This window comes from Daldinia caldariorum, assembly GCF_022478825.1.
Source record: "Daldinia caldariorum strain CBS 122874 unplaced genomic scaffold F4812scaffold_23, whole genome shotgun sequence".
Lineage (NCBI taxonomy): Eukaryota > Fungi > Ascomycota > Sordariomycetes > Xylariales > Hypoxylaceae > Daldinia > Daldinia caldariorum.
In genome coordinates this window covers 404,808-476,205 of record NW_025953059.1, presented here as the reverse complement: position 1 = coordinate 476,205, position 71,398 = coordinate 404,808, and the positions used below count along the sequence as shown (strand labels likewise).

General features: G+C 30.2%; 13 protein-coding genes across 13 annotated transcripts; 7 read left to right on the top strand and 6 right to left on the bottom strand.

Annotated features, from left to right (window-relative positions):
* Positions 1-31,457: 31,457 nt before the first annotated feature.
* Positions 31,458-34,276, top strand: F4812DRAFT_228467 (DNA polymerase alpha/epsilon subunit B-domain-containing protein). The gene is made up of 2 exons (XM_047930511.1): positions 31,458-32,304; positions 32,361-34,276. Exons 1-2 carry the CDS (start codon positions 31,601-31,603, stop codon positions 34,039-34,041), a joined length of 2,385 nt encoding a protein of 794 aa, XP_047786276.1. The 5' UTR covers positions 31,458-31,600; the 3' UTR covers positions 34,042-34,276.
* Positions 34,093-37,145, bottom strand: F4812DRAFT_445158 (ergosterol biosynthesis ERG4/ERG24 family-domain-containing protein). The gene is made up of 3 exons (XM_047935555.1): positions 36,428-37,145; positions 34,554-36,273; positions 34,093-34,496 (listed from the first exon to the last, which is right to left on the bottom strand). Exons 1-3 carry the CDS (start codon positions 36,460-36,462, stop codon positions 34,485-34,487), a joined length of 1,767 nt encoding a protein of 588 aa, XP_047786275.1. The 5' UTR covers positions 36,463-37,145; the 3' UTR covers positions 34,093-34,484.
* An 811-nt stretch (positions 37,146-37,956) lies between these two features.
* On the bottom strand, positions 37,957-38,509 carry F4812DRAFT_453294 (uncharacterized protein; the record flags this gene model as incomplete). Its single annotated transcript, XM_047936461.1, has 3 exons — positions 37,957-38,007; positions 38,048-38,230; positions 38,267-38,509. 3 exons carry the CDS (start codon positions 38,507-38,509, stop codon positions 37,957-37,959), a joined length of 477 nt encoding a protein of 158 aa, XP_047786274.1.
* Positions 38,510-40,298: 1,789 nt separating this feature from the next.
* On the top strand, positions 40,299-42,970 carry F4812DRAFT_453293 (flavin-containing amine oxidoreductase-domain containing protein; the record flags this gene model as incomplete). Its single annotated transcript, XM_047936460.1, has 9 exons — positions 40,299-41,027; positions 41,101-41,401; positions 41,458-41,491; positions 41,613-41,703; positions 41,760-41,811; positions 41,869-42,081; positions 42,159-42,604; positions 42,697-42,790; positions 42,858-42,970. 9 exons carry the CDS (start codon positions 40,299-40,301, stop codon positions 42,968-42,970), a joined length of 2,073 nt encoding a protein of 690 aa, XP_047786273.1.
* Positions 42,971-43,423: 453 nt separating this feature from the next.
* Positions 43,424-45,360, bottom strand: F4812DRAFT_468382 (HET-domain-containing protein; the record flags this gene model as incomplete). The annotated part of the gene is made up of 4 exons (XM_047938768.1): positions 43,424-44,253; positions 44,305-45,063; positions 45,127-45,293; positions 45,354-45,360. The coding sequence occupies 4 exons, from the start codon at positions 45,358-45,360 to the stop codon at positions 43,465-43,467; spliced, it is 1,722 nt and encodes a 573-aa protein (XP_047786272.1). The 3' UTR covers positions 43,424-43,464.
* A 214-nt stretch (positions 45,361-45,574) lies between these two features.
* On the top strand, positions 45,575-46,870 carry F4812DRAFT_228884 (phosphoglycerate mutase-like protein). Its single transcript, XM_047930512.1, has 3 exons — positions 45,575-45,871; positions 45,937-46,158; positions 46,225-46,870. The coding sequence occupies exons 1-3, from the start codon at positions 45,788-45,790 to the stop codon at positions 46,789-46,791; spliced, it is 873 nt and encodes a 290-aa protein (XP_047786271.1). The 5' UTR covers positions 45,575-45,787; the 3' UTR covers positions 46,792-46,870.
* A 531-nt stretch (positions 46,871-47,401) lies between these two features.
* F4812DRAFT_463287 (uncharacterized protein) lies at positions 47,402-48,512 on the top strand (the record flags this gene model as incomplete). The annotated part of the gene is made up of 4 exons (XM_047938183.1): positions 47,402-47,708; positions 47,849-48,069; positions 48,154-48,384; positions 48,450-48,512. 4 exons carry the CDS (start codon positions 47,402-47,404, stop codon positions 48,510-48,512), a joined length of 822 nt encoding a protein of 273 aa, XP_047786270.1.
* A 1,121-nt stretch (positions 48,513-49,633) lies between these two features.
* Positions 49,634-51,016, bottom strand: F4812DRAFT_453290 (branched-chain amino acid aminotransferase II; the record flags this gene model as incomplete). Its single annotated transcript, XM_047936459.1, has 2 exons — positions 49,634-49,807; positions 49,886-51,016. The coding sequence occupies 2 exons, from the start codon at positions 51,014-51,016 to the stop codon at positions 49,634-49,636; spliced, it is 1,305 nt and encodes a 434-aa protein (XP_047786269.1).
* A 2,749-nt stretch (positions 51,017-53,765) lies between these two features.
* Positions 53,766-55,142, top strand: F4812DRAFT_453289 (NADH oxidase; the record flags this gene model as incomplete). Its single annotated transcript, XM_047936458.1, has 2 exons — positions 53,766-55,033; positions 55,088-55,142. The coding sequence occupies 2 exons, from the start codon at positions 53,766-53,768 to the stop codon at positions 55,140-55,142; spliced, it is 1,323 nt and encodes a 440-aa protein (XP_047786268.1).
* A 509-nt stretch (positions 55,143-55,651) lies between these two features.
* On the bottom strand, positions 55,652-58,300 carry F4812DRAFT_228463 (RabGAP/TBC). Its single transcript, XM_047930510.1, has 5 exons — positions 57,956-58,300; positions 57,646-57,845; positions 57,114-57,583; positions 56,196-57,061; positions 55,652-56,143 (listed from the first exon to the last, which is right to left on the bottom strand). The coding sequence occupies exons 2-5, from the start codon at positions 57,663-57,665 to the stop codon at positions 55,889-55,891; spliced, it is 1,611 nt and encodes a 536-aa protein (XP_047786267.1). The 5' UTR covers positions 57,666-57,845; positions 57,956-58,300; the 3' UTR covers positions 55,652-55,888.
* A 234-nt stretch (positions 58,301-58,534) lies between these two features.
* On the top strand, positions 58,535-59,961 carry F4812DRAFT_228349 (uncharacterized protein). The gene is made up of 2 exons (XM_047930508.1): positions 58,535-58,908; positions 59,007-59,961. The coding sequence occupies exons 1-2, from the start codon at positions 58,865-58,867 to the stop codon at positions 59,386-59,388; spliced, it is 426 nt and encodes a 141-aa protein (XP_047786266.1). The 5' UTR covers positions 58,535-58,864; the 3' UTR covers positions 59,389-59,961.
* On the top strand, positions 59,962-62,192 carry F4812DRAFT_228350 (RNA-binding domain-containing protein). Its single transcript, XM_047930509.1, has 3 exons — positions 59,962-60,570; positions 60,627-60,790; positions 60,858-62,192. Exons 1-3 carry the CDS (start codon positions 60,534-60,536, stop codon positions 61,923-61,925), a joined length of 1,269 nt encoding a protein of 422 aa, XP_047786265.1. The 5' UTR covers positions 59,962-60,533; the 3' UTR covers positions 61,926-62,192.
* Positions 62,193-62,482: 290 nt separating this feature from the next.
* F4812DRAFT_445106 (phytanoyl-CoA dioxygenase) lies at positions 62,483-64,055 on the bottom strand. Its single transcript, XM_047935554.1, has one exon. It carries the CDS (start codon positions 63,815-63,817, stop codon positions 62,828-62,830), a length of 990 nt encoding a protein of 329 aa, XP_047786264.1. The 5' UTR covers positions 63,818-64,055; the 3' UTR covers positions 62,483-62,827.
* Between the last annotated feature and the right edge of the window lie 7,343 nt (positions 64,056-71,398).

The window sequence follows — 71,398 nt, the reverse complement described above, 5'->3', positions numbered from 1 at the left end:
TTTTCCAGGCTTTATCCGGAATTTCTGTGGGTTGTGTAAGCTTATATGGCTTATATTTAACTGCCTTAATTTTGTTGCATATGTTGCAGTTATTAATTATTTCCTTAATTATTTTGGGTAAGTTAAAGAAGTTATAATCCTTTATAATTTGTTATATAATTTAAAAGATTTTTTAATATTTATATAATAAATGTTTGTAATATTTTTTAACGAATTTATATTATAAGGCTTTTAGTATATATATTTTATTTAAGTATATAATTATACTTTTTCCTATTTTAATGTCCGTAAGTAATTCTTTTATTAGTAATGCTTTTTTAATATATGTTATTTATATATTGTTTTTTTCAGTAAAATATAATGTTAATAAAATAAATACTTTTTATTTATTTAATATAAATATTACTTTTTCTTTTATTATATTTTTTATATTAATGTTATTAAGTTTATTAAGTGTATTAGTTTATATATTAGCTTTTTTTGCAATGTAAATTATTTTAAAATTAAAATTATTAAAATATTTTATTTATTTTTAAATTTTAAATTTTAATTTTTAAATAATTATTAACGTTTTAAAGTTATTATAATTAAATAATTGTTAGTAAGTACGTACGTATAATATAAAGCAATAAACAAGTAAATTAGATAATAATAGGGGTGAAACTGGTGTATTAATAATGTTTAAGGAAAAAAGAATTTATTTAAAACTAGCTAATAATGTGATGTCCTTTTATATAATAATAATGGGTATATTGTTCCTTTTTTTAGTATTGGTAATAAAGCACTTTATCCCTAATAAGGTGCTTACGCGTTAATATTACACAACCACTAATAATATTATAATTAATTTTTTAATTTTATTAAGTTAATATTTTTATTTTTTAAATATTATTATAATAATAAGTAATTTTTTATTATAAGTTTAGTATTTCGTTTAAGCTTTTTTAAAAATTTTAAATAAATATATTATTAAATATTATATTTTATTATTTTTAAATTATTTTAAAATTGCGTTTATAATTGTGTTAAATCTGTTGGTATAAATTTGTTTTAATTAATTTGATTTAAGTAATTTTATTATTAAATTATTAATAATAATCTTTTATATTTTTTTAAAAGTTTTATTTGCTTTTAGCGTTTATTAAAAAGTTTTTTTTTCCTTATATAATAATTATAATAAAATCCATAATTTTGCCGAAATCCTTTATTAACCGTTTATTATAATTAATAAAGCTATGGAATTATTATATAATAGTGATATTATTTGGTGTTAATTAATCTTATATTATTATAATTTTTAAATCTTATATTTTAATTTGTTTAAAGGTAATTATATACCTTAAATAATTAATTTTTTATATATAAAATTTGTTTTTCTTAGGATTTATTAATAAATTAACTTTATTTAAAACTTTTAATATTTTATCCATATGTTTTTTATATTAGTTAAAGGTTTTAAAGAAAATTAAAATGTTATTTAAATAAACGAAAACCGTTTTTTTAAGAATTTTTATAATATGGTTTTAATTATTCTTTAAAATATTATTAATATATTTGTAAATTCAAATGGTATGATTAGATATTTATAATAATTAAAGGGGGTTTATATTATTATTTTCCATTTATTATCTTTAATTATTTAAATTAAATAAAATATTCTTTTAAAGTTTAACGTTATAAACCATTTTGCATTTTTTATTATTTTTATTAAGTTATTAATATTAGGTAAAGGGTAATTATTTTATTTGGTAATAAAGTTAAGATGTTAATAATTATATATATTTTAATATATTATATTTTTATTTTCGTTTAGTTTTAATATTTTATCTTTATTTTTTTTTAAGTATTAAAAAGATTAGGCTTTTTATTAATAAATTTGATTTTTATATATATCCTTTTTTAAATTTTCATTCGATAATTTTAATTAATGTTTTTTATTTATTTATATTTAATAAATATATTTTATTTAACTTAAGTAATTATCCTTTTTTGAGGTTTATTTTATGGTTGTAAAGTTTGTAATTTAAAACTCTTATATTAGTATTTGGTTTTTTAGCGAACAATTTTAGGTATTTCTTTTAATATTTTTTGGATATATTAATAAATTTATTATATATTACTTTAATTTTTCCTTTTATTATTTTTTATTATTTTATTTCTTTAATTAATTTTGCAAATTATAATATACATAAAGATATTATTTTATAAGCTTTTTCGAAGGTTGTGAATATATGCTTTTTTGTTGCTGTACTAAGTTTATTTAAGTTAACCTTTTTCTAATGTTTAAATTTATAACTTTTAGTACTTAATTTTAATAATAATTATTTAACAGTGTTTTTTTATTAATTTATTTTTAGGTTATTAATTTTTAGGTAAGGCTTTTTTAAAATTATATTGTATTAGGTGTTTATAATATTAAAGGAAATTAAATAATTTTTTTATTAAATCTAAATTAGGAAATTTATAATTTTTTACTTAATTTATTTTTTATTATATTTAATTAGTTATTTATTAATTATTAATCTTTAATATAGTAATTCTTTCTTTTAATAATTAATTAAGTATTTATTAATTATATTTAAGTTAATAATATTTATTAAATATTTATAATTAATTAATGTTTAAAATTTCTAATTTTTTTATTTTATTATAATATATAAGTAATTATTAATGGCTGTAATTATATTAAAGTTTATAAGGTTATTTTCTTTATTAAAATCTTTTTTTTAAATTAATTTTATTATTTTTTTATAAATTTTATTAAGGATTTATTAAGTATTTTTATATTTTTATATTATATTATGTACTTTTTTAAGGCAATAAACTTATGGATTATATATATTTAACATTTATATTATGTTAGTAAGTACGTACGTATAATATAAAGCAATAAACAAGTAAATTAAATAATAATAAGGGTAAAACTAATGTATTAATGATGTTTAAAAAAAGAAGAATTTATTTAAGGTTAATTAATAATATAATATCCTTTTATATAGTAATAGTGGGTTTATTGTTTCTCTTTTTAATATTGGCAATAAGGCACTTTATCCTTAATAAAGTACTTACGCACCGATATTACATAATTACCACTTATTTTATTTTCTTTTCGCAATTAATTAATTGCGAAAGTAGTTTATATAATAAAAAAGAATCTTTAAAAAATATTAACTAAAAACTTTATAATAATATATACTTACATTAATCCAAATATGTACTAATATATATATAAATTATCCTTTACATAAGTTAATATGCGCTTATAATAGTTCACAGTTATACTAATACGTTACACATCCTTATAATAAGCTAAGGTCGAAAGTATAATAGCTTAAATTAAAGGTTATTTTATACATTAGCTTATGTTAATTCATTATTACATTATCCCATATTTAAACTAATTAATAAGTTTTTATATAATATCCTTTATTGTGTTAGCATTTATACTTAATTATAATAATCTATTATTATGGTAACATATAATCGTTTTTAAGCTCCTTGCGTTTTACTTACCCTTTTAAACGTAAATTAATTTAATTATTCTTTATTAATAATCTTATAACTTTATTTAATAACACTTTTATCATAATGTTAACCGGGTTGTATATATTATAAATTTAATAAATATTATTTATTTCTTAATTTTTATAAAATTATTATAAAGTTATTAGGTTAATTATTAATTTTTTTTATTAATGTTTTTTATTTATATTAAATATTAATATAAGGAAAAAGAATTAATGCATAAAATAAAAGGAGCTTTTAAAATTAATAATTAATTTAAAATAGTATTAATAAAATGATAAATAATAAAACTTATGTTAAAACCTTATATTATTTTATAAATTTTATTAATAAGTATATTATAAATAACGTATTTATATTTGGTAGAAAATTAATGGATGATATTTTTAATAATTTAAAGTTTATTACTTTAATTTATAAGTCTTTTATTATTTAAAATAATAATATAATTAATTTATAAATTAAAATCTTTATTATTTGTAAATAACTTATTAATAAAAATATATAATTATAAATTTTAGAGATTTAAGTTAATATAATTAAATCTTTGTAATTAATTATTTATTTATTATTTAATTTTAACGTTAAAAACTTTAATTTTTTTTAAACTAAATTTAAGATATTAAGTTACTGTTAAATAATTAAATATGGCTTTAGGTTAACATATAGAGATAATATATACTTTTTAAGCCCTTTATTCTATAAATTATTTAATTATATCTAAAGATTTATTATTTAATAATGTTAACTTTTTAACTTATTTTTTTTAAGTAATTATAATCTTATAGTTTTTATTATAAATAGTAATATAGGAACTGTTAAAGTTTTTAATCCCATTGTTTAAGATCTTTTAGGAACATATTTTAATCTTTACTTTAATAAGTGCTTTATTTTCAGCGGCGAGGAATTCTGTTATACTTATATTTAAGGTATTATCTGTTTAAAAGCTAATAAGCCCAAAGGGATTTATATTTATTATTAATAAATAAAAGTTAAATATTAATAATTTCATATATAATTTTTATTAATGATAATGTGAATAAGTTTTAAATTAATAAGTATTTAATTTTATAAGATTATATAATAATTTAATAATATATAATAATATCTTTTTGGGATATTTATTTTTTAATTCTATTAATAAATATATAAAAATTGTTCTTTATATTAACGTTTTTAATTAAGTGTAAATTATAATAATATCTTTTATTATAATTTTTATTTTTTATTATTAAAGTATAAAAGCTAATATTAATATTAATTATTAATTAACTTTTTAAATAGTAAATATATATGTTATTATAAACTTTTTATTAAGGTTATTATATCTTTAGACCATTAGGCGTGATTTTTCATATGGTATAAAAGTATTTTTACCTTTAATTTCTTAAATTATTTATAATTTAAATATTGTTACTCTTTAATATATTATTGCATTATATATTTTAAATTATAATATGCTTTTATTGAAAAAGGCATTTAATTCTTTTATATTTAATATTTTATATAGTTTCTTTAATATAATTATCTTATTATTTATTCGAAGTTATAATATTAAAGTAAAATTATTACATTCTTTAATATTAACGTACAGAATAATAATATGTAATAAATTATTAATCTATATTAAATCCTTTTTTAAAATAATTTAGTAATTATTAAGATTAAAAGTAAAGTTAAATAATTTAATCTTAATTTCCTTTAATAAGACCGGATTTTCTTTAAGTTAGGCATATAATTTAACATATAAATTTCGGAACGTGGATATATTGCTTAACGCATTTAAAACAATTATAATATCTTTATTAGTAATTATAATGACTTTATATGGTCCCCTCTAACTACCTTTTTCCTTATAAACTAATATCTTGTTTTTAATAAGTAGGGACATAAAGAGAGTTGCTTTAGTATTAAGGCCGTTACGGATGTTTAAGGCATCTTGTACGGAGCATTATAACTTAATCCTTTTAATCTCTATTATTGCCTTCTGAACTGCTTATGCCCTTTGGATTTGTATAATAATGGGTGGCAAATCTATATTAATTTTTAAGGTAAGTGCCAAAAATAAGTAAAATTAAGATAAGGCTATTTGGGTTAATAATATTATTAATTACTTTTACAATTATTTAAAAATATAATATTTTTAAATTAAAATCCTTAAATTTATTAATAATAATTTTATATATTTTATAAATAGAGCTATAGTACCTTTTAACCTTTTTAATAAATTAATAAGCCTTTATTAGTACTTAGTAATAAATAATCCCAACCATCCGTACTTCGTTATAAAATTCGGGATTATTAAAGTTCGTGCCCGCATTATGGGAAATAATATTGGATAATTTAAGATAAATATTAATTTAACATTTTTTTAACATTTCTTACGTTTTTTTAACAGTGACATTTTTTAGGAATTGCGTTATTTAGAAATTAATAACTGTATTAATAATATATAAAACTAATTGCCCGTTTAAATATATTATATTAATAATTACTTTATAATTAAATTTAATATTTAAGTTTTTTAAAATAAACTTAAATTATTAAGAAACTTTCCCTTTAATTTAATAATGGTAACAGAATTTATTAATTTCTTTAAAGCTGTTTATATTAATATTATATTTAACCTTATTTAATAAGTTATATAATTTACTGATTAATAAATGATTAAAATATATATATAAATGTTATAACTTTATTTTTATAAAATAAATAATATCTTTTAATTGGAACCACAGGTGTTTTTATTTTCTTTTAATATTAATTATTATACCGTTTTTATATATAAGTTAATTAATAATATTATTAAAGTATATTCTTAATTAATCCATATCTTTTAATAATAACAGAAATAAAATATTTAATTCCATAATATAAAAATTTATTTTGCTGAATAGGATATTTATAATAATTATACTAAGTGACTTAATAGGTAATTTGTTATTAAACCAAATATTAGCTTTTTTAACGCAAATATTATCCATTTTTAATTATTTACTTAAATGTTCTTTAATAAAAGTTAAATATTATTCCTTTTTAATTATAAATACTTAAACTATTCCTATATTTAACATAATTCTTTAAAAGATATTCTTCATATATTAATTTAATATAAAAATAATATTAAATTTTGGATTGTCCGAAAGGAAGTTAATAATAAGATAATGGTGGAATACCTAATTAAATAAATATATAATTATTATATATAAGTTGCTGTCCTTATTCGGATTTACTGTTAAATGAGTTACTTCGTTTCCCTTATAATTGGATTCCGAGTTTAAATCTCTAATTCCCTCGTAATCTGCTAAAAACGTTATATAATTCTTTTTAAAAAAGCCTCGTTTAACCTTCCATTCGTCCTTAACCTTCTTTTATTTATACTTTAAATATTTAATGGATTAACATTTATCCTTTTTATATATTTAATATCGCTATTTCCAAATTTTTAAAAATTATTTTATATTATATTTACTTTTTTTATTATTATAATAATATTTATAATTAATATAATAAATATAATTATTATTATTACTATTACTATTTTCATTTATTATAAATTGCTTTACTTTTTTTATCATTTTATATATTTTAATAAATATTTGGAATTTACTCGCTAAATTTTTAAAATATATTAATAGTTTAAAGAAGGCGTATTATAACTGGGGCACGGCTTAACAGGCTTAATATATAGTTATAATAAATTATTATTCTCTTTTAAAGTTAAGGCCTAATGCCTTTTAATATAATAATAATTTATTAAATAAAATTTGAAATACTTTTATATTAATTTTCCCTTTATTTTGCTTTTCTGCTTTAATATTAAAAAAAGTAGTAAAAATTTAATTATAATAATATTAGATTTTATTTTATAATTAAATATATATTTATAAAGTATTAGAATTAAAGTACGTTATAAAGAAAATAAATAGCTACTTTCCTTAATAAAATAGTGGAAAATATAGCGTAAAATTAAGTTTATTATATTTTAGCCATATAATAAACATTTAAGAAAAAATAGAACTTATTCTTAAAAATATTATATATTTTTTTTATATAATTATTTTCATTATTTTATACTTTTTTAAAATAACTAATAATTATTAAAGAATATATTTTATTAAGGATTTTTACTAAAAAAATATTATAATAAATATCTCCTTATTAATTATTAACTAATATAAAGGCCTGTACCTATTAATTACTAAATTATATAAATAATAGAACCGTTTAAGAAGAAGAAACGTAATTTTTAATAAACTAATTTCCTCCTCCTTATCTAATGCCTTAAGAAGCTGCCAATATCATATATAAACCACCCAGTAGCGGTCCAAGGGGTCTAAGAACATTTCCCGGGGCCGGCGGGCTGGTTAATGCTCCTTGCACTAAACCACTGCTATATACGGGATTGTACCCCTATCCATACCCTTATTGGATTATATACATAAGATTGTTAAAATAAACATTATTAATGGCAATTTAAAGAGGCGTAATTGTCCTTTAATAAGCGGGGGGGGGCGGGGGGGCAAGAAAAGGGCCGGAAGTTTAATATTAGAGAGGTTAAGTCATAGGCCTTTATACTTAAATAAGTAACAAAATGTGGAAAACTGATAACGGATTACTGGGAACAGGGGGGGGTTACCTTATTACTTATAAAGTTAATAATGGATATTATATATAAGAAAGTAGTTAATTAGCTGGGGTAATGAATTATATTAGGACTTATTTTATATATAATAACGTTTAAAAATTATAAACTATAAATTATTATTATTATAATATAATATATATGCATATAAATGCCCATATATCCGGATAAACTAATCTTTAATTAATATTATGCATTAACACTTTTTATATTAACATATTAAGCCACTTTTATTTAATTACTTCTAATTTGTTTAAATTTCATATTAATAATTTATATAATAATATAAAGTTAATAAATATTTTAACGTAATTAATATTATACCGTCTTATATAAATACCTTATTATATTAATATAATTTAAAACATTAATTGCAAAAGTTTTAATATATTTATAAAATCCATTATTATAAATCTTTAAAATTAATTTTAATATTTGTTTATTATTTCTTTAAAAGTATAAGCGTATAATGCGTTTATATTAGTAATTTCCAGATTTATTAGCGTAAGAAATGCCCAAATTGCTTTTTGCTTAAAGGTAGCCGTTTAAGGGTTAATCAATTCCCATTTAACAGCCATATGGTTAAAATGTTAAATAAAGGTCATTCATTTAAGTATATAATTTATTAAAGCTTATAATTCATTTATATTTTCTATTTCAATTAGGTCCGTTATTATAGCACAAGTTTATACTTATATTAATATTTTTAATTAAAATATTATAAAATATTTATAATAAATAATAAATATTAATTTGTTTAATAATATTAATAATAAATTTGAATTGTGGTAAATAGTAAAAGATTTAAAAGAATTTGGTAATAAAGTAAAATGATAATCCGTTATAAACCTAAGGTATATTTATAAATGAAAGAAAATATATTAATATTATATATGTTATTATAATAAAATCTTTTTAATTATTATAATAATGACTTTTTTAACCTTATTAATTTATATTATTAAATCTTTAATAATATTAATTAATATTAATAAATACATATATATAATATAAAATAATAAATAAATAAATTAAATAATAATAGGGGTAAAATTAATATATTAATAATATTTAAAGAAAGAAAAATCTATTTAAGGCTAATTAATAATATAATATCCTTTTATATAGTAATAGTGGGTACACTGTTTCTCCCTCCAATATTAACAGTAAAGCACTTTATCCCTAATAAGGTGCCTTACGCGCCAATGTCACACAACCACCAATAATAATGGGACTATAAGGTTTTATTTTATTAAATGTAAATTAAGATCCTTATTATTATCATCGTTATTATCCTTTTTAATCTTAAATTTAATTAATTTTTCTTTTAAGGTATTTACTTCTTTTTTAAGTGCTTAATAAGCTTTATATACTTTTTAAAGTTCTTTTCTTATAAAATTTATTCTATTTTCCTTAATTTAAGCTTTCCCTTTTCCTTTATTAATAATCTTAATAATTTCTTTTATTTTTTCTTTTAATAATTTTACTTAGAACTTAATTTCTATTAAAACTATATTATTAATTAATCTTAAAATATAATTAAAAAATAATATATTAAGTTCGTTATGTTATTTTACTTAATTAACTTTTATTAAAAGTTAATTTTTAAGAAATTTATTTAATAAATATTTTAAAATAAATAAATTATAATTAATTTAAATAAGCAAAGGAATATTATTATTTAAATTAACATTTATACTATATTTAATTAATAATAATATTAATTAAAAAGCTATTAAAATATAATAATAAGGGTTTTAATTTTAAATAAATAATAATAATATAAGTTAAATATTAATAAAACATTAAAAATATTTATTAAAAAAGCTTAAAGTTTTTCCTTTTATATAAGTTAAATATAAGATTTAAATTAATAATTAAAGAAATATAAATAAATGATTAAATATATAATAATTTTAAATACTTATAAGCTTTTTATTATCCCTAAAGCTATTGTTATTTTAAGATCTAGTGGATTTAGTTAATCTTATTAAATTTAATATTAAATCCTATAGGATCCATTGGATTAACTAGATTAATACCTTTTTTTACATATTCCGAGGGTTTTTTCCGGTTTTAACATCGTGGAACCCCGCTTCTTATTACGGAATAGCTTCTCGGTCTATTAGTTCGTAACATATTAATAATAATTTTTAATGGTAATATAGTTTTTAATGTTTTAAATAATTTAAAAGATTTAAATGTTAAATGCTTTTAGGGATATTGCTTTTGCGACTTTAAGCTTAAATTGTTTTTTTAATATTTTAAATTACTTTTAAAATGCCTTATAATTTTTAAATATATAATTTATTTTATTATAATTATAATATTTAATTTTAATTATATCTTTTTTAAAATTTTTTATTTTAATAATATTAAGGCTTATTCTTTTAGATTTTCTTTTAATATAAATATAAATAAGTTTTTTAATCTTTTTTTTTAAAAAAATCTTTTATATAATCTTTTATTATGGATAATAACTTATTTAATATATTTGTTAATATATTTAAGCTTTTTTTTTCTAAGATTTTATTTTTAATTTAAGTAATTAATCTTTTGTAAAAATAATTAAATTAAATATCTTTTAGGAGTTAAGTTATTGCTATTAATCGCTTAAATTTAATAATATATTCTAAGGTTTTTTTAATTTATTTAAGGTTTTAAATAACTTTATAAGCGTTTTTCTTTTTAAATAAGTTTTTAAATATTAATTGTATTTTATTTTCGAAATTAACGTATTTGTTAAAAACGTATTTAAACTTTTTTATTTCTTTTTAAGTTTTATTTAAATAATTATTTATAATAAGTTAAAGCTATTTAAAAGCGTTTTTTTAAAAATATTAATAAATTATTAAAACTTTATATTCGTTTTCATTAAAGTTAATTTAAAAGAAAGTTAAATAAAGTTTAGCGGCACTAAGTTAAGCTTTTATATTAATAGTACTATTATATTTAAATGGTGGAAAAAGTTTAAATCCCTTATTTAATAATAGTAAAATTATAATATTTTGTTATATTAAACGTAAATTAAAGTCTTTATTATTATTATTTTATTTATTTTTAAATTTAGTTAATTTGTTTTTTAAAATGGTTATTTCGTTTTTTAATGCTTAATAAGCTTTATACGCTTTTTAAAGTCCTTATTTTAAAAGGTTTATTTTGTTTTCCTTAATTCGGGCTTTTTTTTGCTTTATTAATAATGTCAGTAATTTCCTTTACCTTTTCTTTAAATAATCTTATTTAGGACTTAATTTTTATTAAAGTTATATTATTAATTAATTTTAAAACGTAATTAAAAAATAATATATTAGGTTTATTACGTTATTTTACTTAATTAACTTTTATTAAAAATTAAGTTTTAAGAAATTTATTTAATAAATATTTTAAAATAAATAAATAATAGTTAATTTAAGTAAATAAAAGGATATTATTATTAAAATTAATATTTATATTATATTTAATTAATAATAGTGTTAATTAAGAAGTTATTAAAATGTAATAAATTTATATTTAAGTTTATTAAAATATAATAATTAGGATTTTAATTTTAGGTAAATAGTAATAATATAGGTTAAATGTTAATATAATATTATAAATATTTATTAAAAAAGTTTAAAGTTTTTCTTTTTATATAAATTAAATATAAAATTTAAATTAATAATTAAAAAAACGTAAATAAATAATTAAATATATAATATTTTAAATATTTTATAAACCTTTTATTATACTTAAAGTTATTATTATTTTAAGATTTGGTTAATTTAATTAATCTTATTAAATCTGGTATTAGATCTTATAAAATCCATAAGATTACTTAAATTAATACTTTTTTTTACGTATTCCGAGGGTTTTTCCGGTTGTAACGGCGTGGAACCCCGCTTCTTATTACGGAATGGTTTTTCAGGCTATTAATTCGTAACATTTATTTTATAAGTTGAATAAAAAATTTATTATAATTATATTATAATTTATGTAATAACTCTTTTAAATATAATAATTATAGGAATTTAAATTAAAAAGGAAAAAATAAGTAAATTTATTTAAATAATAATAATTAAAATAAAAATATAAATTATATTAATTAATTTAATTTATAAAGCATAAAGCTTTTAGTTTTTTTATTAATTAATATAAGTACGGCGTTTTATAAATAATTTAAACATGCAACTTAATATTTTTAAAAAATGATTAAAATTATAATTATAAAATAAATGAAAAAAGAAGAAAATTTATTAAATTAGGGTTTTTTAGAAATGAAGGACTTAGGAAAAAGGGAATAATGTTACGAACTAACAGCCTGAAAAACCATTCCGTAATAAGAAGCGGGGTTCCACGCCGTTACAACCGGAAAAACCCTCGGAATACGTAAAAAAAAGTATTAATTTAAGTAATCTTATGGATTTTATAAGATCTAATACCAGATTTAATAAGATTAATTAAATTAACCAAATCTTAAAATAATAATAACTTTAAGTATAATAAAAGGTTTATAAAATATTTAAAATATTATATATTTAATTATTTATTTACATTTTTTTAATTATTAATTTAAATTTTATATTTAATTCATATAAAGAAAAAGAATTTAAGCTTTTTTAATAAACACTTATAACATTTATTAATACTTAACTTATATCGTTATTATTTACTTAAAATTAAAACCTTAATTATTATACTTTAACGGACTTAAGTATAAGTTCGTTACAATTTATTAAAAAAGTTTAAAATTTTTCTTTTTATATAAGTTAAATATAAAATTTAAATAAATAATTAAATATATAATAGTTTAAATATATTTGTAAGTTTTTTTATTTATATATTATTTCGTTAAGACTTTTAAAATTTTATAAATTTTAATAAAATCTTTAAAATCTTTAACATTTATAAATTTTATAAAATTTAATTAACTAAAGTTTAATTAAATTATTATTAATTAATACCCCGCTTTTATATTTAATATAATTTTATTAAGTTATTAATTTATAATATTTGTTTTAAATTTTTTACTTTTAAAAATCTTAATAAATCTTTCTTTTTATTCTTTTTATATTTTTTTTACTTTATAAAGCTAATCCTTATATTATAATGTTAAGACGTATTTCGAAGATTATTGCGAAAATTAAGCGTAAGCTTAATTAAAAAGCCGTTTACGAAGTTTATACTTTTTTATTAAAACTTTTAATTATTAAAAAATCTTTTATTCCTATTATTCCCGTACTAATAAAACCTCCTGTTTTTTATTATAAAATTTTCAATTTATAGTTATTATATTTATAATAGTAATTATTTTAATTATAATATAATAAAAATGAATTTTTTAAGTAATATTCTTTTTGAAATTCTTTAATTACGGAACGAATATTATAAAGTTAAAAAAGAATTATTTTAATTATATAAAAAGATTTAAAATTATTTTAATAAAATTTGTAAATATTATAATAAAATTTTAGTGGTTATATAACATTAATACATAAGCACCTTATTAAGGATAAAATACCTTATTGCCGATATTAAAAGGAGGAATAATATATTTATTATTATTATATAAAAGGATATTATATTATTAATTAACTTTAAATAGATTTTTCTTTTTTTAAATATTATTAATATATTAATTTTAACCTTATTATTATTATTTTATTTGTTTATTATTTTTACTATATGTACGTATTTATTAATATTAATTAATATTATTAAAGATTTAATAATATAAATTAATAAAGTTAAAAAAGTTATTATTATAATAATTAAAAAGACTTTATTATAATAATATATGTAATATTAATATACTTTTTTTTATTTAAAAATATATTTATAATTTATAATAAATTATTAATTTATTTTATTATTTATTACAATTTAAATTTATTATTAATATTATTAATTAAATTAATATTTATTACATAATTTAAAAAATTTATTATATTTTAATTAAAAAGCTTAATATAAGTATAAGCTCGTGTTACGATAACTAATTTAATTAAAATAAAAAATATAAATAAATTATAAGTTTTAATAAATTATATTTTTAGTTAAATAACTTTTATTTAACATTTTAACCATATGGCTATAAGATGGGAATTAATTAATCCTTAAATAATTACCTTTAAATAAAAGATAATTTAAGCACTATTTACGTTAATAAATTTAAAAACTATAAATATAAATATATTATATGCTCGAATTTTTGAAAAAATAATAAATAAATATTAAAATTAATTCCGAAAATTTATAATAACGGATTTTATAAATATATTAAAATTATTATAATTAATATTTTAAATTATATTAATATAATAAGGTATTTATATAAAATAATATAATATTAATTATGTTAAAATATTTATTAATTTTATATTATTATATAAATTATTAATATAAAATTTAAATAAATTAAAAATAATTAAGCGAAAATAGTTAAATATGTTAATATAAAAAGTATTAATATATAATATTAAATAAAAGTTAATTTATCCGGATTTATAAGTATTTATATATATATATATATTATATTATAATAATAATTTATAATTTATAATTTTTAAATATTAATATATATAAAATAAAATCCGATATAATTTATTACTTTAATTAAACAATTTTTTTTATATATAATATATATTATTAATTTTATAAATAATAAAGTAACTTTTTCCTATTTTTAATAACTTATTATTAATTTTCCACATTTTGCCATTTATTTAAATATATAAGCTTATAATTTAACCCTTTTAATATTAAACCCCCGGCTTTTTTTTTACTTCCTTCCTTTCTTTTATTTATTAAGGAGTGGTTATGCCCCTTTAAGTTATTATTAATAACGTTTACCTTAATAATCTTATATATATAACTTAATAAAGGTATAAATAAAGGTATAATTTTATATATAATAATAGCTTAATGCGAAAAGCATTAATTAGCCCGCCGGTTTTAAGAAATGTTTTTAAACCTTTTAAGCTGTTATTAAATAATTTATATATAATATCGGCAGTTCTTTAAGGCGTTAAATAAAGAAAAGGAAATTAACTTATTAAAAATTACGTTTTTTCTTTTTAAATAACTTTATTATTTATATAATTAAGTAATTAATAAATATAAGCCCTTATATTAATTAATAATTAATAAAAAAATATTTATTATAATGTTTTTTTAATATAAATTTTTAATAAAATATGTTTTTTAATAATTATTAATTACTTTAAGAAAATATAAAATAATAAAAATAATTATATAGGAAAAATATATAATATTTTTAAAAATAAGTTTTATTTTTTCTTAAATATTTATTATATAATTAAAATATAATAAATTTAATTTTATATTATTTTTTTTATTATTTTATTAGAAAAAGTGGTTATTTATTTTCTTTATAATATATTTTAATTTTATTGTTTTACAAATATATATTTAATTATAAAATAATATTTTAATATAGAATAAAATAAAATCTAATATTATTATAATTAAACTTTTATTACTTTTTTTAATATTAAAATAAAAAAGTAAAATAAAAAGAAGATTAATATAAAAGTATTTTAAATTTTATTTAATAAATTATTATTATATTAAAAGATATTAAACCTTAATTTTAAAAGAAAGTAATAATTTATTATAATTATATATTAAATTTATTAAATTATATTTTAATTATAATATACCTTTTTTAAATTATTAATATATTTTAAAAATTTAATAAATAAATTTTAAGTATTTATTAAAACTTATAAAATAATAAAGGGAATAAAGTAATTTATAATAAATAAGGATAATAATAATAATAATAATAATTATATTTATTATATTAATTATAAATATTATTATAATAATAAAAAAAGTAAATATAATATAAAATAATTTTTTAAAATTTGAAAATAACAATATTAAGTATATAAAAAGAATGGATATTAATTTATTAAACATTTAAAATATAAGTAAAAGAAAGTTAAAAAAAATAAAGAATTAAATAAGGCTTTTTTAAAAAGAATTATGTAACATTTTTGGTAAATTACGAAAGAATTAAAAACTTAAACTTGGAATTTAATTATAAAGGAAACGAAATAGCTTATTTAATAATAGATTTTAATAAAAATAATAATTTATATATAATTATTATATATTTATTTAATCAAATATTTTATCATTATATTATTACTTATCTCCCCTTAAATAACCCGAAATTTAATATTATCTTTATATTAAATTAATATATAAAGAATATTTTCTAAGGAATTATATTAAATATAAAAATAACCCGGATATTTATAATAAAAAAGGGCTAATATTTAACTTTTATTAAAAAATATTTAAGTAAATAATTAAAGATAAATAGCACTTACATTAAAGAAGCTAATATCCGTTTTAATAATAAATTACTTATTAAATTATTTAACATAATTATTATAAATATTTCATTTAATAAAATAAATTTTTATATTATAAAATTAAATATTCTATTTTTATTATTATTAAAAAATATAAATTAATTAAAAGTATATTTTAATAATATTATTAATTAATTTATATATAAAAATAGTGTAATAATTAATGTTAAAAGAAAATAAAAATATTTATAATTTTAATTAAAAAATATTATTTATTTTATAAAAATAGAATTTTAATATTTATATATATATTTTAATTATTTATTAATTAATAAATTATATAATTTATTAAATAAAATAAATTATAATATTAATATAAATAACTTTAAAAAAATTAATAAATTATATTATTATTATTAAATTAAAGGTAAAATTTTTTAACAATTTAAATTTACTTTAAAAAACTTAAATATAAAATTTAATTATAAAATGATTATTAATATAATATATTTAAATAAACAATTAATCCTATATATTATTAATATGGCCATTAATTTTTAAATAACGTAATTCTTAAAGAATGTTATTATTAAAAAAAATGTAAAAAATGTTAAAAGAATATTAAATTAACACTTATTTTAAATTATTTAACGTTATTTTTTATGATATAAGTACGAACTTTAATGATCTTAAATTCCAAAATAAAGTATAAGTAATAAAAGTTATTTATTATTAGGTATTAATAAAAGTTTATTAATTTATCGAAAAAGTTAAAAAGTATTACGGCTTTATTTATAAAATATATAAAATTATTATTAATAAATTTAAAAATTTTAATTTAAAGATATTACGTTTTTAAATAATTATAAAAATAATTAACAATATTATTAACCCGGATAATTTTATTTTAACTTTATTTATTTTTAGCATTTACCTTAAAATTAATATAAATTTGCCACTTATTATTACATAGATTTAAAAAATATAAATAGTTTAAAAAGCAATAACGGAAATTAAGAAAATTAAGTTGTAATGTTTTATATAAAATGTTTTAAATATTTATAATAATTTTAACACTAAAGTAATTTTACCTATATCCTTTTTTATTAATAATAAAGTATTTGTTTATAAGGAAAAAGGTGGTTAAAAAAGATTATATAAAGTTATTATAATTATTAAAAAAACGTTATAATTATTTTAAATGCGTTAAGCAGTACATTTACGTTTTAAAGTTCATATATTAAATTTTATATTTAATTTAAAGAAAATTTAATCTTATTAAAGGAAATTAAAATTGAATTACCTAAGTGTTACGAACCAACATCCATCAGAAAACGTACTAGTCTAGGCAACGGGAGCGGGGATGTCCCAGGGGAACGGATAAACCCCGGTTACGGACTAGACCTTGTATGATTTGATTGATTTGACTGATTTGACTGATTTGATCAAATCAACCAAATCAACCAAATTAACCACATTATAATGCCCTTTAGACAGTAGGCAGGAGAAAGGACTATAGGATATTTAAGACTATTATATATTTAAATATTTATTTATATTTTTTTAACTATTAATTTAAATCTTATATCTTATTTATATAAGGGAAAGGACTTTAAGTTTTTTTAATAAATATATTTAATATTTATTAATATTTAACTTATATTATTATTATTTACTTAAAATTAAATCCTTATTATTATATTTTAACGGATTTAAATATAGGTTTATTATATTTTAATAGTTCTTTAATTAATACTGTTATCAGTTAAGTGTAATATAAGTGCTAATAATAACGTTCTTTCGCTTATGTAGATTAATTATAACTTATTTATTTTAGAATATTTATTAGACGAATCCCTTAAAAACCAACTTTTAGAAAAAATTAATTAAGTAAAATAATCTAACGAATTTAACGTACCGCCCTTTGATTATATATTAGGATTAATTAATAATATAGCCCCTGTTGAAATTAAGTCTTAAGTTAGGTCCTTTGAGGAGAAGGTAAGGGAGATTACGGAAATTACTAATAAGGGAAAAGAAAAAGCCCTAACCTAGGGAAAGTAAATTAACTTTTTGAAAAAGGGACTCCGGGATGTATACGAGGCTTATGGGAAGCTCGAAAACAAGTTCGAAGCAATTAAGAAGGAACTTACCGAACTTAAGAGCAAGAAGAACGATAACCTAAATGACGATCCTAATAACAACCCTGATAAGGATCCTGACCCACGACTAGTAAAACAACAGGAACCTACGGTTCTGTTACCTACGAGCTAAGGATTTAAGCCTTCGCCACCACCTAAGTATAATGGTACCTTGGATATAAAGGCCTAATTTAACGCAGCCAAACTTTATTTAACCTTTTATTAAAATAGCTTCATTAAGGACGAATATAAGGTTTTAACTATATGCTAACATTTAAAAAGCGGTGCCCTTAAATGGCTTTAACTTATTATAAATAATTATTTTAATAATATTTAGAAGAAAATAAAAGAATTCTAATATATTTTTAATAAATATTCCAATTTTAAAAATAAGATAAAGTTAATATTTAGTAACTTATTTAAAAAAGAAAATATTTATAAAGTTATTTAGAACTTTAAGTAAATTAAAAAAGCCTTAAAATATATTACTAAGTTTAAACGATTTATAGCAATTGCTTAACTCTTTGAAAATACTTAGTTTAATTACTTTTATGAAGGATTAATTATATAGGTTAAAAATAAAATCTCTAAGGAAAAAAGACTTTAATATATTAATAAATATATTAAACAAGCTATTATTTATAATAAAAGGTTATATAAAAAGTTCCAAAAAAAGAAAATCAAAAAGCTTATCTTCATCCGTACCAAAAAAGAAACTAAAAAAGTTAACCTTAGCACAATTAAAATAGAGAAACCTAAAAAGGATATAATTAAAGTTAAATATTATAATTATAATAAAATAGGCCATATATTTAAGAACTATAAGGTATTTTATAAATAATTTAAAGTATTAAAAAGACAGTTTAAGTCTTAAATTATAAAAGTAATATCCTTAAAAATATTTAATATTTAAATTTTTTAAATTGCCTTAAATATTAAGAACTATATTATTATTAATAATTATTATTTTTAAAAAAATATTTGCAAATATAATAAATGGGATTGCCTACGTTACTTTAATGATAATAAAAAGTAAATAAGAGATTAATTAATATCTTAATTATTTCTATTAATGATTAAAGTAAAAAAGGAATGGGATATGGATAAAGATTGCCTATAAGGGATATTAGATTATATTAAAAAGTAGTATAATTATAATCTAAAGGAACAAATACTTATTATAATTATTAAAGATAATTTAAAGAATAAATTTTAAATAATAATATATATTAATAACGAGTTTTATAAAATTATAGAATATTTAAATAAATAGGAAATTACAATAAAATAATTAGAATTTAAATGGCCTTTTTACAAACCTAATAAAATAGAACAATAAGTAATAAGTTAATAAACATATAATAACAGTATTATCGATATAGATTTAGGATAGTTAATATGTAATAACTGCGCTTAAATTTAAGAATAAATTACTAAATAAGAAAAGAAGGAAGATTAAGAATTTTATATATTTCTAATAGATTAAGTGGCTTTAATTCCCATTATTACTACTCTTACCTAACTATGGAAATTGGAAATACAGTGTTTTTCAGTTGTTAGAAAATTATAAGAGCAACAGGTAATATACGTAAGAGGAGAATCTATCGCAATTACCATCAACAAATACCTTAGGGCATAAAGAAAGAAGGTACCTGCCACTTAAGCTAACTTTAAAGCTATTAAAGTTAATATTTAAAAAATAATATATATTTTATAAAAGGCCACCAGAATTGAACATTTATTAAATATTAATGGATAAATTCCCATCTTTAATTCTAAAAAACCAAATCTAAGACCAAAGATATATATACACGATCCTTAACAAAACTTAAGGCATAAGAAATATTACAAGCTGTCATAAATATTATATCCGCATAATTATTACCGGATACATAACCTAATCAAAGAAAACATAAGCTTTTAGCCTAGATCGGTTAAAGGATATTTATTTATATATTAACGTAAAGATATTAGGAAAGTTCGAATTAAGTTTGAATTAACTTTTTTAAATAATATATAAGTAAATAATATTGTCTTTAGTATTACTTTTCCTACGGAAGATAAACCTTAAACCTACACACGTTAGGAAAAAATATAAGAAGATTGTAACAAATATAAGTATAAAATATATAAAATTTATAAATCTGTTGCCTTAAGAAAATATATAAATTAATATAAAGATTTAAAAGTATTTAATGAAGTTTTAATAAAGTTCGTTAAAGAATAATAAAGGTATTTTAATAAAATAGATATTAATAAAGAAAATGTCCTATTAAATCTTAATGTGGTTTAAATTATTAATAATTATTTATATATTATAGTAGAATAAGAAAACCAGAAATTTTAAGCATTAGTTAATTGTAGATATTTAATGAACATTATTAGCCCTAATATAATTAATAAATATTAAATTAATTATTAAAAAAAAGAACTGCTATATTAAAGGTTAGCAATTAACGGACAATCAATTGAATATGATAAAAGATAAATCAGGCGAGAAGTTATGAATCTCCCGGTCCAGATTTAATAAAAGGACCACTTAATTTCTTTTAATATTATGGACATCTAGTATAATATAATTCTAAAAAAACCCTAATTAAAAGCTAATAACCCTAAGATAAATTGGCAGAAGAACATTATTAAGTAACTATTATCAAAGCCAAATATTTAAAGTTATAAATTTGAACATTAAAAAGAAACTAATTTAAATAAACTTAATATAGTAGTAAAAAGGCATATATTTATAACCTTTAAAGAAACTTATAAAATAATACCTTTATATATATTACGACTTGCAAAATTAATTAAGAAAATAAAATAATAAAAAATAATAAAAAGAAAAATTAAAATAGTATATGATAGACTTACTAATGTACTAAAGAAATATCAGAAGAAATACCCAAAATTATTCGCCGAAAAACCAAATATTAATATAAGAGTCCCAGATTACGGACTTTATAATTATAAAATAAATCTTAAAGAAGGATAATTATTTAAATTAAATAAAGTATATTTATTAAGCGTAAATAAATAGAAAGTACTAATAAAAATTATTAAATAAAAACTTGAAAAAGGATATATATGGAAATTAGATTTATTAATAAAAAACCCAATTTTTTTAATATTTAAGAAGAATAAAGATAGGATATTAAGATTAAATAATAATAGAAATATAATATATTAAAATATATATGATTATTAGTACCTTAACTTTATTATTAAGCAAAACAGCTACTCTTTATTTAATATTAATAATTTAATGAAAATAATAGGGAATGTAAAGTGGTTTATAGCGTTAGACCTTAAAAAGGCATTTTATTTAATTTGGATAATTGAAGGTAACGAATGGAAAATAGTAATACGAACCCTTTTTAGTTATTATAAATGCCTGGTTATGCCATTCGGACTCACGAATGCGTTAGTAACATTCTAAGGAATAATTAAAACTGTATTACAGAAATTTCTAAAAAAAACAGTTTTTGTTTATTTAAATAATATCCTAATCTTCTTTAATACCTTTAATCAATATAAAAAACATATGGACAAAATATTAAAAGCCTTAAATAAGGTTAATTTATTAATAAATCCTGAGAAAAGTAAATTTTATATGTAAAAGATTAATTATTTAAGATATATAATTATATTTGGATAAATTAAAATATAAGATTTAAAAATTGCAATAATATAAGATTAATTAATGTTAAATAATATTATCACCGTATAATAATTTCATAGATTTATCAATTATAGCAAATAGTTAATAAAGGATTTCAGCAAAATTATAGATCTTATCATAGCTACTATACGAAAAAAGGAAGGAACCTTTTAATAAATGTAAAAAGCAGACAAAACTTTTAAAGAAATATAAAAAGCCATTATTAGCGATTTAATAATGAGATTACTCAGGCTAAATTGGCCAAAACAAATCCATATGGACGGATCTAATGTAGCTATAAGTGCGGTTTTAGAATAACTTAAAGACGATAGGATATAGCACCTAGTGGCGTACTTATTCAAAACCTTTAAAAGAGCCCAAATGCAATACCAAACTTATAATAAAGAATTATTTACTATTGTTACAATATTTGAAGAATAGAGATATTAACTTAGCGGAATTAAGGAATTAGTTACAGTATTATTTAATTACAATAATTTTAAAACATTAATAATTACTTAAAAACTAAGATCTAAGGTCTAAAGATAAATAAAATATTTAAGTAACTTTAACTTTAAAATAATTTATATTATAAGAAAAGTAAATATATAAATAAATATATTTAATAGATTTAATAGTATTAGTATAAAAGATATAATAGAAAAAAAAGTAGTATTTGTATCGGACGGATAAGGAGTACTTATTTTATTAGTATTATATTTTATAAAAAAAGATAATACTTAAATAACATATATTTAAGAGGCATTATTAGCAGAAGAATTACCCTTAAACACCCAAATAGGAAAAAGAGTAATTACTTATTTAGGCAAGGTATATATATTAAAAACTTTATAATATAAATTTATTAAAAAATATTATAAATATTTATTATATAAATATCAGAAAATCTTTTGAACTATATAATGGATAATAAGAAATTACAACTTCCTAAAACTACTTAAAGTAATTAAAAAAGTAATTAACAATTACAATATATATAATAAAACAAAGGCAATTAGGCATAAGCTATATGGGCTTACGCAACCTACAGAAATTTTAGACAGAGCCTAGAAAACTATTACATAAGATTTCATTATTAAGCTACCACTATTAAAGGAACTTATAATTAATATACCATATAATAACATATAGATAATAATTAATAAATTAATAAAATATAAATATTTTATATTATATAAAAAATTTAATATAGTTAAAGATTTAATTTATATGTTCTTTAAACATATAGTTAATAAATATGGATTATTAAAACATATTATCTTAGATAAAGATAAATTATTTACATTTAAATTTTAAATTAATCTAATAATAAAAATAAGTGTAAAATAGAAATTATTAATAGTATATTATTTACAATTAGATAGGCAAATAAAGTGTTTAAATTAGATATTAAAATAGTATCTTCATATATATATTAATAAAATATAAGATAATTAAATAAAATTATTATTATAAATAGAAATTATATATAATAACTTTATAAATAAAAATATAAAAATATTTTTATTTAAAGCAAATATTAGTTATAATTTTATTATTACAGAATTAATTGGTATAAAAGAAATATTTATCCTTAAGGTAGAGGCTATAACGGAATAAATTATTATTACGCAAAAATATTTAATAGATAAATTTAAATTCTTATAAGTAAAAATGAAAAAATATAGTAATTAATATAAGATTAAAGGATTAATTTTTAAAAAAGGAAATAAGGTTTATTTATTATAATAAAATATTAAAATTAAAAAACTAAATAATAAATTAAATTATAAAAAATTTAAATTATTTAAAATTAAAAAAATTATTTTAAAAATTAATTATAAATTATTATTATTAGTAAAAACAAAGTTACATTTAATATTTTATATTTCTTTATTAAAAAAAGTACCCGAAAATGTACTAATATAGATTATCTTAAATATTAAAGCTAATTAAAAATATAAAGTTAAAAGAGTATTAGATTTTAAATAATTTAAAAATTAAATTAAGTATTTAATTAAATAAAAGGATTACTTATTAAAGGAAAATATGTGGGAATTAATTAAGTACCTTAAGAACGCTTAGGAGCTTATGGAAGCATTTTACTAGGAAAATCCTAACCGCTTATAAATAACGATAAATTTATTCTTAAGTTAAAACTATCCTAAAAAACAGCGGCCCCGCCAGGGCCGCCTCCGGAAGAATTAGAGGGCTTAAACGGATTAGCCTAATTAGTTTAATTAAAGATATTTGGATTTGCAGCCTTTTCTTTACGTTTTAAACGATCTAACTCCTTTTTATATTAAAAGATATAAAAGGCTTTGTCCTTAATTATATCCTTTTAATGCCTTAGACGATAAAAGAGATTTAAATGTTTATTAATTTTTTTTTAAAAAGATGATATTCTTTTTTAATATTTCTAAAATTTTTTGTTTAGCTTAATTAGCTTATCCTTAATTTTATTACGCTCCTCTTTTAAATAAAGAAGCTCAAAAGTAAAATAATTAATGGAATTCGCCTTTATTATATTATAGTTAATATAATTTATTTGTTAAACGCAGTAATTATAGGATAAAAAATTAGTTACGAAAAAACACAATATTTTCTTAAAGCGATTACAATTGGAATATAGTATCTCGGAAAAACCAAAAATCTTAATATAAATAGTATAAAACTTAAGAACTTAATGTTAATTTAAGTAGTAAGCCTTAATAAACAACTTAAAAACACACTTTAATATTATTACAATTAATTAATTTAATAAAAATAAAGAATAAAGTAAAAAAACTTATTAAATTAAAAACTTTGAGGATGAAGAATATAAGAAAAAGAAGATAATATTATAAACTAATATTTATTAAAAAATGTATTAATTTAGGTAATAGGAGCAAGGATGTCCTAGGGGAACGGATAAACCCCAGTTATAAATTAGACCTCATATAATTTAATTAATTTAACTAATTTAACTGATTTGATCAAATTAACCAAATCAACCAAATTAACTATATTACAATGCCCTTTAAACAACAGGTAGAAGAAGGGATTACAGGATATTTAAGACCATCATATATTTAAATACTTGTTTACATTTCCTTAACTATTAATTTAAGTCTTATATCTTATCCATATAAGGGGAAGGATTCTAAGCCTTCTTAATAAACACATTCAACGTTTATTGACACTTAACCCGTATTGTTACTATTTACCTAAAATCAAGCCCCTGTTACTACATTCTAACGGACCTGAGTGTAAGTTCGTCACATTAAATTTATATTTAATTTTAATAATTATTAAACTATTTTAAAAAAAGATCTTATATATGCTAATAATTTATCCTATATTATTATTTTATATGTTAATATTAAAAAATAAAATAACCTTATTTTAATATTATAATTTTAAGTAAATGGTAAAATAATTATATTAAGGAAATTATATAAAGCATTAAATATAAAGAAATTAAATACTTTTTTCGATAAAGGTATATTATAATTTAAAATATATAATATAATAATATATTAAAATATAATAATATTTAAATTATAAATAATTTGTAAAATTAAAAGTAAAAACATTTTTATATTATATAAAAAATTACATTTAATAATTTAAAAATATAATACTTTTAATAAGAAATTTATAATAATATATATATTTACCATTTAAAAAATTAGTTAATAATTAATATTAATATTAACTTTTATATTTTATTAATAAAGGATAAAAATTATAATAAAAAATATTATTATAATTTATACTTAATTTAAAACGTTAATATAAAAAACGATTTTCGTACGTTTATTAATAAAATTAAAAAATAAATATCTTAAGGAAATATTATTATATATTATTAAATTATTATATAGTTTTACGGAATTAAGTATTTATTAATTCGAAACTTATTTATATTATTATTAATAAAAATTATATATAAAATCGATAATATTTAACCTTTATTTATTAATAATAAATATAAGTCCTTTTAGATTTATTAACTTTTAAATAAATAATATTTTAAATATAAGAATAATAGAATTTTTTATTATTAAAGATAAAGTACTTATTAAGGCCGGGATTAAGGTGCACCTTTAAAAGATTTTAATGGCTTTTATATTACCGTTTATAATAAAAATTATAAGATTATAATTACTTAAAAGGAATAAGTTAAAAAACTAACGTTATTAAATGTTAAATCTTTAAATATAATTAAATAATTTGTAAAATAAAAGGCTTAAAAAACGTATATCTTTTTTATATATTAATTTAAAATTACTTTTAATTATTTAATAATAACTTAATATTTTAAATTTAATTTAAAAGAAATTAAAGCTTTTAACATTAAAATTAAATAATAAATAATTAATTAATTATAAGAACTTAATTATATTAACTTAAATTTTTAAAATTTATAATTATATATTTTTATTAATAAATTATTTATAAATAATAAAAACTTTAATTTATAAATTAACTATATTATTATTTTAAATAATAAAAGGCTTATAAATTAAAGTAATAAATTTTAAATTACTAGAAATATTATTTATTAATCTTTTATTAAATATAAATATATTACTTATAATATATTTATTAATAAAATTTATAAAATAATATAAGGTTTTAACATAAGTTTTATTATTTATTATTTTATTAATATTATTTTAAATTAATTATTAATTTTAAAGGCTTTTTTTATTTTATGTATTAATTCTTTTTTTTATATTAATATTTAATATAAATAAAAAGCATTAATAAAAAAAAGTTAATAATTAATTTAATAACTTTATAATAATTATATAAAAACTAAGAAATAAATAATATTAATTAAATTTATAACACGTATAATTTAATTAATATTATAATTAAAGTATTATTAAATAAAGTTATAAGAACATTAATAAAGAATAATTAAATTAATTTACGCTTAGAAAAATAAGTAAAACGTAAAAAGCTTAAAAATAGTTATATGTTATTATAATAACGGGTTATTATAACCAAATTTAAGTTTCGGTTATAATAAAAGATATTACATAAGGACTTACTAATTAACTTAAATATAAGATAATATAACATAAATTAATACGGCTTAATGTGTGGAACAGCTTTTAATTTAAGCTATTATAGTTTTAACTTTAACTTATTACAAAAATGTGTAATACATTAATATAAATGCGTACTAATATTTATGCACTTTAACCCGTGTGTAAGATAATTTATATACGTATTAACATATATTTGGACTAATATAAGCACGCGCTATCGTACGTTTTTTTTAAGGATATTTTTTATTATATAATAACTTTTATAATTAATTAATAATAAAAAGAAAATAAAATAAGTAGTAATTATATAATATTAATATATAAGCACTTTATTAAAGATAAAGTACTTTATTACTAATATTAAAAAAAATAATATATTTATTATTATTATATAAAAAAATATTATATTATTAATTAACCTTAAATAAATTCTTCTTTTTTTAAATATTATTAATATATTAATTTTAACCCTATTATTATTATTTTATTTGTTTACTATTTTTACCATATATACGTACTTACTAACAAATTTATAAATATTAAATTAAAATTAATAAATATTAAAATAAAATATTTAAACATATTAAATAATTTAAATAATTTTACTTTTTAAAAAAAGCGATAAAAGTTAAAATTATTAAAATTATATGTTATAAAAAAAACTTAAACGTTTAAAAGAAAAAAAGATTAAAATAAAGATATTTTAAGTTTATTTAATATAATTACGTTTTTTAACGTTTTTAAGGATAATTTTGCCGGAGTTACTTTTTTTTAAAATAGTTTTAATTTAAACTTAAATCTTTTTTTATTTATAAACAATTAAGGTTTTTTTTAATAAAAATTTTTAATAAGTTCTTAAACATTTTTAAAATATTTAATTAATTTTTATATTTTTTCTTTTAATAAGTAATTTTTTTATTTTATTAAATATTTAATTTAATATTTTTTAACTTTATATTTTTAATTTACTTTAATGTTGAAAATAATTTATATAAACACATTTTAAAATATTAATTTTAATAAAAAAATATAAAAAATTAAATGTAACTTTATTTTTATTAATAATAATAATTTATAATTAATTTTTAAAATAATTCTTTTAATTTAAAACGGTTTAAGCTTTTTATAATTTAAATTTTTATTTTATTATTTAATTTTATTATTTTATTATAATAAATAAACTTTATTTCCTTTTTTAAAAATGTTAATAAATACGTACGTAATATAAAAGCAAATAATAATAAAAGCAATTAAATAATAAAGTGAAACTGGTGTATTATTATTATTTAAAAAGAAAAAGTAAATTAGGGAAAAATGAAGGAAAACTCGTTTTTATGTAACTTAAGGTATATAAATACTTTTTTTTATTAAGTACGTACCGTGACGGGGTACGTACTTATGTTATAGAACCATTAAAAAATTAATCCTTTAATTTTATATAAATTATTATATTTCTTTATTTTAATCTATAAAAACTTAAATTTATTTATTAAATACTTTTATATAATAATAATTTATTTTATTATAGCTTTTACTTTAAATATAAATATATTTTTTATATTAATTAACTTTATAATTAAAAAATTATAATTAATATTTACTTTAAATAAAAATATTTTTATATTTTCATTTATAAAGTTATTATATATTATTTTTACTTATAATAATAATTTTACTTAATTATTTTATATTTCGTTAATATATATAAAAATACTATTTTAATATTTAATTTAATTATTTTATTTATCCGTTTAATTATAAATAATATATAATAAATAACTTTTATTTAATATTTATTCTTTTCATTAAGTTAATTTAAAATTTGAATATAAAAAACTTATTTTTATTTAAAATAATTCGTTTTACTAATTTATATTTATTAATTATATATTTAAAAGAATTTATTAATAAATATATACATAATATAAAAGGAATTAATAATAAAAGTAATTAATAATAAGGTAAAATTAATATATTATTAATATTTAAAGAAAAAAGGTAAATTAAAGAAAAATAAAAGAAAATTTACTTTTATATAATTTAAAATACATAAGTACTTTTTTTATTAAATACGTACTGCAATAAAGTACGTACTTATATTACATAATTATGTGACGAACCTATACTCAGGTCCGTTAGAATATAGTAACAGGGGTCTTGATTTTAGGTAAACAGTAGCGATACGGGTCAAGTGTCGATAAAACGTTAAAAGTGTTCGTCAGGAAAGCTTGGAGTCCTTCCCCTTATATAGGTTAGATATAAGACTTAGATTGATAGCTAAGGAAACGTAAATGAATGTCTAAATACATAATGGTTTTAAATACCCGTAGACCCCCCCACTCTGGGCCTGAAGCCTTCGTGATCTTGGTGATCTTGGTGATCTCACTAAGATCACTAAGATCACTAAGATCACTTCCCTCCATTAGGATTGCCAAGGTTTATCTGTTTTTGGGATCGTACGTTTCAAGATCCCCGCTTCCATACAAGGTATGGTTCCCGTTCTGTTGGTTCGTAACAAATTATTACTTATTTTCTTTTTCTTTTTCATAATTACTTAATTATAAACTTAATTATTTAATTTTTATTTTATTTACTTTTTTAATTATAAGTTAATTTAATTATTTTCTATTAAAAGTTTTATAACTTTATTTAAAAAAGCTTTTATTATAATATTTATAAAATTACATATTTTATATATTTAATAAATATTATTTATTTTTTAATTCTTATATAATTATTTTAAAGTTATTAAATTAATTATTCTTTTTATTAATGTTACTTATTTATATTAAGCATTAATATAAAGAAAAAAGTTAATAATAGTTATATAGTAATTAACATATAAGCATTTTATTAACGATAAAATGTTTTATTATTAATATTAAAAAAAAACAATATACTTATTATTACGAATATATAAGGATATTATATTATTAATTAATTTTAAATAAATTTTTCTTTCCTTAAATATCATTAATACACCAGTTTTATTTTATTATTATTTAATTTACTTATTATTACTTTATTAACGATTGTTTTTAACTTTATATACGTACTTATTAACAGTTAATATATAAAATAAAAAAAGCTTTTAAAAGTAAAAAACGCTTTAAAATAATATTAATAAAATAATAAATAAATAATTTTTTATTATTTAAAATAATAATATAATTAATTTAAAAATTAAAATCCTTATTATTTATAAATAACTTATTAATAAATATATATAATTATAAACTTTAAAAATTTAAATTAATATAATTAAGTTCGCATATTTAATTATTTATTTATTATTTAATTTTAATATTAAAAGCTTTAACTTTTTTAAAATTAAGTTTAAAATATTAAATTACTATTAAATAATTAAAAGTAATTTCGGGTTAATATATAAAAGAAATATACGTTCTTATGTAACGAACTTACATTTAAGTCCGTTAAAATGTAATAACTAAGGTTTTGATTTTAAGTAAATAATAACGATACGGGTTAAATGTTAATAAAACGTTATAAATGTTCATTAAAAAAGCTTAAAGTTTTTCCTTTTATATAAATTAAATATAAAATTTAAATTAATAATTAAAAAAACGTAAATAAATATTTAAATATATAATGGTTTAAATATATCCGTAAGTTTTTTTTTTTATTTATATATTATTTTATTAATTTTTAAGATTTTATAAATTTTAATAAAGTTTTTAAATTTTATAAAATTTATAAAATTTAATTAACCGAAGTTTAATTAAATTATTATTAATTAACATTTTACTTTTATATTTAATATAATTTTATTAAGTTATTAATTTATAATAAAAATAAATAAATTTATTAAAATTTATTAAATATATTTAAATATATTATAAAATTATAAATAAATTAAATTATAATAAATATCGCTTTATAAATAATATCAAATCATGTATACTTATTTACAAGGGTAGCACGAGCCATAAGCAAAGCACCGCTTATTATCTCAAACAGCCTCTAAAGTACCTAGAGGTATCTAATACTTCAAGTGGAACATGCTAATAACCTAGGTACCTACCTACCTAATATCATATCTATTGCCCCACATTTGATTAGTTACCTGGTACCTTAGGTACCCTTACTGCTCATTAACGCGATGAACGCGCTGAACCGCGTCTCCAACCCCCCAAAAATATATCGAAATATCTACCAATTTGTTCTTATAGGAAATCTTATTTTAATCTTATTTTACGGCCAATTGGAATGGCTTTACTTAAACAAAACAATTGAATAGAATTTAACTCAAAATGCAAGGAAACCAGCCTACTGCCGCGTCAATATTCGCGCCTAAAACGCCCGCTCCTTCGAATCCCATCCCGTCTTCGTCACCGGCCTTTGGAACGCCAGCACATACTCTTAAACCGTTCGCCATAGCACCGCCAACTAAGGCCACCATTCTTCCAATCCTCCTCCCTCCAGCGACTTTAAGACCTCTAGCATTCAGAACATTCACGAAAAAGCATAGCTTAACCCTCACATCCTCTGCACTACAAGAATTAGCTACATTCATTGGTCGGCATTGCGGTTCGGGATGGCGCGAAGAAGGACTAGGGGAGAAGGTCTTAGAGGAGGTGGCAAAGAGCTGGAAGAACCGAAACGGAGGCGTAATAGTGGACGGCGCCAGTAGCGAGCTGAAAGATATCCTCAAGACGTTAGAGGGGAACATGAGCGGTGGCCGAATAGTGTCGGGACGAGAATTAAATCGCCAGAATAGCCTGGTCCTAGACTCCAGCCAGGAAGCCGACTTAACAAACACGAGGTTAGGATTGAGACCAAGCAAATCCCTAACACGCCATGACAGCGCAACGAGCTTTGGTATGTCAGGGCTTGGTGTTGAGGACGACGAGCTCGACGACGAGAGTTTAAAGCATCCGAGAAAATGGTTGAAAGTTATCAACGCATACGACCAGCCACGGTTATTATACAACGTAACGAAGAAACACTTTGAGAGGTACGAATTCCCTTGCGTTATAAGTAACTACATATCAAGGCTCATAGTAATCACAGGGACCCCTCGAAACCATCTTTAATGCCGCCAGCATCCCATAAAACGACGCTCTTCAGGAATATATATAACGTTATACACCAGAGACTTCTCCGAAATGAATCATTCCAAAGCTCGACAGTAGCAACTACCAAGGCCACTCCATCATTAAAACGATCTGGTTCATCTACCATGACTACCCAGCAAACCTACAAAATCACACCAATTGCGAATCTACTTGGCCGCCATGGCACCCATCACATGCTTCTTGGACTATTATCAGTCTTGCCAACCGGAAACCTCGCGATCAGCGACTTAACTGGGACTATATCGGTGGACCTTTCGCAGGCTGTGGCTATACCAGAAGACTCGGCTTGGTTTACGCCCGGAATGATAGTGCTAATAGACGGAGTATACGAAGAAGAGGAAGAATCAACCGGTAGGGGGCTCGGTGGCAGCAATGGTGTAGGTGGTATCATCGGTGGCCGTTTCCAGGGATTCTTCATCGGACAGCCTCCCTGCGAGAAGCGCAAAGCCACTCTCGGTGTCAGTGGGCTGGACGATCACACCATAGGAGGTGGATTCGGCTGGATCGACTTCTTAGGTGTCGGAAGTGAGCGTGCTGCAGGGTCTAAAATGCGAAAACTCGAGCAACGGATCCTCAGGAGGCCACGTCCGACCCAATCATCTACGGCAGATCCTGATGCTGATGCTCCTAGCTGTGGCCGCATCGTCGTCATAGGTGAGCTTAATCTCGATCAACCACGGGCTCTTCAAGCCCTACGCAAGATCCTGGCCATTTACTCGACAGAGCCAGAGGGTAGTACGCCTATGACATTCGTGTTAACAGGAAACTTCACACAACATGCCGTAATGGCAGGTGGCGGGGCCAGCGGCGGCAGTGTAGAATACAAAGAATACTTTGACGCGCTAGCATCCGTACTCTCCGACTTCCCAGCCCTACTCCAATCCACCACCTTCGTATTCGTGCCCGGCGACAACGACGGCTGGGCCTCGACTTTCGGTGCTGGCGCCGCAGTTCCCTTACCTCGCAAGCCTGTGCCTGATATGTTCACCAGCCGAGTGCGCCGTGCCTTTGCTACTGCGAACGCAGAGCTGCCTGAAAACGCGAAGAAGTGTCCCGGCGAGGCTATCTGGACTAGTAACCCCGCACGCCTATCCGTCTTCGGGCCCGCACACGAGATCGTCCTGTTCCGGGACGACATGTCGGCCCGCATGCGGCGCACAGCCGTGCGCTTGCGCTCTTCTACCTCAGACGCGGAAGGGAACCAACATGAAACCCCCGCAAACGAAGACGACGATGACATAGACATGGAGGCCGCGGTCGATAGTGCCGAAGCGATGGACGTCGACGCCACCACCAAGAACACAGAGCCCGAGATCCCCCATGATGTGCGGACGGCGCGCAAGCTCGTCAAAACGATGCTTGACCAAGGGTATTTATGTCCGTTCCGACATGCGATCAGACCGGTACATTGGGACCACGCCACCGCGTTGCACTTGTATCCCTTGCCGACGGCGATGGTGCTCGCGGACCCTACAGCACCGCCGTTTTGCGTTACTTATGAGGGGTGTCATGTGATGAATCCCGGGGCTGTATTAGTTGCCGGACGGAGAGGCGTAGGGAGATGGATTGAGTATGAGTTGGGAGGAACGGGAAGGCTAAGGGAGTGTATGTTTTAATGGATGGATAATACGTGAAGAAATACTCCACGCACTCTCGCCTGTCCGCTTGGCATATGGCACATAAATTAGGCATGACTATGGTTAACGCTGACGGATATATATCCATGCATCCAATAAAAAGGATTTACTCATAATTACTCAATTATTTCATCTCTATTAAGGGCTATCGTAGCGGCATGACTTAGGGTTCTTTCCGACTTGATTCATTCGCAGCATCTTCCCATCGCCATTATTCGTGTTGGCCTGCAGTCGCGCTTTTTTAAAAGGTTGTAGAGGGGGCAATCTCAAGTATATACAAGATAGAAAAACTGCTAGCGGCTACAAGCCTACACATGCATGCGTGTATCATCGTCGTCGTCCTCGTGTCTAGCGTCGATGGGATCGAAATCCAAATAGGAGTGGTATGATACATGGCTACCGAGCGTCGATTTTTGAAAGGCTTAGATGACGTACTGCAGAGTAATTAGTTACAATTGATTCGGTGATGATTGCTTATAAATAAAACGTACCGGAATAAATAGGTACGGCACCTGTCTCTCGTATTCTTTCCAAGCGTCGCCATACTTCGTCCGGCAGCGCGATATGTCCCTGTGGGCACGATGCGCGATCATGCAGCAGAAAAAAACCGGATAGAACCAGGGGAAGGGGCTGTTAAATCCCGTTATCAGGCCCCAGTTGATGGCAAAGAACGCATCGCAGGTGTAATGCAGCTTGCGCGCATATCCGTACCAACCGTCCACAAGCAGCTTGTCACCAATCTGCGTTTCGATGGTCTTGGGGTTATCAATGTAGATCCACGGAACGGGAGGGAAGGCGTAGCGCTTCCGGAGGTTGCCACGCTCTTTACTCCGGAAGGCATTCTTTTGTCCGTTGGCCTGGTCCCAGACGATATATACGGCAATATATAAGATAAAGAAGGCGGTTAAAGCGTATTTGTTCCAGGCGTACTCCGATGGGTGGTGGCTAGCAAGGTAGAGGGTGCAGTGACAGTAGGATAGAGGGACACCGGCCATGTTCCAGAAGATCAGCATGAAACCCCATTTTTCATAGTACATATCCCAGGTAGTAATGATGAGTTGTTCGCCCTTGGAGCAGGCGTTGGCATAAAGATAGTGAGCCATGAGCAGGAACCATACTTCGCCTGAAACATAACCATAGTTCTCGTATTGCCGAGCCGCAGCCGCACATGTTAGTCCAAATAGGATATACCAGGGAATGCGCACTTCGTAGAACATCTTGAAGTCGAGGATGCCGAACATGCGCGGGTTCAGCTCGGCTCCCATGAAGAAGTCGTAGATAGGGTATCCAGTCATTCGGTGCTGAGCACCGCGAATCAACGCCGAGAAGTATGCAACGAAGGCAACCAGGAAACCAGACAGGATAGCAACAGACAAGAGAGGGCCAAACTCATCCAGAAGGGTATTGATCCTAAACAATCCGGTAAAGTGCAGTACGCCTATGACGAGAATGGTGAAGTAGAAACTAGCATACGCCGAACAGTAGTACTTAAGCTGCTTCCCTCCCTCGAAGGGAAGAGGCTTTCCGTAGCCCCAGACGCCGGGGAGAAGACAGTAGCAAGCAGCCTCGAAGATGATGTAAGTCCAGTAGATTCTCCATGCTCGCAGGTGAGGAAAGGCGCCGGTGTAGACGTGATTCCACATGCGCCAGCCGAAGTCAGCAAGAGACTCCCCTTCGAGCGGCAGCGGGGCTTTGCCATCGTAATACGTTGCACCGATCCACATATACCACATGAGAATAGGAAATCCGATCATGAGGGCCAGGGTACCAAAGCTACCTCCAAACTCAAAAACGCCAGAATGGTCGATCTTGGGATCCATACCCGGCTTCCAGCCGTCGACGACTTTCTCGTTAAAATTGCCGTTCGCGTGCCCGTTCGTATGTCCGTTGGCGTGCCCATTCGCGTGCCCATTTTCTACCCTTTCTGATGTTCCATTGCCGTTGCCGTTGAGGGCTGGGGAGATTTTCTCTTTGGCGACAGGACTGAATTCCTCGTCTTTAGACGCGGTGTCCGAATCGTCTATGTTCTCAATGAACTTGCCAATTCTGCGACGTCGTACGGGTGTAGCCCTGGTAGATCTGGTTGTTTCCGCAGCAGAACTCGAGTCGCCATCGTCGGACGCGCCATCCGCGATAGAGGGGAACTGAGATTTACGACGCGTCGCGCGGCGGCCAGGTGTCTCGACCATACCATCGAAGAGTTCCTTTTTCCTGTAAGATGATAGGCAACCCACAATATTAGTAAATACCGTTCCCAATCACAATTCACCACGCATTGAGGCCATCACCATTCTCCCTCACATCCGAAGCCCCCTATTCATAATTTCCCGCCTGCCGTACCACCGTAATGAAGATAATTACATACCTAGGAGTTGCACGTAAGGAATATCTTGAAGACATTTTGAATAAATCAAATATCTGTTAAAGAATGGACAACGGGCAATCTCAGAAGAAGCTCGTCAATTGAGATTAGGAATTAAAAAAGGGTCAAAAGACCGAAAAAGAGTGACCCATCAGAAAGTCGTTCTTGAGTTAAACTTGCTGATTAACAACCCTTTTTTATCTCTTTTTTTTTGTTTTTAATTTTGGCCTGGGACATTTTTTAGTCCGTTTTCCCCGGTAGTCAGGGGCAGCAGGGAGTTGGCATTAAATAAGTTTAACCAATCAGAGTTGAATCGCAATGAATCAAATGCCCCATTAGAAAATTACCAAGTAGGTACCTCCTAACATACCAGGTAGGTAGTCCCGTAGTACTACATAGGTATGTATGTATTTTGGTACCTTGCATAATTAAAATAAAAATCCCAAATGTCGTAAGAGCTGAACTTACGCACCGCGTCTTACTTTATACTCCAAACGCCATCTGTAATAAGCTACTTAAGTATCCTCCTTATGATACTCATAATTCTCTTTAGCCTCAGCTATGTCCTCCAATCAAACGACCAAAACAAGATAATCAAATGACCAGACCCTAGCAATCTCACATAAACAACCCTTACCCTTTTTCTTTTTCTTTTTCTTTTTCTCTTTATTCTTCGGTATAGGTGATTGTGGCCTTGGTCGTCGTGGTCGTTTCCTTAACCGTGGCCCTCCAAAAGGAGCCACCGCGATATATGGCCCACAGCTCTCTCTTCGCTCTCCTTGCTCCCCTCTCTCAAGCTACATATTATGACTAACTTCAGAGCCTTCCAGCTGAGTGGCTGGTGAGCTTTTAGACGCTACCTCTGATGGGTCCACTCTCTCTCTGACCGCCCGTCCAGGTAAGCATAAAGAGGTATTTCGGATAGCTCATTAGAGTTTGTCCTCGGAAGTTCGGTTTCTTCGGGCCCCGAATCCTGTTCGCCTACTTGCGGGAGCTCTTCGCCGTAAGATTAGTTGGCCTTTTGTTGAACCCGATCAGGAGCCTCAAATTCAATAGCGGTATCTGAGCACATATTGGGATGAGAGCGACCTCCTCTGCTGGCCCCACGCTGATCTCCAAAATCGTACTGTGCCACTTCGTCTATCACTCTATCGCCAACGATTCTTTCAGAGAGTTGTCCACTCGACGTCATTGGTGGCGGTCATTCTGCGTACCAACCAATTCATCGGGGGTCTGTTTAAATGGTACATAACGGGGGTTATGTGTTGTTGGACCTTGTGGCCCTCGACGCGAAGACCTTGTGCTTGTTGAAACCGTTTCTCTTTGGGTATACGACCGAATTGCATGGACAACGTATCTTTCTAGTTGGCGGCTATTCTCTTCAATTGTACCACCTACTTCTTCCGAGACTATTTCTGGCGCAGCAACCAACGATACCGTACGCTTCTTATACTCGGCCAATTCGCGCCTTCGCTTTCTGGCTATTGCAATCCAGTTTTGAAGCTGTTCCTGAAGCATCTCGCGTGATACAATCAGCAGTTGAATACGAACCGTACTAGTGCATTTAACCATGCAACGTACATCTTTTCGCTGTCCGTGTTTTTTATTTTCAATTCTTCTAACGTAAACAGGTTTCATGGTAGGTTCATATTGGCTATTAGCTATTGCGCTCTGAAGATTTAAGTGCAACTCTGGCACGTCTAGCCTTTTCCAAAGGCACAGCAATCGTGCCCAGAGCGTATTCAGTGACGCCGTGTCGGCACCCTTAATATCAATAAAACGTCGAACGAGATAAGCAAACCCTCTCTTAACAGACTTACACTATCTCAAGATTTGTCGTACCATTCTGGCTCGCTTAGCTTTGGGGTTTTCATTCATAACAGCAGCAGATCCTTTCGCGACCTCGTGAAAATAACAGAGTAAATTAGTAAATATGTAGGTCTGAAGAATAAAGTATTCGATTTCTTTCGGCGCGGAGCGTATAGTGCGCACACAAACACGCAATTCTTTTGTCAACTCGACCACGGAACCAGCCAGTTGCATCATAGCCGCAAGGCCGCCAATCAGTGTAAACACCTCTACCATGGCGCGAGCAATTGTGAAGAATGGAGTTTCCTAGCAGTTGACCCAGGTCAACCAGGGAAAGCTATACTTTTAAATCGTCTTAATTTCATCAAATTCACATGGATGCTTTTCTACGGTTAAGTTTATCCAATAGTTGGTAAAAGACACACAGCTTTTATGAGTAAGGCATTCCGAGAGGGGCTTGGAAAAGACCATGGACTCCCCCGCATCTCATCTTCCCAGGCTGACTATATCCGAAGGTGGGCGGCTTACGGTCGTGAGGCTCTCTTGTGTGCCATGCTCTTAGCATGCATGTACTCCGCCTTTTATTGTACTTTCGTCCGCCATTGACTATTGACTCTCCGGGTTACCTGGTTACTCAGTATTTTACATAGTAGGCTAAGAAAGAGGCTCAGCATGTAGCCTTGTTTTTCTCGGTGGAATTATGACAACGCAATAAACAACGACTGAGAAGGTATATCAGTACAACTATAGATTTCTCATACTGGAAGAATTGATTCTCGCATTGCGATTTCAATACCTTTTTCAGTTTCGCCGCCCATCTCTTCAGCAGCGGTATCTTATCAACTTATCTTTTCTTAAACAGATCCATTACGAAATACTACGATATAACATAAGATTCATGCCTAAGATCACGATACGACCAACCTCTAGCCCAGTGACTACACGAATATTATGATGACAGGATTCCCTTGTTCAAAAATAAATCCGGAGATATCACATTGATGTTATAGTATGGCTAACATAATACAGATTGGTAAGACTTGGGTACGCCCTTTCCTCTAATTGAGGTCATCCATTCATATGCCAAGCGTACTAATCTGTAAAGAAGTTATCATCGGTTTATTTAAGGTATTATTAATATCATGGTCTTAAGAGATAAAATGCATTAAAATTATCCTAGTTAAAAAATTCTCTTTATCGTCACGTATTTCAACTCTTATTATTACTACCATTACTACCACCGAGTTGGCAACCACAAAGCCTCGGTAATACCCAAGTCTCCATTATCTATACGAGTATGATTACCAGCTTATCAACGCCACGGCCGCATGCCTTTAATGTTAACTGATTGGACATCGGGTACTCTGAATCATACGCTAAGAGCTCAGTCTTCCAGCGGCCTAATCAAGTCACGGATCAAGAAATGACGCAGAGAAGGCGCACTCTTACCACCAGGTACGTAATATATCAAGACGCCAAAGATGACAATTCCCGCCAAGGGCGCGCGACCTTACCCGAAAGGTCGGAATCCTATAGGCGAAGGACTGCACAAGACACGACAGTCCCAGCTACCTACAAGCGGTCAAGATGATGGAGGCTTATGTTGTGGCTTCCGACGGCTCTTAGTTCCTGAGCCAGGAACTACGTTCAAAGACAGCATTAGATACTACCTGTCAATGGTCGTTATCTCTACCCGTCGTAGGCACCTACCGTATCCGGTAACTACCTCAAGAGGGACTAGTAGAATAGGCTTATAGCTATCATACAGTTCACAAGACTTAAGCCAGTAATGTCTGTCATACCATAATCCACTATAAGCCCTACGTTCTGTCATACTGGATCGCAAGTGGTTGTGATAAGCAGAGCTTCGGTTTCGGTTCAATGAACATGCGATATCGCCTCTTACGACGCCAGGGTTCGTGAGTACCTAAAGTACCTAACATGACAGTATGGGATAGTCCTACGAGGGGGAAACTTTGGATATATATGACCGTAAGGACAGTCAATATGAGCTCTTGTTTGTTCTTGATCAGTAGCATCACCTGTTCTGGTGTTGGTTGCGACAATGTTTTGGCTATCTCTCGCTGCTCTGGCAAGCCAGGCATTACCTGCTTCTGCTTCTACTTCTCTTCTTCCAGTTAAACTTGAGACACGTTCAAGTCTTAGCTCAGGCCTTGCGAACGTTCACATATCTTTTAATAATCTTATAGATGGCGTTATAACATACTCGTACGGCCGATGCGACAATACACGGCTTAGCGAAGCTCACCATACTCTTGGCCAGAGCAGCAACACAAAAGAGTCACGATTAGTTTGGGTCTTGCCGAAAGATGCGAAGTTCGATGGATGTATCTCGGCATGGGACCAACGAGGACATCTGATCGGCCGCAGCGAGCCCCAGCGACTCAGTAGGAGGAAACTGAAAAGACGCGGCGCAAACAGCATCGAGATGACGAACGCGACGGGTATCGATGCGTGGGGTCCGTGGTTTGACGGGGTCGAGCTACTCAAGAACAAGGAAATTTGTGCCGTCGACGTTGAAAAGGCTAAGTCGAAAGAGGTAGCCATTGTCGGAGCTGGCATGTCGGGGTTAATGACATATCTGGTTCTACACCAAGCTGGATTCACGAATTTGAGCATTATCGAGGCCAGCCAGCGACTTGGTGGTAGGGTACATACGGAATATTTGTCCGGCGGGCCATTCGACTATTCGTACCAGGAGATGGGTCCTATGCGATTTCCTGAGAGCATAGAATACTCGAATGTGACTTACAACATTACCGACCATCAGATGGTAAGTCGAGAGTGGATTTCCTCTTGAAGATCCACCTCCTAGACCTGACTGTGGTTGGCTAACAGGGACATAGGTGTTCCAACTCGCCAGTGAAATGAACACCCTTAACAGCTACGACAAGAATTTCAGCGTTGATTTCATCCCCTGGATCCAGTCAAATCCCAACGGGTTATACTATCACAATGGGATTAAATTAGATACAGGGCTACCTCCCACCGTAGCCCAGACTCAGGCAAACAAGTCCTTGATAATCTCGTATCCGATGGACTCGTCGACGAAGGCATTGTCTGACAAGATAGATACTATCACTTCGAACGAGACTCTTATGGTCGAGTTGGCTACTAATACATTCAAAGCTCATAGAGATTTTCTAGGTAAATAACTTCACTTACCCTAATGCTTCTGAGGATTATCATTAACTTATGCGCAGTTAATGGCCTCGGTGGACTTGGTGGCGATACTTGGTAAGTCTTCGAATTGCTTCAACACCGCGTTGTTTATTGTTGTTGAATTTATACTCCTAGAAAAAAGGTTTCTTTAATAATCGCCTAGGCACGCTTGCTAATCTCCAACGATCGTGAATAGGTCCGAGTTCGCTTACATGGTGAACTATCTCAACGCGACCTTAAACGACACCAACATGCTCCAAGGCGACGCGACCTCATTCTGGAACGCTGTAAGTTTACTCGCATTTATAAAAATCCCGATAGATATTGACTCACACATATGTAGATTTACGATAATGTCTATTTCGGAGCTACTAAGTGGAAGACTATTGATGGAGGTATGTATCCCACCTATGTCCCTATTCACAACTCGTCAATTACTTAGCGACTTCTAGGTTTAAGCAGACTTCCACAGTCCTTTCACCCACTGGTTGATAACGTAACCACCATGAACCGAAAGATCGAGCGGGTAGAATGGCTTGGTGACGCTCAGCGAGTTAATCTGCAATGGAGGGACAACTATACGGACACGGTGTTCCAGAACGCCTCGTACGACTATGCCGTGTTCGCGGTCCCCTTTACCATGGTCAAGAAGATGCGAGTGCCCTGTAAGCCTGCCTCCTCTAATCATGTGTCATTCTCCTTCATGACATCACAATCTAACAACTCGCCCTCCCCTCCAAAGACCTTCCCGCGACCATCTCCAACGCGATCGAAGACATGCCCTACGAATCAGCCTGCAAAGTCGCGTTAGAGTATAAAACGCGTTTCTGGGAGCACTATGCCAACCCCATCTTCGGCGGGTGCTCGACAAGCACGGATATCCCCGGCATAGGCTCTATCTGCTACCCGTCGTACTGCTTGAACTGCACTGGCCCCGCAACCATCCTCGCATCCTATGCCTCGGGCGACTGGGGCGCGCGCTGGGTCTCGGTCCCCGAGGAGGAGCACGTGCAGTACATGGTCGACGCCATGGCGGAAATCCACGGACAGGTCGCGTATGAGCAGTACACGGGCAAGTATAACCGGCGCTGCTGGATGCTGGATCCGTATGAAGGTGGTAGTTGGGCGAGCCCGACGATTGGGCAGCATCAGTTGTATCTGCCCGAGTATTTCAAGACGTATAATAACGTACGTGAACCCTTCCCTCCCTCCCCTTTTCCCCCTCTCTTTTGCTGTTACGTCTCGACCCTTGCAGAAAAACTCACCCCTCTCTACTACAGATGATTTTCGTCGGCGAGCAGACGTCGTACACCCACGCGTGGATAGCATCCGCACTAGAGTCTGGGATCCGCGGTGGCGTGCAGCTGCTCCTCGGTAAGTTTGTTTGATTACTCCCCCCTCTGCAAGTAATGCATGTATCCGCTAATGTGAGACCGTGTAGAGCTCGGCTTAGTTGACGAAGCCAAGGCGACTGTTGAGAAGTGGATGGCGAGGTGGATCGATGTTGTGAGTACTCTGTTGCCCTCTGTTGCATTTTCGTGGAAGCTAATGTGAATACTATGTAGTGATGACATATAAACTTTATGTGGTAATCTCGTGTTGATAAACGTCCTAGAAAGGAAGTATACTGTCCTCGTCGCAGGATCGTTATCGATGTACATAATCGCAGAGGAGGAAGCCTAACGATAAATATAAGTGCTTATAGCTCAGCTTGTAAGGAAACACCCGTACTCTGCCAGCATGCGCTTCCTAGTACACGCAATTGATTCATCCCCGAGAAATAACTATCACATCACATCCTACCCAATTCTTGATATAGTTCAACAAAGATCAAAAGTAAGTCAAATTCGAGCATGCTCACTGTTTGCTGAAGAAATGGCATTACCTAATGTAACCGTGCAGACTGTTGGCGTCCTTCCAAATGCTCCATCTCAAAGCCCTCCAGCCCTCCATCTATACCCCTAGGCACCTTTTATCTTAATATCGTACATCCACGCATCGCTCGTCATATCGTTAGCAAACGTTAAGAACCATATGACTATAATACACTAAACCAAAGTAAATCCCTGAAGTTCCCGCTCATCCAATGCCTCCCCTTGCATAAACCAGTGAAGGTATGTTCCGCCAACAAGCTCATAAGTTTTCGCCTGCGGCACCAGTCGAAGAATTAATGGTACCCTTGAGCCCTGAACGATCCATACCAGATCACCTTTTTTACAAGACGAAGTTCCGCAGCCCAGATGCCCCTGGGCTGTTCTAAACAGGCGCAGATTCAAGGAATGCGTGAATGAGGTCTCATACTCGGCAGCCTTTTGCTTGCCAGTCTTGGATGGCTCGTAATCACAAAGGCCCATCCATATATTGAAGGCATTCTCCCATGGTTGTTTGATCGGTACTGTCCTGGACGGATCTGTGTCGATAAGAAGTGTACGCCAAAAGGCGTCCTTGTAGTCTGCAGCGGGATACTCCCGTTGAAGCTCATCGCGCAGATCCAACCAATCCTTGCAGTTCTTAGTACGATTGACCTCCTCTTTTGTCTCTCCTACTCGAGTAATTATATCTAATTCAAATCCGCGTAGTCCTAGCCTATCTCCGTCTTGGATCTTGTAGAAACATGGTAGGGTGCCGGCGGCATTATATCTAGTATATCCAGTGATTCTGAGACCAAGGTCTTTCCTTACACTCCAATCGGGCACCCATGTGGGTAGGCCTTCGGTTTCCCTGAAATAATCGCCTTCGGCGTGTGCAAGGACGTGCAGGTCCTCCGAGGCCTCTAGGATATACTTGGCGACATCCGTATACAACTTTGCAACAGTTCCATGGTAGTTTGGATACAACTCGGGATGATCAGGACTTTAGTGATTTAAAAAGCCAAGGAACGAATATACTTTGTCGTGCTTCTCCCGAGCATCGTAGGTACGACATCGAACCAACGTGTAGAGGAAAGCATTGCTGGCTTGGCCACAACGATCCCTCTTGATCGCATCCAATTTGGTAGGATTTTTATACGAAAGAAAGTGGCGGTCGATGTTATCAAATAGATGTTCTCTAAACGTGTTGGCCGAAGTTCGTTTTGCCAGGAAATCCGAGACGCGAACCATCTTGTCCCAGTCGAAGGTATGATCACCGCACAAGATAGTTATTTTACGAGCTAAAATGAGCTCCTGAACGACCCATGCCCGTGTAAACCATCTCCTCCCAAATAGTAGGGCCAGTGCTTTCCAGTGTTCTGGCGAATTTGAGCATCCCAGCAAGCGTTTGTTGTGTGCGTCGTCGAATGCTTGAGGAGTGATGGTGATAATTTCATCACCCTTTAATCGACTCAAACTTTCTATCAGCTCCGACGCTTTCGGTGTGAACTCGTCAGCAGCGCCAAGCCACACAACCACGCGCTCAGCTAACTTATAAATATCAGCCATAATGCTGACCTGCTGGTTTCTCTCGGCTTCGTCGCCTTGATTAATGCATATTGCATCAACCCAAAGGTCCTGGTCGTAGTGTCGGCCATTCTTCTCCAGCTGTTCGAGGCAATTGAACAGGTTTACTCCCACTAAGAGACGCGCATCGTTACAGACTATTTCTCCCTGTTTATTTTTGCTTCCGCCATTGACTTCGTCTTGTTGCCAGGTGTACGAGATAGCATCGTACTTTGGAGTTGGGTCGGCACCTAAGTCGACAGAACGAATGCATCACGCAAGTAAACCATTCACTCTGCGTGGTAGTATCCTGAGCAGTCGAATGGTTTCAGGGATTGCCGGACTAGGTTCCTCGACGCTTGACGTAAAGCTACGGTGGTGAATATGAAGCGGGATAATCGAATACGAAAACTGCTCTAATGTATTCTCTGATTCAGTGTTGGAATGAGTGTGTCTTAGCCCTTTGTTCCTGTTAGTAAGTCGTTTCCATCTCTTTCCTACCTTTGATTGGTTACCGAGACACCACATGTCAGTAGTTGGTGAATGCCATTGTTCTCAAGATAATGACTGTTCGACGAGGCGAGTTGCCGCTCGGAGAAAGATTGACTCGGGAAAAACAAAGCGGTATTCCTTTAGAGGCTGTGGCCATTGTGTGACTTTAGCCCTTTATTGTGGTGGCGCACAAGCCTACACCCGTGAGTCCTACGGGAGAGCGTTTATATCTATAAGTACAGATGACATTTATTAAGTCAGTCACTTACTTGTATCAATTTTCGGAAGCAGATATCTTGAGCAAATTATACAGCGCATTAATCATTTAACGCAATTATAAGTTCAGGCTGAAGGACTACTTGCCTATATATATTCTCTCCTTTCCCCTATCCAGCATCATCTTTTCCCAAAATAAATCTGTCAAGATCAACTTATAACTATTAACATAAACGTCTAGCATACTATGGAGATGCAGCTAAATTCGTTCCGGGTTGTGCCCGGGTTTTTCCATCACCACGACGAGCCCACCGGGCCATCATTCAGAGCAGTAGGTCAAATTGCCTGACATCCCTACGGTGTGTAAGAAGCAATCGTGAACTAACGGACATGCAGAAAACACTGCCAAATATGGGACTTATCAATCGCGTTTATGGGACAGACGCAGTCTTTGACCCAAAGGGGGAGAAGAGCCAATGGGAGCGATTCGTCCACTACCTAGAGTCCTCAAACAAGAATGCAAACGACGGCGTCCAGTATAAGCTGATTTTCCTTATCAGACATGGTCAAGGCTACCATAATCTCAAGGAGGCTGAAGTAGGACGACAGCAGTGGGAGGTGGGAATTTCCTCCTTTCATCTTTATAGCTCTGACCCGCGCTAACGCATGTATTGAAAAATATAGTCGTACTGGTCGCACCTCGATGGTGATGGAAATACTGTTTGGGCCGATTCTCATCTGGCAGAAAAGGGGAAACAGCAAGCACAGGCGCTGAACGACTTCTGGCGCAACGCGATCACGGCAGGAATGCCGACACCACAGAGATACTATACAAGTCCTCTTACACGTTGCCTCGAAACCACCAGTATCACATACTCGGGCCTCGATGTACCAGCCGATCATCCTTTTAGACCGATCATCAAGGAGAATCTGCGAGAGCGTTACGGGAAGCACACTTGTGATCGTCGCAGTTCAAGGAGCTGGATTGCGGCGAACTTTCCCGGCTTCCGAATCGAATCAACGCTTACAGAAACAGATGAGCTATGGGAAAAGGACGTTCGAGAGTCGGAAGGAGAGATTGCTGACCGAGTGAAGATGCTTCTACAAGAAATCTTCCAGCAAGATGATAATTCGATCCTCTCATTCACAGCACATTCCGGCTTCCTCAGGGCTCTATATCATGTTATTGGTCACCCTGATGTTTGGGTGTCAGCTGGCGCAATGGTGCCTGTACTGATTAGAGCATCATAGATGAGCAGCGAGACATCGGCAGTGGTGTTGGATGTTGAGTGGGAGTTATGAGCCGTGACTCTCGAACGAACTTGTATGATGCCAACGCGGCAAAAGAATGAAAGAAAAGAAAAGAAAAGAAAAGGGGGAGGGGGGGAAGGCAAGCTACATATATTTGCCTATAACGTGCCTACCTGGGTACAGGTAGGTAGGTAGATAATTACATAAGGTACCTCTCTATTATGTGATAATCTAACACCTGGCACTAGGTATGTAGAAGGTGATACCGTAAAAGATGGAAAGGGCAAAGGTGATATGACGTGAATACCTAGGTAGTACTTCGCAACAACGGCGGGCAGTAGCTTCCACTCATTCGTAACTTCCAAGTAGGCACCTAACCTACCTAGGTACCTAGGTACATAGGCAAATGTAGGTGGATGGACTTGGTATTTTACATTCACAATATCCACGACATCCACAACATCCAAGGTCCCAAGTCTCATCAAGTTGACATTAGTCAACATAGTTCATCCCCCACAGTCCAGGTCAATATATCATCCATCTGCGATTTCTTTTTTTAAAATCTCTCTCATTTGGTTCACATCCCTTAAACCTGCCCACAGGCATCATCATGTCTGCACGTCTGCGCTCAAACATATTTCCAACTCCTGTAAAGACTAATTCTTCCGTCCCCCGGAAATCTTTAAAGCATCGCCTATTCCTGGATGAGGAAGAGGATGAAGATGAAGATGAAGATACTCGCCCACCATCCCCTAAGAAGCATAGAAAAACTCATTATTCGGTTGCTCCGCTTTTTGACAGATACAGGAGACCGAGGTCGGAAGAAAACGACAAGACACCAAGCCATATTCACAATCGACGACAACGTCTTAGCCCATCTCCCGACCCTGATCCACCTCTGGCATTGGAACTGGGCGGTAAGTCCTCTTAGATATTTCCAGCCAAACTACTCTATCATCAAGTGCCTACCTACCTAGGTAGGTAGGTAGGGTTGAAAATCCATATACCATGCATGCCACTTGACCCAACGCAAGCTAACTAACAGCCCACCGCCCAGAGCGCTACGCCAATCTCCGCGCAACAATCCACAGCGCCGCTATAGCTGGTCTCGAAGAGGCCGAAGCAGAACTTATAGCGCAAAGCGAAGCTAAGATCCACGCCAACAGGCAACAAATGGCCGCTCTAGAAACTCAGCTCAATAAACTTATCTCACCACTCCAGGACCTTACAGTTGACTATACTGCCACCGGTGAAGATGGCTGCGAGCGTACCGCCGCAGTAGCCATCCGCCATGCCATATCCTCCTTCGAAGAAAAACTCAACGCCGCCGTTACCGAGCTTAACGATTTCTGGGCGTCCTAGGCGGAAGTCCAGGTCGAGATCGATGACCTCGGCGAGGAGACGCTATCGCGAAAGGGATCTGACCGCGCTGCAGGCGAAATTCGCCTCGTTGGAGCCAGCATAGTAAGCGGGATATCGCCCTCCGCGTCTGCTTCCCACGCTGAGGCCCACGCTGAGGCCCTGGCCGGATTCGGTACAGATCTCGATAGAGCTAGCAAGGACGTCGTGGAGGAGATGATGACGTACGAGGAGGTAAGTCCCACGGGCCTTATATCCCGTAGATCGTATACGGGAGCGATGTACTGATTCAGCTCCAGGAGTTTCTTAAGAAGATTGAGAAGGAGGCCGGGAACATCCTGCATTCGTTCCTGAACAGCTAATGTCGCCGAGCGAGATACGTTGCTACTGCTACTTGCAGAGGGTCTAGTGAAACGCGACCGACATGCGCGACGGACATTGACGCTGCGGCGGAGGACTCGCTGGAAGGCTCGTATGGCGCGTCCAGGTGTGATGCGGCGCATCGTGACCTACAGAATAAGCTTGGTGAAGTTACGATGAAACTTATTTCTTATGATGGGTGAATGAACTCACCAGAGCTAAGTCACCATTTGCCGGGAACAACGATGTAAGGGAATTCAGCTAGTATATAGATCGCCGTTTAAAATGCATGTCTTAGGTACTCAATCACTTCTTCTTATTTTGAAATAAATATGCATTCAGACCCGTTATCAACACAGCACATTTCTACCCCAGCTCTTTTAGCAAGTCCCGTGTAATCTACCCCTGTTCCTATTCCAAGCCAACCACACACGATTCGCTGTACCATCTTCACGCCGCGTCCGAAGATGAACGCTGATGATTTTAAGCAAAGCAGCCGAAGAAACATACCATGAACCGGACTTGATGCGATACCTGTGCAACGAGAGAAAACTCTAGTTCAACGCGAAGTAACCGTCGTGAGAAAAAATAGATGCCATGTAAAAAAAATAAAATGAAAAGGATAATACTGAAAAATGCGGAATATGCTCGAAAATGCTTCCATGCGCCGTGATGCCGTAACATGATGGCTACCTAACCTAGGTAGCCAGCTAGCTCGTCCAGCCGAAGAGCCATAGGTAAGAAAATCATAAGACGAAAAAGACGAAACGCAACGCCGCTTATGCATCTATCCCTCTTTTAATATGGAAAAGGCTTCTCGGCGATGATGTTCCAGCCTGGATTTGTGTAATTAAGACAAGCAAGATGATCTTTAGAGATAATAGGAGGTTGGATTTCCCACATCCGTTCTATCGGTACGTTCGTTGACACGGTTGCTATCCCCTTCTTCTTCGGTCAATAAACATCATGCGGGTAGAAAACGATATCAGGACACTGCTACCTGACGGTAACACCTATTCGTCCGTTTGTGAAAGCCTGGGGACCCGAGGCGTCCGGGGCGTGAGGGGTAGATTGCATGCGAATTTGCATAGCCACACCTGCACGTCGGGGATTTTTAGGCCATCTAATTTTCCTCCTGCACGACGATGCCCCACGGGTGGTCTACGTTCCCGTACATGATATCCTTAAGCCAGCTCTTTAACTTGAGTGTGCATGGGCCACCCTCGCCTGTCTTGCCCATAGGGATCTGGATGTCTTGCCCACGATGGTGTATGAGTGATACAGGGCAGACAAAGAACTGTGATCAAGTGTTAGCATGGCATACTCATTTTGTACACTGCATCCCTTCGAAATCATCATGAAAAAGAAAACTTACCGCTGTACCAGCAGCAAAGGATTCGAGTAGCCTGCCTTCCGAGCTAGCCTCTAATACCTCATTGATGGTATACCTCCTTTCTACAACTTCAATCTCGTCGCTTAACCTCTCACGAGCAAGTTGCAGCACGCTGCGCCTGGTAACACCATGCAGGATCAGTCTATCGTCTAGTGGCGCCGTAATGAGCTGAGTCTTCCCCTCCTTAGTTTTCCACAAAACAAAGAAGTTGCTTGCTCCGGCTTCTGTGCAATAGCCTTCGCTACCATATAGCCATAGGATCTGACCGTACCCTCTCGCGCGGGCTTCTTGCGTGGCCAGGAGAGAAGGACCGTAGTTTGCACCAACTTTGGCGTACCCGAATCCACCAACCCAGGCGCGTACCATGTCGTCTGGCGACGTGTGAAGCTTCATGCCATCCGCCGGGGAGTCCATGACAGGCATAAAAGTAGCGATGATGTAGAGAAGGGCTTCCGAAGGTGCTTGCACACCCAGCTGAGACTGGGTTCCGATGAGGGTCGGACGTAGGTAGATGAAACTTCCAGGGCGGTCACGAGGCAGCCATTTGGGTCCGTCTACAGCCATCAAAGCTAAGAGCAATTTTTCTACCTCAGCAGGAGGGAAAGATGGTAAGCTGATGCGTACCGAAGACATGAGAAATCGCTCAGCATTGCAGTCAGGTCGGAACAGACGCAACTTCCCATCAAAGCCACGGTAGGCCTTAAGGCCTTCGAAGCACTCGGTTGCATAGTGAAGAACGGAAGCCGTGGGCATGAGAGTGAGAGGTCCGTAAGGCTTCAGCTCGGGTGTTCCCCAACCGGACTTTGCTGACCATGCTACGGTAATCATATGGTCAGTGCTGATGGTTGCGCCGTCGATAGAGTGGACGCCCGGAGCGGGAACATCACGGGGCTCTTTGGTGAATGTGTAGGTGATGTTTGAAGCATTTAATTCCCGAACGTTCGGTTGAGCTACACCATTATCTCGTCCATTCGACGAGGGGGCGTTTTGGCCGTTGGCGCTTCCGTTAGACTGGCCATTTTCGGTTAACCGGTGGTCGATAGCAGAAGCAGTCAGGTTTACGTCTTGCTCGCCATTGTGGACGGTAGACTGAACAACGGCGGAGGGGGCCATTCTAGGTATAGATAAGGTTAGGTAGGTATGATGCAAAATAGAATCGAGGACGTAGCAGATGAAGCAGCGCTAAGATAGAATGAGTATTGCCCTTGAATGTCAATATTTTTTTAACGAGGGAAAAAAACAGACAGACACACAAGCAGAAGGTAGATAAAGGGAAAGTATAAATAATATAGGCTTGTTTCAGACAACGTCTCTCTGTACCATTTACAAGAAGGTCGATGACTCAATAAGCCAATGGGGAGATTAACTTGTCCACTTTCTTACTAAAGAAAGAGGATCCTGTGGCTGTATACCTGTATACCTGTATGCCTGTACATTCTGCATCGTGTCAAGCTTGTAGTGTAGTGTGTGTATAAGTCCGGCTCACTGACAAGCTGCATGGGCCATGGGAAGGGCGCGTTGTGCCGTGGTCCCTGTCATTGCGCTCCTGGAAATCGGACCAAAACTATTCTGATATCCCAATTGGATAAAGAAGATGCAAAACTCTGCATTTCCCCATCGAATTAGCTGGGCCGACCTACTAACCTGGCCGAAAGAGCTAAATGAGTACCTTAGGTACCTAAGGTAAGTATGCTTCTAGATGCTACTTACCCACAGGGGAAACGAGGTAGGTTTAGTTCCCACCAGCTTGGGACTACCGTGGACGATCTACTATAAGGTATGGACGACCCCCGGGTATCTGCTATCTCCATATCATAACGTCAGGTGGGCGTACTTCACGGGTTATCACACTACAACGGACAACAAAGCAACACCCACCCCATTTCCGCCATTCTAGAAGCAGCTGTCGGTACTAGTACCCATTTTCGGTGTGGACCAAAATTGCAAATTCGAAGAGAGGCTTCGGCTGTACACGGAGGCTGAAAATCATGTGGGAAGTGGAGAACAGAATGACGCCCGTTGATTTGGCGCGAACAAGCGGGTGGAAGCTTGTCGACGGCTAACAGCCTATCAACGGGACTAAGAAACGGCTAGAGTAGTATTGCCTATGTCGAGATGACGGCGAACAAGCTCGAGATGGGATGTACTAGCTTCCGTTCCTCGGACACTACGAATATTATTCATACCTATGCAATTTCATGAACGACTCGTTGAGTCAAGAGACAGGGGCTAAATAACAATCCGAGATCGCAATGACTGCGATAGACAAGCATTTCGACCCTTAAAGCTTAGCCAAGTTCTATGATTCAAGTTAACGCCGTATGGTGGAAACTAGGCGGGCAGACGGGCAGGGAAAAAAGGAAAAAAAGAAGTCAAGTTGGAAAAAGACGGAGATAAAAGTTTAGTGTGGAATTTGTGCCGCTCTTCGACCTGCGGAAAGTTGAACAAAAAAGTTTAGCGGCTTCGGGAAAGCCGCGAATTGCCGTCCATTGCCTTAGCTGACCGCCACCTTCCCTCGGCGGTTTCAGTGGGAAAAAGGGGGGGAGGGAGATCTTGGCGAGATTTATAAATTCCTATCTTATCATTGGAGAAAAGATGATTTACCTTAGGTTAGGTAGATATCTACCTACATCTAATAGCGTATGCCAAGTCACATCTCTTACATACATCATACACATATACACACATACACCTACCGCCTATATACACATCAACTACCACAGAGATAATAGCCATTCTAAAATAGTATCTAAGCCATAAACCCCTCTCGAAGAACGTACGCATGACTAAGACCTAAGACCTTAGCTTACAAGACTCCTTGATTTCGAACACTTCAAGCATCACATCACGCATGTAGCCTTTAGCGTTGCCATGCTTCGGATCGGACTCGCCTCATAGTATCTCATGATCCGTTGTTATCAAGTAGCTCCCGCGTATTTACCTTCTCCGCCCTTCGGCCTTGACGGAATTCCTAAGTTAAGTTAGAAGACTACTATGTAGAGCCGATTCTCCACATCAAAGGTGACTCTGATGTTTATAGCCTTCGAATTCGGCAAGCAGAAGCAACTATAAAATAGCTACATAAAAAGAGACCGGCCTTTTGAATATCCTAGTCTGTCTACGACGGGTCCGAAGGAAACGAGTCATTATCTATAAGTATACTACAGTAGCAACGAGGAGGCCAATCACGATCACTACCCATTCCGTAAAAGGAAGCTGTTCGTGAAGCAAGTTCACGTTGCCTCACTTTCTATTGGATACTATTTATCCATATATGTGCGCCTTTGGTATAGTACCTATCTATACTAATTGGAATCCCAGGCTTATAGTTGACGTAGTGTAGACTTTACATGATATACTGCTGTTCCAATTATATTAAAAAGATTGGTGTTGAACTATAGCTAGCTTTATTCCAATTATGATATATTTATCATATCTAAGACCATTATATACCTACCTAAGGTACTTGTAATATAACTTGGCATATATCACACTCCTCTCAAACCAGTATAATAGGTAGGTAGTTTAATAAAATAGTACCTAGGTAAGTAATAAGGAAGCATGTACTCCCAAAGCTGAACGTCATTCAATAATATACCAGGTAAGTAAGTACCTAGATTTCCTCCCCGCAAAATGCAGAGTCGCGCCCAAGAATACATATTGCCGAAAGGGAGTCCGGGAGTGCATTCAGGCAGTTCCGGGTTCACGGAATAAGGGACACTTGGCCCCAAGCGATTCAACTGTAACGACAACACGATGCTCCTATTCTACTATCGTAATAACTGTCGTCTACAACAAATTTACTTTACATCTTAAGCAGACGCATTCAAAATCTTAAAACCCGTGAGCTAAGTATATCATGATGCCGACCCGCTACCCAGGCCGAGACGTCGACCCAGCACCCTTGGGCGTGCCCCTCGTATTCCCTTTCTCCACCGCGGTCGCCCCCAACCGCTTCATGAAAGTTGCCATGACCGAGCGCATGGCGACCTGGGACCCAGACGACATGAGCGCAAGTGGCATCCCCACGGTGCGACTATGCAACCTCTACGGACATTGGAGCGACGGCGGCTGGGGTACCATCGTAACGGGTAACATAATCGTTGACACGACGCACCTCGAAGCTCCAGGGAACATGATCATCACACCCGATAACCCCTTTTCCGGTCCACGCTTCGAAGCCTATAAAAAACTTGCCGAGGCCGGCAGACGCGGCGGCGCCGTGTTCCTAGGCCAACTCAACCACCCAGGACGCCAGACCGCGGAAGAACATCAGCTCAACCCCGTGTCAGCATCAGACGTACAACTAACAAAAGGGTACGGCGCCATGTTCCGCTACGGCAAGCCCCACGCAGCGTCGGCGGACGAGATACGCGACATAAAAGCGTCTTTCATCCACGCAGCCGTATACCTCGAGCGCGCGGGATTCTCGGGTATACAGCTGCACGCCGCGCACGGGTACTTGTTTGCGCAATTCCTTTCGCCGACTACAAACCTGCGCACGGACGTATATGGTGGCGCTCTTGAGAACCGCGCGCGTCTGATCACCGAGATCGCGGACGGGATCCGCGACGCCACGAGCCCTGCCTTCCTACTCGGCATCAAGATCAACAGCGTCGAGTTCCAGGATTCCGGGTTCGCGCAGCTCGAAGCCACGGCGCTAGTGCGGCTCCTCGAAACGCACGGGTTCGATCTAATCGAACTTAGCGGGGGCACGTACGAGGCGCCGGCGTGGCATCACAAGAAGGAAAGCACGCGGCGACGAGAAGCTTTTTTCATCGAGTTCGCGGAGCTCATCGTACCGCACGTTAGGCGCACGCGGTGCTTTATAACAGGAGGGGTCCGAACCGTAGGGGCTATGGTTGACGCGCTGGCAAGCGGGTTGGACGGAGTCGGGTTGGGGCGGCCGAGCACGACAGAGCCAAGGCTGCCGCGGGACGTGCTGGTACACGGGTGTAAGGGGTGCATTAAGCCGTTGGTTGGCGACACGAACGTAATTGGCGAGCAGAACTCCTGGGCGCATGGCGCCTCGCTAGCCGGCGCTCACATGCGTCAGATAAGCCTTAACCAAGATCCAGTCGACCCGTCGGACCGGGCCACAGCGGATGCTTTCCTCGAAGGCTTTCGGAGGTGGGTTGCGGCGCTGCCGATGACGTCGAAGAGGGAGGTGCTTGACCATGTTAGGATCGAAGGCGTGGCGACAAGACCGTACGGGGCTGTAGAAGCATTGATAGCATGAGGCCAACTGCGTCGGTAATATCAGGCACCTAGTCAGCCATTCCCGTCTTCCTCCTTTCTCGAAACCATAGTCCGGATTAGCACCACCTAGAATTATCAGAGAATATTAACAATATTCTATTGACCTGAATTTTGTCGTATACTTTATCGCCAACCTATTCGACCAAACAAACCCCTCAAGCCATTGGAACTTATTACCAGCCCAGAAAGGGGTGTTTGACCTATGCGGGCTCTTATCGGGGTCATATTTTGTTGATTCAAGATGCCTTCTCATATTAAGTACATATATGGTCGGCTAATTCATTGGTTTCTCGTAGCTTTGATCTAACATCGTGATAAGCATCTATAGTCACCTGTCATCATGATCGTAGAACCCGAAAGCACAAACGATCTCGCTTCAAAGGGAAGAAGTCAAGGACCAGGAACCCCAATAGAGCGCTTCAACACTCGACAACCGCAGACTCGCTTTTGATTCAAACGTTGGGAATCTGATAACTCCAAGTGTTTCAAGCAAGCTTTGTTTCATTCCCTGGAAGCTATGACTCTGTTATGGGATATTCTAACTCGTATGTGCTTCTACCAGCCGAGTCTAATTTTCAGCTAGTACGTATCTTTCAACTCCGGGCTTAATCAAGCCTTGATTATTGAGAGGCAGGGCGCATTTCTCTTGAGCCTTGAAGGGGCCGACAATAACATGCCCAGTTGGAGCACCAATGCGTGTTATCGTGCACAGCAATGCATGTTCTACTATAATTGTAGGTTGGTCGGAGCTCGACTGGGACCTCCTCGCAAATGAGCAGAAGAATTCTTGAAAAGGCTTTGCCAGATATAGGCTTCGCTGAGCAAGAGTTCTATATCTTTCTCGGTCCAGTCCCGGGTAGGCAATGCCTGTAGAAACATCATGATTTCCTGGAAATCCATTTTGACCAGTTTGGAAGACCATTTAACTAGGAAGGCTGCGCAGACATATAAATGGAATTCTGAAAAGCCTTGTTCTTCGGCCTAAATGTAAGTAGTTAGTAAGTCCTTGTTTAATTAGGACGCGAAGACATACTAGATATGTATCCCACATCCGAATGGTATTTCGTACGCTTATTTCCCTCATCAGAAGACAATTCATCCAGCGGAAACTAAACTGAATAAACTCGACATTCTCATTTTCAAGGTGCTTTGCCAGTCCTTCATCGATCCTAGCGGTAAGATCCCGAAGCGCAGCAACTTGCCGTTGAATACCAGGCTGGGCGACGATGTAATGATCCTGGATTCCGTCGAGCAACTTTGTTAAACACCAAAAAGAGTCGGCTTCCACCGCATCGAGCACAGCCTTGGGCAATTGACCTGGGTCCATGCCACTTTCGATATTACAATCCGTGATGTAAGCGCCCAGAAAAACTTGCCAGAAAGGAGTCACTAGATCGTTAATTCCCTGCACGTAGCCGCTTGCGGGATGCCGAATTGCCCAAACATATAGTATCCGTTCTAGGGATCGCTGCGTCGCCTCGTAGCTGTAAAGTTCAATATGGGGGTTTGTCCTAGGAACATCAATGCTAATTTGATGCCATATTGCTTCATCAAGACCCCTAGATCGACCGCCGGAAGCAGGATGGTTGCCTCCTCGTTCGAAAGCCTGACGTACTCCGTCGAGATATTCTTTACGCTTCCGTTCCAGCGTCGCAACACGTCGTTCACTGCTAGTCGGCAAATAACTTAGCAGGAGTTGCCATGTCATAGCCCGGACTTCTTCGGGTACACCACTCCATGCTAAAGCCCGAAGATCTATTAATGGTATAGTACTAGCTTGAAGGATTTTTTTGAACTTGTTGATCTTCGTTATACGGGAATTAATGGCGTCGATTTCCTTCGGCGTCGCATTGGCTGGGGCTGTGGGGTGATCGATAAGATGTAGAGCATTGGCCGGATCTAGGTAATCTTAGCCATCGGAACGATGCTAAAAGGAGCGAGTGGAGGTTACCTTTCAGTATATCCTTGTATTGTGGTCTAAGAATCTTCCCTTCGCTCTTCTTAGGCATTGGGTACGTCGGTGTTGGCCGCTCTATAGCTATGTCGGCACTATTTGAATAACGCCTATGGGGAAGGTTGGCTGCCCTTTCTAAAGGTGCTGATTGAATTTGTGAAGAGCTGCTGGTCTGAGCTGCTGCCGCTCGTCGGCTGCGTCGCTGCATGCTCGACAAGCTTGGAAGACCAAAGTCATCCCCATCGTCATCTTCATATCCCAGCATATCTTCTCCGTTTGGTACTTCGGGGTCTCCAACATCCCAATCCTGATTCGTATTCGACAAGAAATGAAAATAAGACTTCAACGGAGGCGATGATAGGCCGGATGAAGACTTCGGCGGCGGCGAAGTTACGTCACTTGCTCGAGTTCTCTGCGACGAGGAGGTTGGGGGTGATCTCGGCCGGGATGAAGAGCCAGAGAGGTTTCTGATATAGAGCGGTAGGTGTTAGCGGAAGGCCGCACAAAGAGAGAAACCCCGGGAACGTACAAATTATCGAACTTGAGCATGTCGGCGTGGGAGTAAGAAGCTCCTACAACTAGATTAGGATCCCGTCCTGTCTTCTTCGCGGCACCTTCTCTCTGGACACGCCAGAATGGCGAAGCCGACCTGGTTGGAGCTTAGCAAATACCCGGCGAGGCAACAATTCGGCAACAAAAGAAGGCGACGTGTAACCTACTCTGACCTGTCTGTCAAGTAGAGAGACACAAGTCAGTAAATTGGTCTCTTTCAGGTTAATGCGAGCGCTATGCGAGCGCATTGAGACAGTATCTAGCAATATCAAAGCTGCAGCACTCACCGACTTGAATCATTTCCTACGTCATTGTCAATTAAAACCAGCGTTTCTCCAAGTGTTGTTGACCTCGGAGAGCTTACCTGTTGGGACGGCGGCTTCTTGCCGCTTCCCGAGGACGAAAACATGGTAAAGGAGATTGTTCTACGAAAAGATCACAGCCGCATTGTTGTTACAGGTTGGTGTAGTTCACCTTGTTGAGATTTTGAGGAAATAAGAGGTGCGCTATCATAAAGACATAGGTATACTAGGTAGGTAGTAGGTAGGCAGGTATGTAAACGTACATGTTGAGGCAAGCATAATGTAGGTACCTACCTACCTAACGTACCTAAACAATAATGCCCCTCGATAATGCCCGGTTGCCAGATAATGTTGCCAGCTGGGAAGCCACAGCTCCAGCTCTACATAGTAGCATCAATACTTACTAAAGGTAAGACATAGGTACTACCTAGTATGTACTATGTACAGGTACAAGGTACCATGGGATGGTCTGTGCATCATTATCGAACAACCCTGACACCCCAGTGGAACGCTAACTTAAAATTGGAGTTTGCCTGCCGCCTGTTTCGCGTCTCCCATTGGCCCCCAAAGACCCTTCTCACGGTGGACATTCATTCATTTCTAACTAGGAGGCTGCAATTCTTTCCCGTCGACAACTCCTCACAATTCTTCCACTTACCCTTCCTTGACACTGACTTTGTTTTCTAACCAAGCTACATAATAATACTTCTTCTTTCTTCTCCTTTTTATTATTAAGGGGGACTATATGGCCGATCGATTGAGCTAGATTCGCATTCCTAATCTTCTGGTTCCATCGTTTAGGTCGATCGAATCCAAGTTGATTTACCACCGCTTCGCGACTTCTGAGATTTTTGCAATCGCGTCTAGAAACTTAAGTCAACAAAGCTTTCCAAAATGGCCGAAACGGAAAACTTTGAGGATGACCTCTTCGCTGATCTGTATGGTGAACCTATGTTGCCGTGCTAAAATCATGCTATATTTGGCACCCTTCTATCAACCGATATACACGTGTAACAGACGTGCTGATTCTTCTCAGGTACGACGATAACGATGCTGCCGCCGCGCCGCCGTCCGCTGCCGCTACCGCTGCCACGGCTACAACAGCCGCTGCGGCAGCTCCGGCAGCACAAGTTTCTACCGCTCCAGTTCCCACTCCCACTCCTTCCAACCCTCAGCAGTCCATAGAGACACCTAGCCAGTACGAGATGGATCAGACGCATAACGAAGTGGCTTATACAACCGAAGAGAACGGCTATGGCGAAGAATATCAAGACGAGAACTACGAGGATGACGATGATGTGGATTTCAACTTAGGCAACGGCCCGAGTGGTGCCGTCACTGCTGCGCAGCCTCAACAAGATGACTCGGCTTCCGCATACCATACTGCCAGAGGTGCCAGTGCTAAGGAGGATGGGTAAGTAGATTTGTCTAGATTTGTTTATTTCTGTTAGTCGCGTGGCTCTAAACGAGTCTTATTGCCTTTCGCCCATGTCTGAAACCCAAATCAGAGCAACGTATAAAGCATGTTGTGTTGCTTTGAACGGTTAATTTGGGAGAAATCACTCCCTATTTGACACTTGACAATCAAAAGGATATGTGTTTAAGTATCCCGGCGCTTTTTAGCCAAGGGGAGGGGGGCGTTGGTGGGCAAGAGAACTGGTTTCTATCTCGCTAGCTGTCTCCGAAGGGAAAATCTAGTAATGGACTTGCCAAGTCGGGCAATATTCAGATAAATAGCCAGAGGGAAACACGCCAGTCGCCCGGATTTCAAGAGGTGCATCGCGGGAAAGAAGTAGTGGCTGAAGACATAAGGAGGAATCCTAAGGAGGAATCACGCTACCTTTTTAAAGAGAAAAGCCAGCGATAAAAAGTTCGACCATAGTCAGTACAGAAAACACTTACTGCCTTCCGTAGCCACTCGTCAGGAATAGGCTCATAAAGCTTCAAAGAGGGACATTTTGCTCTGGAAGGCTGTAACAAGAGAATTGGCAGCGAATAGCGCTCGAAGTTATGTCCTAGCTTGACGATAGCAAAGAGACGAGAACAAAATATTCGACATTTCAGACATCACCTGCCTTGTTCTACTTTCTGTCAAGCAGTGCTATCTAGGACTTGCTTCTCAGGTTATCAGAGATTATCAGAGATTCCACCACTGGCCCATGCATCATTCATTACTTCATCTGAACTCCCCCAGACTTGATGTATACCACACCAGCCAGCCACTATGGACACTTCTAAGGCTAAAGAGGAGGACTACATCCCATTCAACTCTGATTACCAAGAGCCTGAAGCTAGTGGCCAGCTTTTAGACAAAGATGCACCTATCGCCCAAATTTCCGACCAGGCAACTAAATATATAAACCAACCCAACCAAAAGTTAAAGGCTCGGCTATCAAGACTCATGGCAAGCCGAATAGAAGCTCAGTATGTTTGCCAAGCGGCAATTACGTTCGCTCAAAGCTAGCATATACTGACTTGTTTTCGGCATTCGGGCGAATGCACTTTCATATTTCGTAATTATTCTCGGTGTAATCAGTACTAACTACTCTGTTTCTTTAGGAAGATGTTTATCGGTGGTCTGAATTGGGAAACAACTGACCGTAAGTCATCCACGAACTTGCCTCTTTTCGACCTATGATGCTGACGTTACTACTAGAATCACTTCGCGATTATTTCTCCCAGTTCGGCGAGGTGACAGAATGTACAGTGATGAGAGATGGTGCTACGGGCCGATCGCGAGGGTTCGGATTCCTGACCTTCAAGGATCCTAAGACTGTGAACATTGTTATGGTCAAAGAGCACTTCTTAGATGGGAAGATTGTAAGACTCACTAATTTCAAAGGGAGAAATTTTGTTTTCGACATGTGAATACTAATTAGAAATCTAGATTGATCCGAAACGAGCTATCCCCCGAGATGAACAGGAGAAGACCAGCAAGATCTTTGTTGGTGGTGTCAGCCAGGAAACCACCGAGCCGGAATTCAAGGACTATTTTGCCCAGTTCGGCCGAGTTGTTGACGCTACCCTGATGATGGACAAGGATACCGGCCGCCCGAGAGGCTTTGGATTCGTCACGTTTGAGAGTGAGGCAGGTGTTGAAGCTTGTCTCAGTACCCATCTCGAAATCCATGGCAAGCCCATCGAGGTCAAAAAGGCACAACCCCGAGGCAACATGCGCGAAGAAGAAGAGGCCACGAGACGCAACAAATTCAGGAAAGGCGGTATGGATGACCAGGGTAGCCCGCAGACCCAGATGGCCAGCCAGATGGGTCAAGGAGGCATGACACCCCAAGTTATGGCCCAATATATGCAGCGCATGCAACAATACATTCTGATGCAACAGCAAATGGTCATGAACCGAGGCATGGGAATGGGGGCTGTGAACCCTGCCATGATGCAGATGATGCAAATGCAGCAGATGCAACAACTTCAGCAACAGATGGCCCAAGGTGGCAATCAGAGCGGCCAAAACAACCCGATGGCAGCCATGGCCAGTATGAACCCGGCTCTCATGCAGCAGATGCAGCAGCAAATGCAGAACCAGATGATGGGCAATGGAGGTGCTGGCCAAGGTCAGGGTCAAGGTGACGGAAGTCAACAAGGATTCAACGACTTCAGTAATCAACAGCAGATGTTTGCGCCTCGCGGCGGCGGGGGTCGACGTGGAGGCCGAGGGGGCTATAATCAAGGCTACGGTAACAATATGGGCGGCGCAGACCCTACCTCGTGGGAGGGTATGTATGACGACGTGCCCCAGCCCAATTTCAACCAAGGTGGCCGTGGAGGTTTCCACCGAAACAGGGGCGTACATCAACAGAGTCCGACTCCGGCCGATCCCAACCATGCTCCGCCGGCTGACGCACCTAAAGGTCCCAAAAATGCTGGTAAACCCGGTGCAAACTATCGCGGCGGAGGACGAGGCGGCAGCCGGGGTTTCCATCCTTATGGCCGTTAGCAACGCTAAGAAAGGACCGAGATGTTCCACGATCTACTTATTCGTCGCGGTGGTGCTTGATTAGGAACAAGAGAAAGTCCAAGGCAAGCTTTCACGAGCTAACGAGTGGATGAAATCTGACGAAACAAAAAATCACCACATTGGAAAGGATGAATTCTCATTGCCGACACACATTCTTGCAAGCAGCCTTCTTTCTTCATTGCTTGCGAATTTTGCAAATGACTTTTAACCCTTACTCAGATCAGTCATTTCGCCTGTACTCATTACATAACTCATTTTATTACGGTATCGCAAATCAACGGCAACCACTCGAGGATATAATGTTGGCCGCCTTGGGCTTTTGCAGATAGAGAAATAGGGGTCTGTCCGGTGGTCGAGCAACGACACGGTAACGTAGGGAACCCTCCGGCTTAGCTTACTGGCTTTGCAATTTTTTTTTTTTTCTTTTCTTATTTGTCTCGTCCTGTGGCGAGCGGACAACTCGACTGTATGTACCTAAGGGGGCTTCTTGACCTCTAATCAATAGAAAATGCGATGCGAATGGCACTTGCAGTTTGCTTTGCTACATTAGGTAGAAATGTGAAATGCGATGTGATTATCAATTGTCCAAAGCTATGGTCAACGCTCCACCCTAGTTCTAGTAGATATATTATCACAAAGCTCGGATTTATGAGGTACTTGAGTTATTTGGTGATTATGGGTTAGATATAGCCCATCGCCTTTGATACCTTCTTTGGAGAGTTGACCAACGATATGTTATCGAGTTACTTACTCTTTAATGCGGTAAGCAACACCAACGGGAAGCTAGTTGAGCAAGATAGCGGGCTTGTTAATACACTCCAGTACCAACGCAAGCCCGTCGTTTCATGAAATCTACTCAATGCAGTACAATTTCATCTCGATTATTCTCTGTATAGCCGCGTGAAGCCATCTGCCGGCGGTTGAAGCCAGTTTCTCTCGTCATATTTCGTGTCTTCTCTCTCAATGACATGGAACGTATAAATAATACGCCCCTTTGGACTCAAATTCTTCTCGCTCTTGTGCAGTAAGTTTCCATGTATCAGCACTAACGAACCAGCCTTTACCTCGCCCATCTTATACTCCCCATCTTCGCTCTGTCCATCTTTCTCTCCATATTCCTCCCCCGGCGGAAACCTTGTCCCATCATTATCCACAAATTCTGTACCGCCGCCCTGGGCACGCACGAACCGCTGCCGCACAGGCGCCCACCGGTGGCTTCCTGGTAGGAAACTAAGGCACCCGTTTTCGACGGTTGCATCTTCAAGAGCGTACCAGAACCCCACAGCGCTTGGCGGTTCCGTGTACAGGAACGTGCTGTCCTGGTGCGGCGGCACCGCGCCTCCGATCTCTGGCTGTTTGCAGATCACCATACTCTGCAAACATCGCGGGTCTTTAAACCCAAGCGCCCGCGCAATTGCTGCCGGATGGCTCTCCTTGCGGCCCGCTGCTACACTGCCCACACTCGTTCCGGCGCCCAGCAAGTCCGGGTTCAGCGCCGGATCAAGCAATGCGGCGAAGGGTGGCGATAACGCATGCAATCCGTGCCCGATCTTGTTAATCGCGCGCGACTTGGGTTTGGTTAAGTTGCCCGCGTCGTCGAAAGCGTCCTCCTCGAAGAAGAAGCGCAGTTTGTCACCTGACGTCAGGAAGTACTCGTCGCCAACATGAGCGGACTTCTCGCCTGTGCTGAACCGCGTCATAGGGTGTTCAGACAGCGCGAATTCGTCAAGGAGCTGATGTGTCTCATCTAGGAGGGCTCTGACGGTTGTGGGGGGTAGGGCATCGGGGATGATGAGATACCCGTCGCGCCAGAAGGCGGCGAGTTGGTCTGGGGTAAGACCACCCGTTGAGGCGGTGATTTCGGAGGGCATCGCGACTTTATGGGATATGACAATTTCTGGTATAGGAAGGAAGATGCTCCAGTTAATTAAATTACTTTTTGGATAATACTAGGTAGGTTAGGTAATTATCTTGTACGACTTGCATATAAACCAGTACTGCATACAGGTATGTATAAACCGGCCGGTTCCGCATGCGATAGTGGGGTCACGGAGCTTTAGCAGCTTAAGCCTTATAAGTTGAGAATTGCTATTTCAATAGTAATGGGAGTTTAGTAGTAATTACTTTTAAACTCACTTTTTTAAAAAACCGGCAAAAAAAACTAACACTTATACCTTTTTCCACCATACAAGCAATTAAGTAATATATATCACATTTTATAAAGGTTTATTTTTTTTAGTAAAAAGCTTTTTTTTAAATTAATTTATAAACTTTTTAATATATGTAATTTTTTTATAAAAATAAATTTATTTTATTAAAATGTTTAAATTTAATTAAATTAATAAAAAAATTATATAATATTAAATAAATATAAAATATTTTAATATTATAATTAATATAATTTTATATATTATAATTATTATTACCCGTATTTTTGATATTATAAATACTTTTTTAAATAGTTAATTATTTTTTTAAATTATTTATTATTTATTTTTAAAAAGCTTTTACTTTATTATTTAATATAAAATATATTATCATTAAAAGTTTTATATAAAGTTTTTAAATAATAAAAAATTAATATTAAATAAAAAATTAAAACTTTTTTATATTTAATATTTATAATGTTAATATAAATTTTTTAATATTATAAAAAAATATTTTAACTTTATAATTTAATTAAAAAATATTTATAATATTTATTTAAAATTTTATAAATATAAATAAGAAAAATTTATAAATTATTTATGTAATAATAAAATTAAATATATTTATATAATAAAAAAATAAAAAAATATTATTTATATATATTTAATTATAATAATATATATTAAATAAACTAATATTATTATTATAAATTAATAATTAAAAAAATTATATTTAAGCTTAAAATAAGGTTTTTATATTTTATAATATAAATAAATTTTAAAATAACTTTATAAAAAATAATAATTTAAGTAATTTTAAGTGATTTTACATAATTATTAAATATTTTTATATAATTAATTATTTATTTTTAAAATTTATTAATTATTAATTTAAATTATAAATTTTATATATTTAATGAATATTATTTATTTCCTAGTTTTTATATAATTACCTTAAGGTTATTAAATTAATTATTAATTTCTTTTTATTAATATTACTTATTTGTATTAAGTATTAGTAAAAAGAAAAAAAATTAATATATAAAATAAAAAAAGTTTTTAAAAATAAAAAATGTTTTAATATAGTGTTAATAAAATGATAAATAATAAAATTAATATTAAAACCTTAAATTATTTTATAAATTTTATTAATAAATATATTATAAATAATATTTTTAATAATTTAAAGTTTATTATTTTAAGTAATAAATTTTTTATTACTTAAAATAATAATATAATTAATTTAAAAGTTAAGGTTTTTATTATTTATAAATAATTTATTAATAAATATATATAATTATAAATTTTAAAGATTTAAATTAATATAATTAAATTTATATATTTAATTATTTAATTATTATTTAATTTTTTTAAAATTAAGGTTAAAATATTAAATTATTATTAAATAATTAAAAGCAGTTTTAAGCTAATATATAAAGGAAATATATGCTTTTTAAGCTTTTTATTTTACAAATCATTTAATTATATTTAAGAATTTTACATTTAATAATATTAGTTTTTTAATTTAATTAATAAATATATAAAAATTAAAATTAAAATTAATTATTAATTAGTTCTTTAAATAGTAAGTGTATATATTATAAAAAAAACTTTATTAGAATTATTATATTTTTAAATTATTAAGCGTGATTTTTTATAAAGCGCGGAAATATTTTTACTTTTAATTTTATGGATTATTTATAATTTAAATATTATTACTTTTTAATGTATTATTATATTATATATTTTAAGTTAAAAAATGCTTTTTTTTAAAATAAAACATTTAGTTTTTTTATTAATAATTGTGTAATATTAACATGTAAGCACTTTATTACCGATATTGGAAAAAAGAACAATGTACCCATTATTATTATATAAAAGGATATCACACTATTAATTAGCCTTAAATAAATTTTTCTTTCTTTAAACATTATTAATATACCAGTTTTACTTTATTGTTATTTATTTTACCTGTTATTACTTTATTAGCGATTGTTTTTAACTTCGTATTTATTAATATTTATATTTAATGTTTTATATAGTTTTCTTAATGTAATTATTTTTTTATTCGTTTAAAGTTAAAGTGTTAAATTAAAGTTATTCCGTTTTTTAATATTAATATATAAGTTAATAATTATAAAGGTTAAATGTAAGTTTAGGTAATTTAATTTTAATTTCTTTTAATAAAATTAAGTTTTTTTAAATTAAATATAAAGTTTAATATGTAAATTTTAAAAGGTGAATATTTTGCTTAATATATTTAAAATAATAATAACGTTTTTATTAATAATTACGATAATTTTATAAGGTTTTTTTAATTGTTTTTTTTTATAAATGAATATTTTATTATTAATAAAAAGAAATATGAAAGAAGTTACTTTAATATTAAAATTATTATAAGTATTTAAAATATTATAAATAAAATATTATAATTTAATTTTTTTAAGTTTATGTAATAATAAATGGTAAATTTATATTAATTTTTAAATAAATATTAAAAATTAAAAAAGTTAAAATAAAATTATTTAAATTAATAATATTATTAATTATTTTAATAGTTATTTAAAAATATAATACTTTTAAATTAAAGTTTTTAAATTTATTAATAATAATTTTATATACTTTATAAATAAAATTATAATATTTTTTAATTTTTTTAATAAATTAATAAGCTTTTATTAATACTTAATAATAAGTAATATTTATTATTTATACTTTATTCCGGAATTTAAGGTTATTAAAGTTTATGCTCGCGTTATAAGAAATAATATTAAAAAGGTTAAAATAAATGTTAATTTAACATTTTTTTAATATTTTTTATATTTTTTTAATAATAATATTTTTTATAAATTATATTATTTAAAAACTTATAATTATATTAATAATATATAAGACCGGTTATTTATTTAAATATATAATATTAATAATTAGTTTATAATTAAATTTTATATTTAAACTTTTTAAAATAAACTTAAATTGTTAAAAGGTTTTACTTTTTATTTAATAATAATAATAAAATTTATTAATTTTTTTAAAATTATTTATATTAATATTATAATTAATTTTATTTAAAAGGTTATATAATTTATTAATTAATAAATAGTTAAATTGGATATATAATTATTAAAATTTTGTTTTTATAAAATAAATAATATTTTTAAGTTAAAATTACAGATGTTCTTATTTTTTTTAATATTAAATATTATACTATTTTTACATATTAATTAATTAATAATATTATTAAAGTATATTTTTAATTAGTTTATATTTTTAATAATAATAAGAATAAAATATTTAATTTTATAACGTAAAAGTTTATTTTATTAAAAAAGATATTTATAATAATTATGTTAAGTAATTTAATAAATAATTTATTATTAAATCAGATATTAATTTTTTAATGCAAATATTATTTATTTTTAATTATTTATTTAAATATATTTTAATAAAAATTAAACATTAACCCTTTTTTATTATAAATATTTAAGTTACTTTTATATTTAACATAATCTTTTAAAAAATATTTTTTATATATTAATTTAATATAAAAATTGTGTCGGATTTCGGGTTATTTGCGGGAAAATAAGTAATAATTCGGTAATAAAATGTTTAATTAAATAAATATATAATAATTATATATAAATTATTATTTTTATTAAAGTTTAATATTAATTAAGTTATTTCGTTCCTTTTATATTTGGACTTTAAGTTTAGATTTTTAATGCTTTTATAATTTGTTAAAAACGTTATATAATTTTTTTTAAAAGGGCTTTATTTAATTTCCCATTTTTTTTTAACTTTTTTTCAATTATATTTTAAATATTTAATAAATTAATATTTTTTTTTATATACTTAATATCGTTATTTCCATATTTTAAAAAACTATTTTATATTATATTTACTCTTTTTATTAATATAATAATATTTTTAATTAATGTAATAAATATAATTATTATTATTATTATTATTATTATTATTATTATTATTATTATTATTATTATTATTATTATTATTATTATTATTATTATTATTATTTATTATAAATTATTTTATTTTTTTATTATTTTGTAAATTTTAATAAATATTTAAAGTTTATTTACTAAGTCTTTAAAACGTACTAATAATTTAAAAAAAATATATTATAATTAAAATATAGTTTAATAAATTTAATATATTATTGTAATAAATTATTATTCTTTTTTAAAATTAGGATTTAAAGTCCTTTAATATAATAATAATTTATTAAGTAAAATTTAAAATATTTTTATATTGATTTTCCTTTTATTTTACTTTTTTACTTTAATATTAAAGAAATAGTGGAAATTTAATTATAATAATATTAAATCTTATTTTATTTAATATTAAAATGCTATTTTATAATTAAATATATATTTATAAAATATTACGTTTAAAATATATTATAAAGAAATAAATAATTACTTTTTTTATAAGGATAAATAAAAATATTATATAAAATTAAGTTTATTATATTCTTATTATATAATAAATATTTAGAAAAAAGTAAAACTTATTTTTAAAAATATTATAGAATTCTTTTATATAATTATTTTTATTATTTTAAATTTTTTTAAAATAATTAATAATAATTAAAAAATATATTTTATTAAGGACTTATATTAAAGAAATATTATAATAAATATTATTTTATTAATTATTAATAAATATAAGTATTTATACTTATTAATTATTTATTTATATAAATAATAAAACCATTTAAAAGAAGGAAATGTAATTTTTAATAAGCTAATTTCCTTTTTTTTATTTAGTGCTTTAAGGAACTACTGGTGTTATATATGGACTACCTAGTGGCGGCTTAAGGGGTTTAAAAACATTTCCCAGGACCAGTAAGCTGGTTAGTGCTTTTTACATTAAGCTATTATTATATATAAAATTGTACCTTTATTTATACCTTTATTAATTTATATATATAAGATTATTAAAGTAAATATTGTCAAGAATAACTTAAAAAGGCGCAGTTACTTTTTAATAAGTAAAAGGAAAGAAAAAGGTAAAAAAAGGGTTAAAAGTTTAATATTAAAAAGGGTTAAATTATAAACCTTTATATTTAAATAAATAACGAAATATGGAAGATTAATAACAAATTATTAAGGATAAAAAGAGGTTATTTTATTATTTATAAAATTAATAATATATATTATATATAAAAAAAAAGTTATTTAATTAAAATAATAAATTATATTAAATTTTATTTTATATATATTAATATTTTTCATATTAATATTTATTTAATTACTTTTAATTTATGTAATAATATAAAATTAATAAATATTTTAATATAATTAATATTATTTTATTTTATATAAATACTTTATTATATTAATATAATTTAAAATATTAATTATAAAAGTTTTAATATATTTATAAAATTTATTATCATAAATCTTTAAAATTAATTTTAATATTTATTTATTATTTTTTTTAAAAGTTTAAACGTATAATATATTTATATTAATAATTTCCAAATTTATTAATATAAATAGTGCTTAAATTGCTTTTTATTTAAAAATAATTATTTAAGGATTAATTAATTTTTATTTTATAATTATATGGTTAAAACATTAAATAAAAGTTATTTAATTAAAGATATAATTTATTAAAGTTTATAATTTATTTATATTTTTTATTTTAATTTAATCCGTTATTATAGTATAAACTTATATTTATATTAAGTTTTTTAATTAAAATATTATAAAATCTTTAAATTATATAATAAATATATTTATAAATAAAATAATAATAATAAAGGTAAAACTAATATATTAATAATATTTAAGGAAAAAAAAATTTATTTAAGGTTAATTAATAGTATAATATCCTTTTATACAATAATTGTAAGTACATTATTCTTTCCTTTAATATTAGCAACAAAGCACCTTATCCTTAATAAAGTGCTTACGTGTTAATATTACACAATTATTATTTTCATAATATAAAAATTTATATTATTAAAAAAAATCTATTTAAATATTTTTTAATAAAAGTTAAATATTAACCTTTTTTAATTATTAATATATAAATAACTTTTATATTTAATATAATTCCTTAAAAAATGTTTTTATATATTAATTTAAAATAAAAATAAAAATAAATTTTAAATTATTTAAAAGGAATAAAGTAATAATATAATAATAAAATGCTTAATTAAATAAATAAATAATAATTATATATAAATTATTAGTTTTATTAAACTTTAATACTAAGTTAATTACTTTATTTTCATTTATTATAAATTATTTTATAAATTTTAATAAATGTTTAAAATTTATTTATTAAGGTTTTAAATTATATTAATAATTTAAAAAAAGTATATTATAATTAAAATATAACTTAGTAAACTTAATATACTATTTTAATAAATTATTATTCCTTTTTAAAATTAAAATTTAATATTTTTTAATATAATAAAAATGTAGTAAAAAAATTTAAAATATTTTTATATTAATTTTCTTTTTATTTTCTTTTTTTTACTTTAATATTAAAAAAAACGAAATTTATTTTTAAAAATGTTATAAAATCTTTTTATATAATTATTTTTATTATTTTAAACTTTTTTAAAATAATTAATAATAATTAATAAATATATTTTATTAAATATTTATATTAAAAAATATTATAATAAATATTACTTTATTAATTACTAATAAATATTAATATTTAAATTTATTAATTATTTATTTATATAAATAATAAAGTTTTTAATAAATTATTTTTTTTTAATTAATATTTTATAAAATTACTAATATTATATATAAACCATTTAATAGTAATTTAAAAAGTTTAAAAGAATTTCTTAAAATTAATAAATTAAAGTATACTTTTTATATTAAACCATTATTATATATAAAATTATATTTTTAATTATACTTTTATTAAGTTATATACGTTAAATTATTTAAATAAGTATTATTAAGGATAATTTAAAAACGTATAATAATTCCTTAAAAAAAGAAAAAATTAATAATTAATATTTAAGGATTTAATTAATTATTTTATTAAAAGGGAAAAAAAAGGAAAAGGGAAAGTAAAAAAAGGATTAAGCACTTAATAAAAAAAGGGTTAAATTATAAGCTTTTATAAGTAAATAAGCGGCAAAATGTAAAATATTAATAATGGGTTATTAAGGGTAAAAAAAGGTTACGTTATTATTTATGGAATTAATAATGTATATTATAAGTGGGAAAAAAGCTATTTAATTAAAATGGTAAATTGCATTAAATATTATTTTATATATATTAACATTTAAAAGTTGTAAATTATTAATTA

Excerpts from the sequence above, each read along its gene's own strand:
- F4812DRAFT_228467 (XM_047930511.1), top strand. The coding sequence starts at position 31,601 with ATGCAAGGAAACCAGCCTACTGCCGCGTCAATATTCGCGCCTAAAACG. Across the intron at positions 32,305-32,360 it reads ACGAAGAAACACTTTGAGAG|GGACCCCTCGAAACCATCTT; the intron begins GTACGAATTCCC and ends TAGTAATCACAG.
- F4812DRAFT_445158 (XM_047935555.1), bottom strand. The coding sequence starts at position 36,462 with ATGTCTTCAAGATATTCCTTACGTGCAACTCCTAG. Across the intron at positions 36,274-36,427 it reads TCCTTACGTGCAACTCCTAG|GAAAAAGGAACTCTTCGATG; the intron begins GTATGTAATTAT and ends ATCATCTTACAG.
- F4812DRAFT_445106 (XM_047935554.1), bottom strand. The coding sequence starts at position 63,817 with ATGCCCTCCGAAATCACCGCCTCAACGGGTGGTCTTACCCCAGACCAA.
- F4812DRAFT_228350 (XM_047930509.1), top strand. The coding sequence starts at position 60,534 with ATGTTTATCGGTGGTCTGAATTGGGAAACAACTGACC. Across the intron at positions 60,571-60,626 it reads GAATTGGGAAACAACTGACC|AATCACTTCGCGATTATTTC; the intron begins GTAAGTCATCCA and ends CGTTACTACTAG. Across the intron at positions 60,791-60,857 it reads ACTTCTTAGATGGGAAGATT|ATTGATCCGAAACGAGCTAT; the intron begins GTAAGACTCACT and ends TTAGAAATCTAG.
- F4812DRAFT_228463 (XM_047930510.1), bottom strand. The coding sequence starts at position 57,665 with ATGCTCAAGTTCGATAATTT. Across the intron at positions 57,062-57,113 it reads ATACAAGGATATACTGAAAG|ATCCGGCCAATGCTCTACAT; the intron begins GTAACCTCCACT and ends AAGATTACCTAG. Across the intron at positions 56,144-56,195 it reads GGATGTGGGATACATATCTA|GCCGAAGAACAAGGCTTTTC; the intron begins GTATGTCTTCGC and ends ACTTACATTTAG.
- F4812DRAFT_228884 (XM_047930512.1), top strand. The coding sequence starts at position 45,788 with ATGGAGATGCAGCTAAATTCGTTCCGGGTTGTGCCCGGGTTTTTCCAT. Across the intron at positions 45,872-45,936 it reads CCGGGCCATCATTCAGAGCA|AAAACACTGCCAAATATGGG; the intron begins GTAGGTCAAATT and ends ACGGACATGCAG. Across the intron at positions 46,159-46,224 it reads TAGGACGACAGCAGTGGGAG|TCGTACTGGTCGCACCTCGA; the intron begins GTGGGAATTTCC and ends TGAAAAATATAG.
- F4812DRAFT_228349 (XM_047930508.1), top strand. The coding sequence starts at position 58,865 with ATGGCCGAAACGGAAAACTTTGAGGATGACCTCTTCGCTGATCT. Across the intron at positions 58,909-59,006 it reads GATGACCTCTTCGCTGATCT|GTACGACGATAACGATGCTG; the intron begins GTATGGTGAACC and ends GATTCTTCTCAG.